A 71,552-nucleotide genomic window follows, 5' to 3' on the forward strand; every position below is an offset into this window, starting at 1 on the left:
AGGCATTTAGCCCAGCAGTGGAAATTTACAGGTTGTTGTTGTTGTTGTTGTTGTTGTTGTTGTATTGGTAGTCGAAAATCTACCACCGATTCGGAATATAATACCTCAGTCCTGAGAAGAACCGGCGAAAGAAACTCAGCCGAATCTATTTTTTTTTATAATATCAATTTACAATATACAATAATATACATATCTTTGTTATTTGAAACAGCAAAATGAAGTATCCGTCCTATCACTCCTAAAGGCTAGGTTTTAAAATTTTGTTTTCTTATTTGTGAATGAGACAGTACGGAAACGAGAAAATAAAATAATCCCTATGTATTCCTTCGTTATATGTATTTGTAAACATCTTTAAAAAAAAAACAAAATTTGATGTCTAGCGCATTAGCGTCGAGTGATATCAATTATTGATGTTATTTTATTGAATCATAATATTATAAAAGTTCTTTATAATAAATTCGCAAATATTTTCAGAGAACTAGTCATGGTAAGTAAGTAGACTAATGATGCATCTAAAATATTCAATTTGTACTCCAAGGTCGATATTAAATTCACAGAAAAATATATTACAAAAATTCAGCTACGAAAGATCTTAGAATAAAATTCTTATACATTATCGAAGTTTGCCAGTTTCTTGCATTATTGAATTGTTACAAAGTTAAGATACGACTTGAAATGTTGAAACACGAGCGTGACACGAAATTCAGCAGTTACTATTTTTACACTTAACTATTAATTGAAATTTGAATAAAGTAATGTCTAAAATAGTCTTTTTAGATCCATTTTTATCCAGTTGATAAATATTACTTAACCTTAATTAATTTAAGAGTTTGAGCGATGTATTTACAAGCACGAGATAAGACAGGCTAAGTAAAGGGTTGGCGGTGACTTGTAAATATCTGTGGGCAGTGATGATGCTTAACTGATCATGGCATTTTCAAACCAAGGCATCCGTTATAAGACCCAGAGAGTGCAACGCCAATAGCCCCCCACTGCGTGACGCTCATTCGTCTTGTAATCTCTGCATTCTGGATCAAATGTAAAAAAGTAATAGCCTGTAAATTTTCCACTGCTGGGCTAAGGCCTCCTCTTCCATTAAGGAGAGTGTTTGGAACATATTCCAACCATGCTGTTCCAATACGGGTTGGTGGAATGCACATGTGGCCGAATTGTGATGAAATTAGACACATGCAGGTTTCCTTACGAGGGTTTTCTTCATCGCCGAGCACGAGATGAACTATGAACACAAACTAATATATATATATATATATATATAGTGTTGTTTACCTCGGTTTGAACCCGCAATCTTCGGTTAAGATGCACGCGTTATAACTACTGGGCCATCTCTGCTGGATCAAGATGGGCTTAAATTTTCATGAGCTTTTGCGAATTCAGCTACTGTCAGTAAAAAAATCTGTCACATTGGTATCCATCAAACAGCATTTGGGTACGCGGCGGAATAAGCTGCTAAAATCTCTCTTCAAAAGAAGGGACATAAGCTCAAAAGTGAGACATTTACGAGCTGTCAATTTTTAAGTGACCACTTATCATTGCGGGCGCTAAATTTTCATCTGTGTTCGTTATATAAACTTATGCCTCAAAATTATATACAAAAGTAATAAATATTAACCCAGTTCTAATGTATTAAGGAAATCTAAGACTCTTATTTATAATGGAATAATACATAATATTATACTTCAATGGACCGTCTTAGCGTGTTTATATCGCATAATATTTTTATAACCGCTTCGAGTAAAACACAAACATATCCGACGTAGCGGTTGCTAGGAATGGACGTAATCTTCGATTACTTTATCAGGTATTAACGACTTTTCTGCACGCTATGTTTTTTTATAAGTTAACTTACAATGATAATGGTTGAGGATGGAATATATAAAATACATTACAGGTATGGGCACTTATATATAGAGTTCGATTTTCAAAATTTTATGTATTCTATCCTTAGTCAGAATATAATTATTGTTTTGTATATTTATATGATAATTTAAGTCAAACAAAGCCATGGATTGTGTAAATTACTTTCGTTTACGTTGAAAATTATAGTATACTAATAATAACAGCCTATAAATTTCCCAATGCTGGGCTAAGGCCTCCTGTCCCGGCTCACTTTTGTGGAGAAGGTTAGGAGCATATTCCACAACACTGTTCCAATTAGGATTCGTGGATTTCTTTCTTTGTTTTCCTACACCTCCTAGCTTAAGATGAATGATACACACAAATTAAGCACATGAAAATTCAGTGATGCTTGACCGGTTTTAAACCCGCAATCATCTGGGCCATCTCAACTCTTACTGGTCAATCTCCGCTCATTGAAATGTAAAACTTACGACCCTTTAATGTTTAAAGGAACGTTATAAAAATAAAAACGAGCGTTATAAAATGCAATAGATATTAATGAATTGGTAAATTGGAATAAATCGACGTCACTTTTATTTCAATTTACTAATTAATGAATATAGAAAGGTAAAAAAAACAAGTTATAAAATATATAGAGTACATAAGCCACCATGCACCGTAGTTGAAATTGGTACAAATGAGCACGAAAATTGATTCGATTTTTTTATATTTGTCATTGGCAAATGCTCGAGTTATGTCAGCATATTTACATTGTATGATAAGCTTTTATGTACATAAGTCCATTATGACCATGATAAATGATATACTTGAAAGATATTCCATAATTCCTCCCTTTGTTAAAAATAAATTATCTCAGCGTTATTGCAATAAGTGCCTTGATATTTCAGAACTTCAGCCCGTCCGTTTCATAGCGCCTCATTACTTTATCTCTCGTCGTAACCAGCCTTGTTATGTTGATTATATCGTTTTAAAAGTTGTATATTCAATTTAATTTTTTAAATTCGTACCAGCATTGTTCGTTGTAAATTTACACGAGGTCACTCAAAAACTTTGTTCTGTTTGTTCAAACCAAAAAATATATCATAATGTTTTTAAAATAAATTATCAATAAAAAATACATCAAATGTTTTTTCTTTCAATAGAAGTTTTTAGTGTTACTCTTTAATACACTATGCTACGACGATAAAAATACTTTTTCTATCTACGGACGGGCTTAATTAAATATATATCAATAAAAATACCAACGTCTAAGTTTTATTTTTTATCCATTTATTTTTGTAAGCGGGTAACTAATTAAATAAAATTTATATATTAAACTTTATATATTGTTCATCTAGTGATATATGAGGAAAAAACAAAATAAATTTATGTTTTATATAATAAAATACCTAAATTCAATAATTAATCTTAATAAAAACATCCCTTATTTCTTTATTCTACAGTGCAAAAACGAATGTTTGCTAATATAACATAAACCTCTGAAACCTAAAGACAATTTGTTCCTAATCATTTACTTGTCCAGCTGTATTTATCTCAAATATACGAATGAATAAATGGTTTAAAGATAAAAGTATGTTTTAATTGACAATAAAAGGTTTAACGTCGTTTTATGCTATTAAACGGAACAAAATTTAAGACTTAAGTGGGATTAAAAAGTCGAGGTAAATGGATTGGATGCCTAGACTAATTTCCTATTGCAGTGAATGGTAAGTGTTCGAGCTTATTTCTCTAATGGATTAAATCGATATATATGTGTAGAGAATTTTAAATGCACCCACGGGGATTTTGTGTAACCGTATGCTTTCAATTATTTAAATGCAAAACGTTTTTTTTTTTTTGTCCCATAATTTTACTTTAGTTTGTTTGAGCAAAATACATAAAAATGTCATCATATGCTTAAGTGGTATATTATGACAAATAGTAAAACAAATAAATAATATATATAAGTCTTTCTTTGATAACATAAAGTCTAAATCATTCAAATCGGTTTAGTTGTTAAAGAATAATTGGGAAAATATATGATAGAAAATTAAAGTCATTCGCGTCAGATATGATGACTTTAATTTAAACTATTATGAAATCAGTTAAAATATTGAAATTTAATAAAACCAAAATGTACCGAATTTATTTATCTTGTAAATAATATATAAACGACGATACCAATAACATGAGAAGTAAAGTCCTTTGACGACCTCCGTGGTCGAGTGGTGTGTACACCGGTTTTCATGGGTACGCCACTTCGAGGTCCTGGGTTCGATTCCCGGCCGAGTCAATGTAGATCATCATTAGTTTTCTATGTTGTCTTGGGTCTGGGTGTTTGTGGTACCGTCGTTGCTTCTGATTTTCAATAACACAAGTGCTTTAGCTACTTACATTGGGATCAGAGCAATGTATGTGATGTTTGAGAACGACACATAAACACTTAATGCAAGTAAATGGCCATTTATTTTTCAGACGCAGCATTCCTATTCGTTTGCGCTAAAATATTTAAATTCTTTGCTCGCTTGGCGTCGCGTCAATAAATACAAAGCCCAAAAGGCGTTAGTAAGATCGAGTTACTCTTTTGAATATTTTATATGCAGACTGTTTTTAACCGCAGCTTCACCTATGTACTTTTTTTCAACCGACTTCCAAAAGGAGGAGGTTATCAATTCGTCTGTATTTTTACCTCATAACTTTTCACTGGGTGGACCGATTTTGATAATTTTTTTTTTGTTTGAAAGGTAGTGCTTCCCGTGGGGTCCCATTTTTTTATTTTTTTTTCCGATGATAGTATCCATGTGAAAACGACATAAGTCTTAAATTTGCGTTATGTATATGCGCGACAAATAGGTGAATAACTGAAAATCACGTTAACCAATTTTGATAATTCTTTTTTTATTATAAAATATATACTTCAAGGGTAATTTGGTGAAAGTTTGGTAAGGTTCTGAGCACAGGATTCATGACAAAGTGACGGAACGGAAGGGAACGGAACAATTCTGAGGAGCACGTTAGCGATACTCGGTCGAATCTTTTATTTATAGGTTATTTGGATATTTGAGTCACCTTCCGTAATGTGGTTATGTTTATGTAATTATCATAGTCGAATATTATAATCAACTAGCTACCCACCCCGGCTTCGCACGGGTGCAATACTGATACTAAATATACTACAGAATTTGTTTATATACGACATCACATCGCAAACTTCTAAAATTATCAGTGTTTCTTTACTATATTGTTCATGTATTATATACACAAACCTTCCCCTTGAATCACACTATCTTTTAAAAAAAACCGCATCAAAATCCGTTGCGTAGATTTAAAGATATAGGGACAGAGAAAGCGACTTTGTTTTATATTATGTAGTGATGGAACTCCTATACGGCTCGCAGTTAGGGTGCGATATGGGGCAGAATTTCTTACTATCTATCTTTAATCAAATTTTGTGTATGTGATGTGATGTCATATGATGTACGAAATATAGTTGGTCTTTTCAAAGTTTTTTTGCTGAGTTCGATTACAGCTCTTTCGAGGGATCCTTGTAGTTCACGCCGCGTGACGTATTAAATCCGCATTTTCGAAAGTCTATTTTTGCTTTATTCGCAAGTTTCCTTTGAAATTGTCCTCGAAGTAGTTTCTGACTCATATAAACGGAACGCTTAATCTATCCATATTAAAAAAAATTAGTTAGTCAACATCAGCTTCACTTAAAATCAAAAAATAAATAAAATTTTAACAAAAAGAAAAACCGACTTCAAACAAAACACTATTTTAAAACAAATGAATATGCACGAAAAAGTAATAAAAATAATTGCATATAAGTACAACATATTTTTTAGAGTCTTCCTAAGTTAAATGAAATGAAAAATATTAGACTACTTAAAAGTCGATTAACGATTATATCATGTAGTTATAATTATTGTTATATTTGGAGTCGGTGTCAGCCAATAAAACCCAACAGTATATCTATCAAAAAACAATACGAGAATACTTTAACAAATATGTTTTTTACAAATTACCTTTTACACAATAATATACTGGATCAATCAAGGGGCTCGTATCGCTTCTTTCTTTTGATTGTTGGGGCAAGGGCACCGTGGCTGACACCGGCTCCAAATATACCAATAACTATAACTACATGATATAATCGTTAATCGACTTTTAAGTAGTCTAATATTTTTCATTTCATTTAACTTAGGAAGACTCTAAAAAATATGTTGTATATGCAATTATTTTTATTACTTTTTCGTGCATATTCATTTGTTTTAAAATAGTGTTTTGTTTGAAGTCGGTTTTTCTTTTTGTTAAAATTTTATTCAGAATAAAATAAAAATGTTTGAAATAAAAAAATTGAAAAATTAATTGTATCTTCTATACATATAATAAAATTGGAGTGTATGCTTGTTATGTTAAAATAACCACTTTTATCTAAATGCATATGTACCTGTATATACACGGTACGTACAAAAAAAAAATACATTTTTATTTACAATATTTGTTTGTCTGACTGTTTGTTCCGGCTAATCTCTGGAGTGGTTGGGCCGATTTTGACTTGACTTTCACTGGCAGTTAGCTGATGTAATAAACTCCTTATTACTTAACTTAGGCTACAAAATATTATTTTATTAAATTCAATTGTTCACGCACAAGGTCGCGGGCACAGTTAGTAATTGATAATATTAGATGTTATAAATCTAAAAGTAATGAGCCAGCACTTTGTTGATTAACGAGTGAAGACATTATGCAAAGTGAAAGCGTATTGCAATAAAACCAAGGACATTATACATTTCATTAAAATGATAGAATTATTTTAAAGCCTATAAAATTTAAAGTCAAATAAAAATTACGACTGTATTCGAGTCAGTTCTATTTTATACCCCAATTCCTCATTACGGCTTTTAGAAAGTGTTTTCAATTCGTTTTTCTAAGAGCTACTTTATCATTTTATAGGACCTATTGAATATAGGTATAAAACCTATACACTTGAAACAAGATGACTGATAAATGGCAGTAGACAAATAGGTATGTTTTTATACCTACTAGTTACAATATATATAAGGAATTGTTGGTTTAGTGTCGCTTTCGAATTAATCTTGGATCAGTTGCTAACAGACAGCTACCGCACGAGGGCGTCTGCCATTTGTAGTGAACTAGCTGAACGCACTGCTTTAAACGAGTGATATTTATGAAACTTTATATGGATATAATAAATTTGTCCGTTCAGGAGTTTGAATAATATACAGAGTTACTTTGTATTTATTTTATACCCCACTATTGGGAAGCAAAAGGCACGAGCTAAAATCACGTCTCCTTTGTGTAACATTGAGACAGGACGGTCCACCACAAATACGGTTTTGGAGGTCGAGTTCACTAACTTTTGTGGACTCCGCGGTAACCGCAATGCTGTCCACCATCATCTTGCACGCCCTTCAATGTTAAATTCATATATTCCTGTCGATACCAGTTACCTTAATTATCCCACCTACTTGCTTGAAGAGTATTGCTAAAAGAAAAGGGTTGGAGTGTGCTTGTTCGTAAGGACGAATGTTTGTTGTCAACAATGCGCAATTACTTGGATCCTTCCTTCTCCATGATTAAGTCTACCTCTACAGGTTCTACAGATAAGCCGACCGTGTGACCATTTTAGGCGGGTGATAGATGTTGAGTAAGAACAATTTCTTAACGCGGAATTTGTGTTTTGGGGGATTCCGATGTTCGCCATGAATCTTGGTTTAATTCCTTCAATACTGATTGTGCTGTAAGAAGTGCCCATGACCTCCTGAGACCTTTAGCTTATTTCTCACCCAAGAGGTTATCAGATTGTGGTTCAAGCTCCTCTTTGTTTTATTGGATCTTTGTCTGATATCTGCCAAAGTCCCACAGGTTAAGCTGCTGCGACCGTCGCGTTTTTCACTATAATTCGGCAGACTGGGACGGTATGCGCGATTAGATAGTGAAATAGCTTCTGTTGCTGGTGATATCTTGTTGAGGATGGAACTAAGTCTATGCAAACAATTTCTGCCAAACTTTGCTACCACCACTCAGGAATCCGGAAGGATCGCTAGCTCATTGTACGGAAAACGGTCTGTTGGTGATCTTCTAGCGTACGTATTACACCTATGGACTGAGAAGCATGGGGAGTCGTTAGCTGTTAGACTTGATATTTCAAAGTTTTTCTATAGATTCTAATATAGCGTTCCTCTCTCTGGGCTGCTGACATATGGTTTGCCAGCTTAGCTCTGTACCGTTGCCAGCTTTCTACTCAAGTGTAGCCTTTGCGTTTTAATAGGGAACAGGCGATATTTTTATTTTTGTGTTTATTTTAAAGAACTCCCTATTAGTATATTAAAAAATTAAAACACTGTAATTTACGCCAAAAAATGCGGTTGCAAAATGTCAATTTGAATTTTAACGCGAAAACGGAACTTGTCCTTACTAACTTTCATACTTAAGCATTTTTTATCGACCTCTACATTATTATGTAAAATTTTAAAACCAACTAGGGATACTCCGAAAAAAAACGCGTGTTTACGTAAGTTTTGTGCTAATATGTTCATCTACTTGAACATTTTTTTCAAATAAATTGTTGTAGCCCTGGACCTTCTGACACAAAACTGAGAAAAATGTGGTTTAGAACTGTGAAGAGGAATCTGGAGTCTGCTTTGACAAATTCAACTTGTATTTTTATTCACAAAATGCAATTAATTTTCGTTTCAGTGTTCACTTTTTTACAACTATAACCTCAAATAAGTAGTCGTAACAGGAGTGACGTCACTGAACGCTTTTTAGTGCTTTGAAGATCCGTTCCGTTTCACGTTACTTTTAATTCTTAATTATTGTTAAGAAAACAACATTATATAAATATAAACCTTGCAGTAAGCCTTCTTTTAGACTTTTTTAACATTTTAATAGCAACATTTTCATAAATATAATATTTGTATGTTCCCTATAGGTACTTCATAATCCCATGAAGTGAATGCTGTGCTTTCCCCACACTTTTTTTTAAAGTACGAAAGCATTCGATGTTTGTATGATTATATTTTTTGTTTTTCTAAAAAATATATCCAAATTAAATAAGCTCAACATTCACGACAACATTTTTATTTTCGATCACTTTATAAATACAGGAGGCAGCAACCATTAATTGTGGACTAGAACATTGATTGTGCAAAGTGAACATTGTGAATTCAAATTGATCTTTGGTTTCTAAGTTTCGTAGTTATAACTTTGGAAGCCTCAAACTTTTGTAATACGAGTGTATTTAGGGTTTAGGTTATTTTGTAGATATTATGAACTAGCACTACGACGACCAGTGTCAAAATAATGGGCTCTTGTGAGATACTACTTCTTTGTAATAATTGTTATTCTCGCTATTTTTTGACGTAAAAGGTTAGTATACTTATTATTTTTTTTATTCGACTTAAAATATATACTTTTAATTATCAGTACTCGTTACTCATTGTATAATTTGAATCTCATTAATTAAGACATAATTAATTTAAATTTTTGATACTCTACTTTTACTTTGAATTACATTTTTGTATAAAAAAAATTAAAAGTACATTTTTGACTGTAAGGTACGCAAAGGAAAAGACTAATTAAAACAATATTCGAAATTCAAACAATAGAACGGATTTATTCAGGACCTTCATTAACGAATACTATAAAAATAATATGTTATATATAACTTATATGTTGCAATATAAAAACCAATTACGAAAAAAATTCTATATTTAATTCAAACTGTTTCAACAAAATTATACCATTGCCTGTACAACAATAATTACTGTATTTAAATCACTTTGGCCCTGCATAGTTTTACGGTTAGAAACTGACATTGTATTCAAAATACACGTGAACAATGCGGTTGTAGTCGACGTCATCTATTTTGCAGTACTATTTTCGCTGCTAATGCGCTTACACGACTGGTAAAGGAACATCAGGATTTACGGAAAATGCAGTTATCAACGTTTTGTTGTGTTATAAAAGACGATTGCCAAAATATTTTTAAAATATTTAATGGTTCAAACTTCCTGACCGCGAAGTGGTCAACGAGACGAAAATGGTTAGTTCAAATCGAATTGATTTTGTATTCATACAACAGAATATTTTTTTAAGTGAGGTGTTATATTTAATTAACAGTGATTGTTTTATTTCATTTAGCCGATGGCAAAAATATTAGTTTAAAATAAAAGAATGACTATAAAATACCGGTAAAGTATTTCGTTCTTGTAAACGCCCAACAAGTTGTCAATCAAATTTTAAAGTTTCAAATACGGAAGTTTTCGTCGTAATACGTTTCTTTCGATCCAATTTATAATTAACAGTATATAAAATTAATAGAGTGATACTAATTGTTAGTTGAATTTATATTAATAATACCTGAAGTAATGTGTTGGATCATTTTGAAAAATAAATGCTTCAAGATACAACGTTTAAATGTCAACGATGTTTTTTGTTTTTGAAAAGTTCCTTATTAATTTCTAAAATCTTTGTGATATCTAAAGAAATTAGTCTTTTTAATTATTTAAAAATATGTTACATATTTTATTTGATTACAGCTTTCCTGTGCATATTTTTTTTTTTTTGTAGTAACGCTATCGATTTTTTGATTACTCTATATCGATTTTTCTTTACGATTTTGCTGATACTTTAATGTCAGTGTTTTCGAAAACTTAAACGTAATTCGATAATGACAGAGTCAACATCAAAGTTTTAAATTGATGAAGTTTACAAAAACAAATAAATAGAAGTAGAGTTGCTTAGGATCTTATTATTTATTATTAAAGTACAAAACTTAACCACGAAGTTTATTATTTTTACTTTATAGAAAATTTGAATTAAGTAAACAATGGTGATATTAATTTCTCCCTTTAAGGGTATAAGAGATAAAATAAAAGTAAGTAATAAATAAAATACATTAAATAGGATAAATAATTCTCTTTGTTGAGAGAAAAACACATCGGCCATTGTTTATATAAATGTTAAAAATTACTTTTTTATTGTTTCAGACTGTGCTAGAATCAGGGAGTGTGGGGAACGCGTCGTCATCTGATGAGGAGTTGGAGCAGTGGGAGCAGATATTCATGATGAGAGATGAAAATGGAAATAGTTATAACGATAAGTACGTATACATAAATAAAATGCTAACTAAAACACTTTATAAATAAATAAAAAAAGTCATCAAATAAAGATTTGAATGGAAGAATTGAATTTAAATTTTTGCAATAACAATGACTGGATGCTAGAGAATGCTCTTTTGCTATTGTAGTGTTTTAAAAAAAAATTACGCAATTGTAATATATCTTGAAAGTTATTAATAATCTATCTCTTATCACTATAGAAAAATAGTTACTTTTGTATGAAGTTATGTTGTATGAGTATGTTATTTTTTTTTTAATAGAAGAAAGAAGCGAAGTATATGGTGCAGACCCTCATGCATCCCGGTGTCAATAGTGATAGTTTTAATAGTGCTAGTTGTACTGGTCCCACTGCTCGATCAGCCAAACATCGCACATGTGTTGCCGACCATTGCTCACGTTGATTTGCATTGCTCAGATGAATGTAGGTGAGTATTTAAATTAGAATATCTAATTAAATATAAGTATTATTTTAGTTTTAGTGTCATGGTCATTTTAACAATTAATAATTGGAACTCATTTTCTTTGTTACAAATGTTAATTTTTTTAAATAATTTTTTGTATGAAAATTATTAAGTAGCAAAATGAAATAATAATATTTGTTATAATTCACATTAAAAAGCAATATTTTATTGAAGTAATTGCTATGTTGCAATAGTATTGTTTACCTTAAATTTTATAAAAAATGCTGACTATAAGGGTTAGCATTTTTTATAAAATTAATGATATGAATATGATTTAGATTTGATGAATATATAACATTATTTTAAATATTTAATATGATCATTTAATTTTAGCATTTGAGGGTTTTGATTGTATTTATATGCATTTATTTTTTATTTCACAGCCTTCTATATAGTTAAATAATGAATAGGCCTAAATTCTTTGTGATAAAGAGCATTGAAATTTAATAGTTATACTTATTCTATTTTTAAGCATTCTTAAATTAATTTTTGGGATTCTATACATAACTTTTATTGAGATTACAATTAAGAAGTTGATTAAGTGTTTTTGGTAATTAAGTTTATTTAGTAAATTAAACTTAAATGACATATTTTCAGGTTATCTTTAGTGGAGAGTATACCGGAAGGTCACATGTATCCTCCAAATGCAACTCATATGCCAACTAAAAATGCTTGGTTAGATTTGATAGATGAAGCTCAAACGTCAATAGAAATTGCCTCTTTGTATTGGACGCTTAGATTTAATGAAGAGTATCCTTATAATTCTTCAATAGAGGTATATCATCTGTTTATATAATATAATATATTTGTTATAATTTTTTTTCTCTATTACAATTGAATATTTATTTTAGGGTGAACAAGTTTTCCAAGCATTACTTGCGGCTGGTACAAAGAGGAATATAGATTTAAAAATTGCTCAAAACTGGCCCACAAAGGCAAATCCTAATATAGATACTGAATATTTAGTTAAGAAAAAGGCAGCACAGGTGAGTTTGTATTTAAAATCATGTGAAGTATATAGAAAATTCTGAATTTAATCTTAATTATAAGTAAAATGAACAGGTTTTGGAAATTTAATAGAATATCATTTTTAATCTGTTGATTATGTGTCATTGTACTCACAAAAGATAATGTCAAGATTTTGATTAGATAGTGTTGCCATTGCTTTAAAAGTACACAATTTCTTATTATGTTTTTGCCAGTTTTAAATCCATGGTAAAGAATATTAATATTATGTACATTACATATTATGCATTTTATTTGTATACAATTAAATTAAAATACTTTGTGTTTTGACAAAATATTTTAAATCATGAAAGTTGTCTCGCTGCTACAAAAGCAAGAGTAATTAATAAATTTATATAAAAAGGACAATAAAAAATACGTAAGTATTCACTATTCTAATATAAATAATTAAATAAAACCTTCATAGTCAAGCTGAAAGCAGAATGGTGGAGCTCAATCAAATTCCTCTGTTTTCAATTGTTTCAAGGTCTTTGTAAAATATATTTCATTTAACAATAGTCTTGAAAGAAAATGAACTAGTTAATATACATGTATATAGCAGCTTCAGTCTTTAGCTGATGTTTTCAATTCTTAAGAAAAAAATATGTTTTTTTGCTATTATTTCCTTTGTTCTCGCGTTCTTAAGAAAGTAGTTTGTGTTGTGTTTAAAAAACCATATTAAGTTAAGAAAAGTATGATGTCGAGATATGATATTAATTTGTAGTAAAATGTCTGATAATTTTGTTTAACAAATTATCTAATTAACAAAGGACATTTTAATTGATCGTCCTTGTGATAGCTTTTCTGGGTATGTATCTCTCTTTCATCTTGGCTCAGCAGTGCTGCCTCACTGGCTCACTCGCTATTACTACAGGCGCAAGGGACATACTCTCATAATTCGCTTGGTTAGTGGAGCAATAGCGTTGCATGCTATGGTTAATATGTCGTGGCATAGTTATTTATGTCCCGTTGTACGAAAATTAGTCAATGATTTGGTTTAAATACAAATATGGCCCATTGTTTGTTATTTGTGTGTGTGGTGTAAGAACAAGACACACACACATAGACATGGGTATAGACGGTTTAATCTTTTGTGTCGAAATATAGTTTAGTATGTTAGGAAAAATAAATCTCATTTGAATAAATGACATTTATGAAAGTACAGGAGTCAATTCAATTCAATTCTTAGTTTAATGGCTTTTAGTTGTGCCGACAGGGCACAGATTATTTCGCCAATGTCACGTACGATGGAGAAGACACGAAAGAGATTGATCGGAACAGTTGAGCAAACAAACTCAATTAAATTTTGAAGACTAGCATAGTAGTAGCAATTTCCTTGTTAATCCTCAACCTAGAACAACACAAACATTAAGGGTTAATAATATGTTACAATAAAAGGTACAGGAGTCGATTATACTATCGAGTTCTATAATTACGACTGACAAATGTCAAATAAAAAAAAAAGTCTTTTTGTGATGACGGTAAAAATATATACAAACTTTTTTAACGTCTGTAATGCAATGGGCTATTTGACAATGCGAAAAATAAATCGTGAATTATTGTAATCAGTGTATAATATGAGTTTAAAAATGGTTATTTACTAACGAAAGTTGAAAATAATACTTAATTTATTCAAAAACCCATAAATAAAAATGCATTTTTTCAAACGTTTGTCACGTGACACAAAACGCTCTTGATTGGCCGGGCTTACGATGAAGTCATTTTCTTGTAAACTTTGCTTTTCTACTATATGTACCACAGATTAAAATAGAGGAAAGTGACGTCACCGACCCTATTGCAGCGTCATATTTTCCAAGTAGCGTTTTTGCGCGCTATTTAATTTATGAATTTTTAATGTGATATTTTTCGGCAAATATGTACTGGAAATAAAAAAACACAACTTTTACTGGGTTCCTTTACTTCTACGGTACTTCTACTTCTATGGTTGCAGGTGAGGAGTCTGAACTTCTCAAAGCTGCTGGGCGGCGGAGTTCTGCACACGAAGTTCTGGATCGTGGACCGTCAGCACTTTTACATCGGCAGCGCTAACATGGACTGGAGGTCGCTCACTCAGGTCACTTGTTGACTGTTATAGTAGCGTTGCATTAAATATTTACAAATGACGATCAACCTCATGCTATCTCTTTCGCACACTTATTACGTTTCTGTTGTAATAGATTATCGTACTAATATGTTTTAAAAAACTTTGAATGTGTCAGTAGGAATTTTGTTATTCATATTAAACTTTCTCCATAATTAATTTTACACGTGAAAAATGGGAGGGATTGCATTGTTATAGTTTATTTTCTGAGCAGAAAAAAGTGTCGCCAATATTTAAAGATGTTAATTCTCCAAGAACATTACACTGTTCACTTAAAGATAAAAACAATTTAAATTTCATTTAAATATTTACTTACAAGGTGGTCGGAGTACTTATTAATATTGCTTTTGTACATATAATCTTACCTTAAACCTTTCATAAACATAATAGAAACAAATAAAAATATTGTCTATGATCCTTCAAAATCTTCTCCAATTATATATATAAAATTACACTTAATGTCTTTTGTCTATGATTTATTATACATATTTATTTTAAAAGAAAACGTATTCTTTCATGCAGGTAAAGGAGCTGGGCGTTTTAGCATACAACTGCTCCTGTCTGGCGACCGATTTGGCGAAGATATTTGATGTAAGTTTTTTATGTTTTATATTAAAAAATTAAACTACTTAAACATACTGGTAGAGCTATGAGGAAGTCTGTTTTCATATGTAATACTCATTTGACGACCTCCGTGGTCGAGTGGTATGTACACCGGTTGTCATGGGTACGCCACTCCGAGGTCCCGGGTTCGATTCCAGTCCGAGTCGATGTAGATTATCATTAGTTTTCTATGTTGTCTTGGGTCTGGGTGTTTGTGGTACCGTCGTTACATCTGATTTTCCATAACACAAGTGTTTTAGCTACTTACATTGGGATCAGAGTAATGTATGTGATGTTGTCTCATATTTATTTATTTATTATTATTATTTGTCTATTATTATGCGAGATATAATTTTGCCCGTTCTAGATACTAGCTACTCATCTAAGGATGAGTGATTCAGTATAATTTGACAATATTCGTCCGAATTTATGTATCGGTATCCCTTTTAAGTTATTAGTTATTGAATAAATGTTATGTATAGATAATTGTTTATTATGAAATAAAAATGCTGATACGTGTAGTATTGGTCTAATGTGCAGTGACTTCGAAGAATATCGTGAGGAAATTGCATTTGTTGCGTTCATTTCTAAAATTCGTACCGTAGTCGAGCTATCGTGGATTCAGCTCTTTTAGTCGGATGGGTATAATTAACTTTATTAAATACCTCAGTCAGAAAGCTCTGGCGGTTTTTTTCCACTAATCAGTTATTCTACCGCCAAATAACAGTACTCAGTATTGTTGTGTTCCGGTTTGAAGGGTGAGTGAGCCAGTGTGACACAAGGGACATATCATCTTAGTTCCCAAGGTTGGTGGCACATTGACGATGTAAGGAATAGTTAATATTTCTTACAGCGTCATTGTCTATGGGTGGTGGTGTCCACTTAACATCAGGTGGTCCATATGCTCGTCCGCAAACCTATACTATAAAAAAAAAATTAACAGAGAATAGGTAAGAGATATCTCTTTTCTCACTCTTGATGTCCAATAGTCAGCGGTCCAACATGGGAATATAAGTTTTCTTAATACGTAAACCAGAGTGGACTTTATTGACCCGATGCAGTTCGCCAAGCTTTATTTGTAATTTATATATAGATATATTACTAGTAGTCGTCCGCTCGGCTTTTGCTCGCGTTTTAGGGTTTTTTCATGGGTTAGTCAAAGAAGTATGACTATGTCCTTTCTTGGGTTTCAAGTTTGATATCAAATTACCAAATTTCTTCAAATTCGGTTCAGCGGTTAGGTCGTCAAAGAGTACCAGACAGACAGAGTTACTTTGACATTTATAAAATAAATATGGATCAAACATAAAATTTAAACTTACAATATCAGAGTTTTTACAATCAGATATAAAACTCAACGAATAGGAACTCAATTTTATTTCCGTCAAATGTTTAGCAATGTTTTTCAAAATTTTTTCTTCCATATATCAAACTCACTTCAATATTATGGTAGCATTACGTGTTGTAATTATTTTTTAATGAATAATTAATGTTTTTTTTTTTAATTGATATTTAATTTAGTACAAAAACATAATGGTTCCGTGCAATAAGTTATTTTCGTTCTCAAATGGTACATCGTTAAAGAGTTCTCGTGTCTCGACACAAAGCGTGCTAATTACAAGAGCGACGCTCGCTAACGAACCCTCTAAGCTATAAAGCTAAGCGTCCACCTTCAATATAGCGTAACGTAGTGCGTTATCGCTGCTTATGTCCACATAACTTTAACTAAATATTTATATTTTAAAAAACATCGATAAAAATGAAAGCGTTAAATAAGGTACGGTAATAAACTAATACCAGGAATAACCCATTATGGGGCTGAAGTCTAGGACCCTAGGATCGATTTTCCAACCGCAACCTGGAAATTATTTTTACTTTTTCTGGTCTAATGTTTTATATTACAGATTAAAAACTAAAATAAATTGAATCTGAAAACGTCATTATATATTTATGAAATTTTTAGACCAAACACAAAAGCAGCAACTTAGCGTCGAGACATTTTTGCCGCGTTGCCGTTTTTACAGTTTATTGAACTAATTATGCAAACGGTGTTTTACGTTGCTTAAATTTCCATTTGAATTATTTTGTTCGTAAGTTTTACTTTTGTAGTATTTGTATTTGTTTTTTGATAATTTTATCTTATTTATATTTATGAGTATTAATCGTCGTTTCAAACTGATGACGTCACCGTCGCTCTGTAAATCTTTCTACTTTATGATTACCACTGAGTGGAAATCCTTACAATCTTATACATAGTTAAGTGCGGTAAGCACTGTTCGTATACATAAGACTGTTATTGTACGTTGTAATAGATCCGAAACATTATCTCATCATATCATATTAAACTGCGACGAAATAATGCCTTGGGTTTTAGAGCTAAAATGTTATAATTTTAGCTCTAAAAGTCCTTTAGATAAATTAACTCGACTCGTATAATGGTGACAAACCACTTACATTGATATGCCATTTTGATATGTGTTAGCTAACAATTTAGAATTGTTATTGTTAGTGTCGCATATCATATTTTGACACGATAATCAGGCGTACGCTGTGTACCTTGCTTTAGTAAATTAAGTTTTAGTAATATAAGCGTTGTCAAATAAAGGTAGAGTATTTTTTCTGATTGTAATTTAAGGGGTTAGTGTTGTTTTTTCTGGAGGATCAAATAAGCATTTGTATTATTATTCGATTGAAAGGACTCGTGAAGTCGATTATCGCTTTTTTCGATTATGAATCGAGATGTACATGATTTATACACATTAAACATATTATAGAAATAATATAATTATGTTCTGGATTTCACACACATTCAAACACGTGCGTAGAAAAAGCAGGTTAATATATGTATTGGAAAACGACAAGCTATTTGAACTTTGAGTTTTGAATTACATAAGGCTTCCAAAGTATTAGAGTAGGTGCATATTATTAATAAAACTTCTAAGTGGGGAGTTAAAGACTTTCTTGGAAATACCTTCAATATAGTCTTAAATTGACTACGAGGATTAATTATACCGGAGAAATGGTATATAAACTGTACAGTAATAGTTGCTTCGTGACTAAAAAACGATTTAATTTTACATTCCCTGTCAAAGTTAGCTGGTACGGACTTGCACGTGACTGTCGCATCATTATTGACCTCATTAAACTTACTGCGGATATCTTTTAACGAACTATCAAAAATGTTAATAAAATATTTAAAAAATAGCGCGCATTTTTGAGGCAAAATACATTTTGAATGCTATAAGTTAATTTTATGCTGTTTCTAATAAAATTAATATACTGTCATAGTAAAATAGGTCTTTTTTACTCAATTCACAATTCACGACATTTTTTTACAATTTTTGTCTGCCTGTCTATCTGTTTGTTACGGAACGCTGGACCGATTTTGACGGGTCTTTCAATGGCAGATAACTGATATAATAAGGAGTAAATTAGACTACAATATCATTTTTTTGTTATTTTCAAACGCGTACAAGGTCGCGGGCACAGCTAATTGTATAATAAGTGCGTCAATTTTCCATCTTTACGTGTTATATGTTCACGGATTGTTCTTTGTTATTTGTTTTATAGGTTGAATATTGTTGCATTTGTCTGCACGAACGAAACTCGGGCCGATTATACGATTTATACTAATGTAATTGCAGGACATGCAAACTCACATTTAGGTAATCGACTTGCATAAACATTCAACTAGATACTTTATCGTAGAGCGCTAATTTTAATTTTATACTTGCGTTTTTCTGTCAATTGGCATTCCGTTTATTGGTCCTATTATATATATTAATAAATTTTCATATTACCTTTCGCACATGACATTGACGAAATAATCTGATATATGTATAGAGCCCGATGTTAATAACATATGAGTCGAGATGGCCCAGTGGTTAGAACGCGTGCATCTTAACCGATGATTGCGGGTTCAAACCCAGGCAAGCACCGCTGATTCATGTGCTTAATTTGTCTTTATAGTTCATCTCGTGCTCAGCGGTGAAGGAAAACATCGTGAGGAAACCTGCATGTGACAAATTTCATAGAAATTCTGCCACATGTGTATTCCACCAACCCGCATTGGAACAGCGTGGTGGAATATATTCCAAACCTTCTCCTCAAAGGGAGAGGAGGCCTTTAGCCCAGCAGTGGGAATTTACAGGCTGTTGTTGTTGTTGTTTGTCTGTTAATAACATGGATGTCAAAATATATTTCGGCGAATGTAACGAGATAAAATTTTTTTTTTTGCCCTTTTGACATTTCTTAAAAATACATGAAGGGATCCCAGCTGGTCCCCGGTGACTTATAACGAAGGCAGAACATATGTATAGTTCTCGTCATTTTTGGCGAAGGTAGAAGGAATTTTTTAATTAAATTTTAAATCGAGAAGAGCAAATTAAGGTAATCAATTAATTAATATTTATTCAAACTGAATCCGTAAATTAAAGTCGTCACTACTTGTATTCTATTAAAGTATCAAAACTTAGTATAATCCAAATAGTAGTCTACACCTCTGCAACGTAGTTCTGTAAGACGTTCAATCAATCAAGGCACGAGTCCCTAACTCCTCTAAAGTTGTGCATTGTGAAGTTCTGGTTGAATTTAACAGCTTAGTCTCCCAACTGTATCAGATATTTCAGGTATATATATATTTCAAATGCTTTTAAATAGTTGCTTCTAGGGAAAGTTATTGTTTTTATTCAGTCTAATTACGCCCGGGTTGGTGTTTGGTATAAAAAGTAGTCTCATCCTTCGTTGGGGTTTAAGCTTTCTTTGTATCAAATTTCATAATATTCGATTTAGTGTTTGGCTGTGTAGAGTAACGCATTTATAATACTAGTATAGATTGATGACGTAATAATTGAATTATGCATTGTTACTTTTTGATGAATTTTATTTTACATCTGATAGTAGATCAATAATTTACTTGAAATAGTTCGACGTTTATATTTATTTGTACATTTATTTATTGCACACAAATTCTTGAATCTAAATTAAATATTTGATTAAAAAATGTTGGATGATGTGTAACAGGGTGTTTTAGGCAGAAGGCTGTTTGTAACAAAAAATGGAAGATATATTTTAGTATCTGTGTGTTCAGTTAAAATAAGCGAATATACAAAATAATATTTTTTCAATTATTGTCTCTGCATCTGTTTGTTCCGGCTAATCTGTGGTGGTAGGGCTTTGTGCTAGCCCGTCTGGGTAGGTACCACCCATCATCAGTTATTCTTCCGCCCAATAACAGTACTCAGTATGGTTGTATTCCAGTTTGAAGGGTGAGTGAGCCAGTGTAACTACAGGCACAATTGACATAACATCTTAGTTCCCAAGGTTGGTGGCACATTGGCGATGTAAAGAATAGTTAATATTTCTTACAGCGTCATTGTTATGGGTGATGGTGACCACTTACCATCAGGTGGCCCATATGCTCGTCCGCCAACCTATACTATAAAAAAATCTTTTTGTCAAATACAAACGCGCTCAAAGTCTCGGGCACCTCTAGTATGTAATAAATTACATCATCATAATATCCTATTATGGTTACATGGCTGTATCTTGTATGCTTAAAAATACCTTTATGTATAGAGAATGTGTAGCCTTTTTAAATGAGCCGGGTATTATTTTGTTAAGGTGTATTGGAGTCTGGGCGCGCCGGACGCAGTCGTACCGGACAGCTGGCCGTCAGAGCTCAGCACGGACATCAACATGCAGCATCCAATCAACATATCTGATGGAAACAGTACATTCGGAGCTTACATAACCGTAAGTATTTATTATTGAAACTTTATTATAACGTAAACCAAGTTCTACTTTATTAAAGTATTTACGAATAAAAATTGTCATTTAACATGATTTAATTAAATATATTTGTTTACCATACAGAAAAATAAAATTAAATGATAAATAGATTGGCCTTAACAGAATAGGCGTACAATTTTGGTGACCTTATCGCTACATAGCGATCTCTTCTAGGCTACCATCGGTGTAGGTTAGAATAGCTCATAGAATATGAGGTGGGTGGTGCTGTAATAATAAATAAAATAACATGAGTTTATTATTAAAACAAAATTATATATACTTGAGATTGTACTAAGAAAAATCGTCGATAAACTAATATTTCGTTGTGCAAAGACATAAAACCTATTCAGACCTAAAGGACAAAAGCCCAATAAGCAACATTTGATATCGAACTGACGCGATATGATTGGTAGAGAGCTTGAGTTGTCTATGATATTAATTTAACTTTTAAAAAGATGAATGGCGTTTTGTATGTCGACGACGCTGTTATTCGAACTTTGGAAGCAATATTAAAGTGGATATAAGAAGTTAAGTGGAAGATTGTTGTATTATAAATATATACCATCCACTTATATATAATATGCAATAACTTGTATTGTGTTCCGGTTCAAATGGTCACTGAGCCAGTGACAGGCATTTGTGTTTGTGCCGTATTGGCGGTAAGGAATGATTAGTATTTCTTAAAGCGCCATTGTCTATAGGTATAGGTGGTCACTTACTGTCAGTTGGTCTATTTTATCGTCCACGTACTTGTATATAAATGTTTATAATTTAAACATTAAATGAAAAAAGCAATTAAAGAGTTCAACGTTTGTTATTTGTTTGGTATGGTAAAATAGAATTAAAAAAAAAAAAACATTTTCCTAATTTTCCTGTATTTTGCCTTAACAGTCATAACCTTGATAGATATCTATACGAGTACGTCACAACTAACAGATAACACTCTTCACTTTAGTAATATTTTAATATTTTATTAGGAAGACAACGGATGTGCCTTCAACATAAAGCCATAACGTTTGTTATATGAGCTATAAGCCGTCGATTTTATTTCACAATATTTTCAGAGAGTATTGTTCATTGCGTATTATTTGATAGGATATAAAGAATTTATTATTGCAAAATGTCAGTCCCTTTATAACTTGGCCTTTATTAAACTTGGCGTTCCCGCGGAGTTGAATAAAATTTAGCTTTGACTTTACCATTGTCGAGGATCTAACTTGTTGTAATTGGATACTAAATATGTATAAATAATTATAATATTATCCTATAAAAATGATAATATAAAATTCTCACAAAATAATATTTATCCAAACAACAACAACAGCCTGTACATTTCCCACTGCTGGGTTATACCCTTTTCTCACTTTTAGGAGAAGGTTTGGAACATATTCCACCATGCTGTTCTAATGCGGGTTGGTGGAATACACATGTGGCAGACTTGCGATGAAAATAGGTGCAGGTTTCCTCACGATGTTTTCCTTCACCGCCAAGCACGAGATGAATTATAAACACAAACTGAGCACATTAATATTCACTTGTGCTTGAACCCGCAATCATCGGTTAAGATGCACGCGTTCTAACCACTGGGCCATCTCGACTCTTTATCCAGTTCTTCTGAATTGTCTTCATTTAAATAATATACGACTAATAATACAAATTAACAATATCATTAATAGAACAGTTTCAAACGTCCAGTCAATGATTGATTTTTGTTTGTCCAGCATTGCTTTTGTATTTCCAAAGGCAATTCGGTTCTATGAAAGTCATTCACGTTTTGTATAATTAATGTGTGCAAGTATTTCTCCATTGAACTAATAATCTCTAAACGTATAGTACTTAATAATGTTCACGCGATACAAACATCAATAAAATTCACTCTATAATTATATTTGAGGTAAAAAAGTACAGAAACTGTTTTAGCCGACTTAAAAATAAATGAGGTTGTCTATTCGGCCGTAATTATTTAGTGATTGATATTTTTTTTTATCTGTACATAAAAATTCATCTGTATGAAAGGAATAACTCAAATCTAGTTTTCCATTAGTTCTGTTTATATATGTGTATAAGTAGTTAAATTATAAGCACTGTGTTTGAAAGTTTTGTATTAAAAGCAAGTAAAGACGTTGGACCAATGCCTAAACTCTTTCCGATTGTGACGTGAACTTGCTGTACTATTGAATAAACAATATAGGAATAGGATATTTGACAATGCGAAAAATTAAATTGTGAATTATTGTAATCAGGGTATATTATGAGTTTAAAAATGGTTATTTACTAACGAAACTTGAAAATAATACTTAATTTATTCAAAAATCAATAAATAAAAATGCATTTGTTCAAACGTTTGTCACGTGACACAAAACGCTCCTGATTGGCCGGGCTTATGATGAAGTCACTTTCTTGTCAACCTTGCTTTTCTACTATATGTACGACAGATTAAAATACAGCAAAGTGACGTCACCGTCCCCATTGCAGCGCCATATTGTTCAAGTAGCATTTTCGCGCGTTATTTAAATATGGAATTTTTAATATGATATTTTCCGGCAAATATGTACAAGAATTAAAAAAAATCAACTTTTACTGGGTTCCTTAACCTCTACTAAATAATATAAAACGGATTTTAAAAACCAGTCAAATAGCCTTTTAGGGAGTGCTAAATCCACTCAATTCTGTTTACCCACACGTTCGTGCACTACATTAGTTGTGGTAAGTACACATCATAATTTAATAGATTGCCTATAAATTAGTTAACACATATTTAATTAACAAATGGCGATCTTAATTCGTACAGTTCGCTAATTGAGTTTTCCTCTCCGCTAACAGTGGGACGACACGCAAAGACGCTTTGTGACGTTTTTATGCAAAGGTGTGCAATGAAATAAAGTATTTGTTTCATAATCAATGTTTTATTTACACTACGGAATTCAAATCAATATTTTTTTGTAACAGTTGTTATATAGGACAAGACAACCTTGGAATCCTTACAACCATTTATTAAAGTACTCAATCATGGTGACCGTTATCGGTGTCACCTACCTTTTTTATGTTACTAGTTGATGTTTAGTTCACAATGAAATAATCATTACATAATATGTATGGCGTAATATCACCTTTGATTTTCTTTTTTTTTTCGAAACATTTTGTAACTTTTGATTTGAATTCAAGTGAAAATTAATTTCTGTGTTTATTATTCACATTTCATGAAAATACCATTATATTACACAAGAAAAAATATCACATAAATTAAAAAAATAAAACAAAACACAACAAAGAGAAAAGGAATAGTTTAAGATGATATGACTAACATCTTAATATTTATTTAGGTTTTAACTTGTGGCTTTGTTGAACACACATGTGGTACTAGTGGTCGCCTATCGGCCGTAATAAATTGCAAATGATAAAGTATTATTAAACATTTACATTATTAAAACTATAGGAAAACTATAGTGACGGTTAGACATTGCTGTTTCAAAATTTGGTTGGCTGTAAAAGATATAAAAGGAACATTGATTTTTAAATTTGACATAACACGTGTTGTCTTTGCAAGTATGGCGTATACTTTTAATGTTTTGCATGCACACATGCTTTAAAAGAGGTACAGTTTTTTCTTCAATACAGATATTTTATCACATTGATAGGATACACTTTTGAATTCAATATGCTTTCTTGCTTCACTTTAATGTTCCAAGCGTTCCATCTGCCTTTTGTTTCATATCTAAGGTTTCACTTTTCAAAGAATGTATGTGATCATAATTTTAATATCACATTTTACTAAATGATTAAAGAGTTTGGGTCAGTGTACGTATTTTTCTTTGTTTCAAAAGTTTTTTCCAATAATCTTTCGATGTTCTATTAAATAGGACGATAAATGTATGCATTATTAATCTAAAGTCGAATAAGTACTCGGTGAAGTTCAAAATATCTAACGTTAAAAAATTAAAAAAATAAACAGTCGTGATCATATCACAGAGAACAGCGACGCCAATCAACGACGATACTCTCCTTCCCTTCCTTGTGACCGTACGGCCACGAGGTATCACCGCGATGACAACTTGAACGAATAAATATAAATTCACCATCATAAATACGAATACGGTCATAAATCTCGGACCGATGAGTTGATCAAAATTTTCAAGTTCATATAACAACGGTATGAGATAATCACTAATGAACTTTATCACAGCGAGAACACCGTAGCTGAAGATGACGGCTTTGCGTTTTCCATAACTTATTTTACCCGTGTAAACTAAGACGAGTCTCAAGTAAGCGAGTAGGATCGAGGACAGGGACCAACACATCGAAGCCAGGAACAAATAGCCGTTCATTAAAACACTAAAGCTCTCAGCGTCGTAATACGATGTATCTTCGAGTATTTCCGGTAAATTTACCGAAATCAAATGCAAACTTCCGATTGCAATTTGGTTGACGGCGATGAAGTTATGCAGACTTCGCCATTTCGGATTCATAACCCAAACTGTTATTAATAAAATCGAGCATATTATTGATAGGAATGCTCCGACTACAGATGATGTATATTTCATTTTTTTTTTAATGATTGATTTAATTAACAGTACGATGGCGTTAGGGTTACAGAGCTATCAAGCTAACTAATAACATTACGTAAATGTTTAAATCTCGCCGGCACCTAATTAATGTAATCTCTTATATTAATTAATTTTTTCTAAAATAAAATTTCATTTATAGTATAGTGATGTGATAAATACGTACTATATGTATGTATATGTTTTCCTGAAGTAAATGGTACCTACCATTTACTGGTTAGTTATTTAAAAGTCAAACATCCATACTAAGTATGTATGTATGTTCGCAAGATATAAAATTTTAGATCCCTAGGGCGGTGGTTTCAGTCAGAGGGTTCATTTACTTCATGCCTTTCTTGGTCTAAATAAATAATGAAGTTTATATAGAAATGTATTTTTCACGTAAACTTTCTCTAGCGAAGAAAAAATAATATCTTCATTTAATTATAATTTCAGTCTTCTATAAAAAATTTAGACGTCTTATTTTATAAGTAATGTGTATAATGTGTTAAGATTCTTCTATATGCTTATTATATTTATTTAAAGAAATTAGAAACTTTATTACTCAAATTATTTGAAGATATAAAATAAATTTATATCAATAAAGCCTCAATAATTTGTGTACATACAAATCAAAATTAATAGCTATATAAATAGCTCTTAAGCAAATCATAAGTAATAGAATACATGCAGTAAAATAAGTTCAAGATTTTCGGGTGTATAATGCACCAAATTTTCCTTCACCAGTGGATGCATTTATTCAAGTATGTGTTTAAGAAATTTCACTGCATGTTATTACAAAGAAGAACTAAATTACTTTTGAATAAACTTGCGCTTTTCCGAGTCAGTTTGAATCCATTTAAACTCCAGTAGAGACCTGATCAGTTTCCAATTAGTTCTTTAGAAGTTCGCAGATAAGTTTCTGATGTAATCCTGCAGCATAGGATATAACGTGTCACTTCTGCGTTCTAAATACATTTAACAAGTTGACTTACGTAGCGTAGGTACTACTTCTTGAATGTTCGCCACTGATTACGACATGTATGTATTTTTTTTCCTTTGTATTCATTGCTCATTGTCAATATTCAAAGAAATGTTTTCAATATTCTGAAATTTAGGCCGGATCTAAGGGTGTGCCCCGAAATACTAAACGCCATGTTTTTTATACTCTATTTAATCTTGTATTATGTATTATGCCTCATTTGTGAATGATTTTAATGTAAATTTATTATTACGTTAAAAAATACCTTGCTCCAGAAAGGATTTATTGACATTGAGGAGTCGGAAGCTCGGTGTTAAGTTTTAAATGTTCATTGTGTGTGTAATATAAACATGACAATTATTGTAAATATTTTTGTAAAGCAACTGTAAAGGAATCTCGTGACCCCAGTTTATAAATGAAATGGTTTATTAACAAAGGTCTGCTTTTTTTTGTTGACTAAAAAGTGTTTCAATGAAACTAACTTGACTGTTGTAATAGCCAGTTAAAAACATATCATATATATTTCAGAGGACGTTTTGTAGTCTTACATTTAAATATAAACATATTCATAGAAGCATTGAGATTTTGGCAATATACGAGAATCGGGATTTTAAGTATAGTGAAGTCAAAAATGGCAATATAAGAAAACAGATTATGTTTCACATTTACAAAGTGTAACGTACTATATCGTGTAATTTCAATAAATATTACAAATTCAAACCATTTAGCAAAGGTGATTCAGCGACTAAATTCATATAAACAGAATCTTGTCATGGAATGGAATCGCCATACTGTGCCATTTCATTTGAAATGAACGTTTTCAAGATAACGTTGTACCTTTCGCTACAACGCTTAAGAGGCCCCTTGAGATGAGTGGGTTAGCTAGTAATTTTATTTATGGTTTTGTTTTCGATTTCAATATTTAATGTATAAGGCTATGAATACAGAAGTGTAAAAATAACAGAGTGAACAGAAATCCGAGGTAAGTAATTTTTAAAAGTACAGTCGCATTATTTGTTTTAATGAAAATACTATCGTGCTTTTTTATTCACAATAACGTAGCTATTTATATTCCTATTCCAATTTTAGTAGGAAAATCGATAAAAAAAAACTTAAAATTATTGTATTTCATGCGATTCGCTAATAACTCGGCTATATTGTGCACTACTAAGAGCTTATGATTAATATAAATATCTTTACTTATAATACAACACTATTACACTAAATTATTTATTTCCATTTTAATTGTACTTCCAAAATTCCGATAACAGTATCGTCGTGTTCAAAACGTTATATTTCGCAAATCCAAAGTGATTACCATTTCATACCATACCATAATACTCTCGACCAATAATTTCGCGTCAATTTATTATAAAATAATGTTTATTTGCCTTTTTCCTGGTATGGTTGGAATAGAGTATCAACAAACAACAAAAACAGCCTGTAAATTCCCACTGCTGGGCTAAAGGCCTCCTCTTCCTTTGAGGAGAAGGTTTGGAACATATTCCACAACGCTGTTCCAATGCGGGTTGGTGGAATGCACATGTGGTAGAATTTCTATGAAATTTGTCACATGCAGGTTTTCTCACGATGTTTTCCTTCACCCTTGAGCACAAGATGAATTATAAAGACAAATTAAGCACATGAAACAGCGGTGCTTGCCTGGGTTTGAACCCGCTTTCATCGGTTAAGATGCACGTGTTCTAACCACTGGGCCATCTCGACTCTGGAATAGAGTACATAACGTAAATATATGTTTTTAATATATATGTAATTTCGCAGTTGTCTCGCAGCGCGTATTCGTATTGGAAATTCAATTTAATATTTATCAAGGACGTAGTGAAAGAGTCTGATAAAGTTTATATTAGAGCGGACTGGGTCACGGTTTTGCTATAAATGACATCACCACTTATGTACACTTGCTAGCTAACCGCCCGGCTTCGCACGGGTGCAATACTGGTATCAATTATACTACAGAATTTGTTTATTAACGACATCACATTAGATACTCCTAAAATTATCAGTGTTTCTTTACTATATTTTCCATGTATTATATACAAAACCCTTCGTCTCGAATTGAATCACTCTATCTATTTTTTTTATGGAATAGGTTGGCGGACAAGCAGATGGTAAGTGGTCACCATCACCCATAGACAATGACGCTGTAAGAAATATCAACTATTCTTTACATCGTCAATGTGCCACCAACCTTGGGAACTAAGATGTTTTGTCCCTTGTGCCTGTAGTTACACTGGCTCACTCACCCTTCAAACCGGAACACAACAATACTGAGTACTGTTATTTGGCGGTAGAATATCTGATGAGTGGGTGGTACCTGTTCAGACTAGCTAGCATAAAGCCCTCTACCACCAAGTATGAAAAAACCGCGTCGAAATTCGTTGCGTAATTTTAAAGATCTAAACATACATAGGGACAGACAGCGGTGAGCGACTTTGTTTTATACTATGTAATGATATATTTGTTGAAATTGTTTGCATACGGTTAAAAGCTAAACGATCGGTTAGCGAATGACCTTTGCCATCTGACGCATAAACCTATTATACCTAGGGACGGGTCGCACTAACGGTTTGATTGACACGATAGCGTAGTTTTTCTGTTTCTATTAAGTAATATTAATACTGTATACGTTAATATTAATTGTAAACAAAAACATGTAAAATCGAATTATAATATATGTATATGAAACGTGTCGAGCAGACTTATGTCTGAAATAAACTACAAATTTTCAAGGTTTTTGGTAGAGCGTTGAAGGGAAATATCGTCGCTAAAATGTTGAATGTATCAGAACGAAATTTGATTTGTATACTTATCCATGAGAAAGAGCCGAGATGGCTCAGTGGTTAGAACGCGTGCATCTTAACCGATGATTTGATGCACCTGTGTCTAATTTCATCGAAATTAGCCACATGTGCATTCCGCCAACCCGCATTGGAACAGCATGCTGGAATTAGTTCCAAAACCCTCTCCTTAATGGAAGAGGAGGCCTTATCTCAGCAGTGGAAAATGTACAGGCTGTTACTTTGCTTTGCAATAGCGAGTTAAGTTATCTTCCCTAAGTGTGATTCGTAAATGAGGCGAAGACTTCGGTCAGCACTAAGCGATATACAAAGTTTTAATTAAACACGTTATTTTCTTTAATAAAGAAAATGTACATATAGTTAATAATATAAAAATAACTGCGCCCGTGAGAATCTGGGTCGGGCGCTAATTACTAATACGCTGTCCGACCAGGTCATTATATAACCGATGTGTCAAATGTAGATTGCTTCCAATAAGCTTTAAACATAACATGAAAAGAGAACTTTGCTGCAAAGGTAGGTACTGCTGCTTTACGGTCTCCACTTCTCGTTCTTGAGAAGAGGGGTTTGCAGTTCAGACTATCATGCTGCTCCAATGCGGTACAATGTCCAATTATAGTCAACAGTCTAAATTTAAGGCAGGGGAAAATACGAATATAATAACTCAACAATTTTATATACCTACTAAAACTTTCGAAACTCGCTCCATCTTTCAAGTTTCATGTATTTTGGATTAGTGTTAAATTAAATAATTTTCAATTAAACTTCAACTAGTCAAACAAAATAATTTTGTTTTGTGTGTGTTGTCTTTATTGTTAGTCGTCTCACGCACACTAAGATATATTGTAAATACGATTGTCAGTCACTCGTGCTAATGCTTGTCGATATTAATAATTTAAATTTACTCAATTAAATATTATATAAAATAACCTCTCCTCAATAGTACATATAGAGTAACAGCCTCTAATTTTGCTACTGTTGGGCTAAGTCTTCTTCTTCCTTTGAGGAGAAGAGAATATTACACCAAGCTGCTCAAATGCGGGTTAGTGAATACACATGGGGCAGAATTTCATTGAAATTATACACAAGCGGGTTTTCTCGTGATGTATTCCTTCACCGCCGAGCACGATATTAATTATAAACTCAAATGAAGCACGTGAAAATTCACTGGTGTTTGTTTAGCTTTGAACCCGCAATCTATGATATATGTATGTTTATATTATGGAAATAAACCCCTGTATTGTGAGACTTGAATCTGAAAAATCGTACGGCGACTCGGCAATTTTATAAATCCACATTCGTATCGAAGGACTAGTGTAGCTTCGTGTTACAATGCGAATTCTCACTCCACTCCACGGATCGTTATCGTCAAATTGTTGTCGAGGAATGTGTGCGTGCTAACGTGGTATTTATTGTTTTAAATAGTTTTCCTGTATATCCATAATTTTTTTTTTACTATTCTGTGTTCTATGTTCCGAATACAAACTTTTTTGAATCCAAACTGTTTTATTGGTATTTATGACAGCGACGCCGAGTAGGTCTCTATTATATAGTTTTGGAGACGAGATTTGCTGTAACATATTTGTTGGTAATGGGCATTTGAACTAAATTTGGTACATGTTTGAGCGGCCTTTACGGTCATCCGTCTCTCGTGTGCGTAGTTAATTCTTTTAACAGAGATTTCCATTCAAGTGTTTAATACGTTTCAATCCTTGGTTGACTTAATAAATTTGCTTAATAGAATCTTAAAATTCAAAGGTTTTGTAATGGGATTAACTATTTTGAATTTGCAGAGCGTACAACTATATAGGCATTTTTATACCATACGACCTGCCCCTAAAACATGAGAGACGCCCCGCGCGAAATCTAGTTATTTATATGCTAATATAAATCCGGAGTATGACTAATGAATTACTTTTTTCACGCAGAGTTCACCGCCTCCCTTGAGCCCTAACGGACGGACCAATGACGACGATGCGATCGTTAACATCATCCAGTCGGCCGAAGAGTTCATCTACATCGCTGTCATGGACTACGGACCGGCGCTGGAGTATGCGCCCAAGCTCAAGTATGAACTTTACTATACGACTTTATTGGATTTCAATGATTCGATTTTGAGGTGCTCATAGGCAAAAATATGTGATAATTTGGGGACAAACGACTTCTATGGGGAACATTTTGACGCTCATTTTTAAATGGAATACTTATTTGATACTCTGACGTGCTGTAAAAATATCTCCTAGGAAGTTTTGTGATATTCCTTAAAGCTTATTTCATATATAATATGTTAAGTGTTTTAACTTTTTCAGATTTGTGTTTTAAATAATAATTAACTTAACTATATACCTTTAATATTGTCAAATATTTTTTTATTTTTCTTATTGTGTTAAAATATTTGAGTGCATTATATGTTTTATCAATCGGTGGAAACTTCGCTGGATAATTTGATATCTAAACTGTATTATGTCATTTGATTATATGTTATATCTGTTTGTTTCCCAAATATTAAATAAATAAAATAAATAAATAAACTTTTTCAGATTTTGGCCGAAGATTGACGACGCGATCCGTCGCGCGGCGCTGGAGGCGCGCGTGCGCGTGCGCATGTTGATCAGTTGGTGGAAGCACTCACAGCCCGCTGAGGACCACTACCTCGCCTCGCTGGCCGCGCTCGCCAACGCCTACCCGCGCGTCGACATACAAGTGGTACGTATCACCGGACTGCTACAGATATACATTCAATAGTAATGCAGTCGCCATGAACTATGACCGAATGGGTAAAATCATGCAGTCTCATGAAATTCTGTTTCATGATTTTTTTAAATTTGAAATTTGAACGCTTTTTAGTACTGTTTTTAAGATTTAAGCTACTTTCGCTCCACGTTATCGTGTGACTTTTGAATTGATAGTAGAAATATTAATTGATAGTTCTTGATTGAGAAATAGATAGTGTGATGGTTTCGACCTCCGGCAAGTGTTGTTGTAGCATTTACTTGGTGGTAGGGCTTTGTGCAAGCCCGTCTGGGTAGGTACCACCCACTCCTCAGTGATTCTACCGCCAAATAATAAATAACGGTACTCAGTATTATTGTGTTCCGGTTTGAAGGGTGAGTGAGCCAGTGTAACTACAGGCACGAGGGACATAACAACTTAGTTCCCAAGGTTGGTGGCGCATTGACGATGTAAGGAATAGTTAATATTTCTTACAGCGTCATTGTCTATGGGTGATGGTGACCACTTACCATCAGGTGGCCTATATGCTCGTCCGCCAACCTATACCATAAAAATTAAAAAAATGTATGTAACAAAAAAGGACTGGACTTTAATTTCCGAGGGCTCGGGGCAACAGAAAGAGGAGAGGCTTAATGAGTGTGTTTGTCTGGGCGTAGCGGCGCTTCATCGTGCCGTCGACGCCGGCGCAGGACAAGATCCCGTTCGCGCGCGTCAACCACAACAAGTACATGGTGACGGAGCGCGCCGCCTACGTGGGCACGTCCAACTGGTACGGCGACTACTTCGTGGACACGGCGGGCGTCGCGCTCGTAGCGGCCGGCCGCCTGCGCACGCGCATGCAAGGCGTGTTCGAGCGCGACTGGGCCTCGCCCTACGCCGTGCCTCTACGCGCCTTATAGCGCCGCGCCAATTGAACAGTCCCATCGGTTACGAGGAAGTCATTTGAATTCTAAATTGCATAAGGTAATCTTTGACGAGAGTAATATCATTCAGTAAAATTTATCAACTTAGTTTAGATTGTACGGTTATTATTAAAGCATTATTTGCCTTGATTTAGATTTAATCGTTCGATATTGACAAATATTTACATATGTATATGATGTAATCGAAAAATTGAAGATATTATAATCGTGAGGTGTGACTTTGTCACAATGTACATACACCTTCAAATAATCTATACTTTGAGAGTCGGTAGGTAGTAATAGTCTTAAGTTTATCGAAACGCATTTTCCATTTTTACAAAAAAAAAGATCTTTGATGTTATCGTTGCAATCGTGCCAAAGATTTTTATTCTATGAATAAATCTTACAATCTGCCGATTTTGTGTTCCGTAATAATTCGACACTTAGAAGTAATAGTAAATGACGTCATGTAAATTATATGACGCGAAACACTAAGTTACCATGTTATAACTAACAGTTCACAACTATAACACTAGACGCACTTACAGGAAGGGTAACATCTTTCTTAAATTAATAAATATATTTATTTTAATAATAATGTTAAGAGATTAAAAAAAAACAAACGGGCCACTTATAAAGTGGTTATCTTCGCTCATAGACGCTGAAAAAGCAATAAGTATTAAACAAAAGTTGTACAACTTCAATATGCCGACACTCTTTGTTTTCCCAACCTAAAGTGGGGGGTATGTGACTTACTGGTACCTGCAATACCTACTATTAAAACTAGCGGTTAGTTTTTTGTATGTTGTCATACTACTGTCGCATGTGTCTACACCTAAGCTATCCAAAAAAATCCACAAGTTACTTACCCAGCCCGGCAGTGGAATAACTTGACCTTAATAAATAAATTATTGTCTATGAGCGTTGCGTTTGTTTATAAGTAAACGTACACATAAGGCTTTTTGCTGTATGGGTGAGTCTTTTACTATGGGTTGTTTCAATTGCCTAAATAATATCATATTGTGAAAAAATATTACTAATAATAATACTTGTACTTCGTTAAATTAAATTCAAGTTTGAATATTTCGCGTCTTTCTATTGTTTGTTGCCAATTATTGATATTAAGTCTCGTCGTGTAAATAATGTCAATGAATTATTTTCATGAATATTTCTTAATAGAATGTAAGTTGTGGAACTCAAAACCTTATCGTTAGTGTGTGTTGTATTTTCGATGTGAAACGGCCTGTACTTAACCGTGACGAAACGCAATGCGTGCGTGCCTTCTCAAAACGTGTGATCAGATCGTTCGTGGTTTGGTGTAGATTTTTATATAATCTATGTAGAGGTATATCTAAGTGCATATAAATAACGCCTCCATAACGTTGTACTCTCAGTCAGATAGAACATTGATATACTATGATTACAAAACGTTTAAGTAATTATTGTCACGATTAAAAAGGTTTCAGTGATCACTCTAGACAATAGTTCATGTAATATAAAACCTACACTGTATTATGTTGAGGATGATTCATTTTTTTTTGGAAAATCAAAGCTGTCTGTAAAATTCACCATTTTTTAAACAGAATTTTTTGTATCGATAATATTTTTATATTAAAGGTATTACGTTGGAAGTTATTCATTTGTTTACTTTAACTTAAAACTTAGATTTTGTATATGACAAATAGTTCTCAATATTTACTGTTATTGATGAATGTAAAATTGTTAACATTTCTTAAAATAGCTATATCGATTAAGCTGTTTTTCTTAGAACATATCATAATTACCAAATTATATTATTGTATAAGTTTATATAATGTATGTACTATACTTGATATTAAGTTATTGAAACTGATAAACTATGGCAAAGGATAGCAGCTCAATTACAACAGATTATAAATACTAATACTATATAAGCTTCGATCAGGTGTTAATTAAGCGCGTACTACTGATGGCTGTCTCCAATTGGTTATAAATAATAATTAAAATAAACATATTTTGGACAATAGCAACACCAGTGATGAAAAAAAACACGATAATACATGAGTAATATGTCTGTTTTACTAACGGTACAAATATGTATTTGTAAAAACTGGAACTTGGTTGTGTTTTTCTGATCGGCATTTATTTTATTGACGCGTTGTTACATGCATCAGTATCTAAGTACAGGATTTTACTGTTGTAATGGAATAGTAAACTAATCTAAGTAATAAGGAAGAAATATCTAATCTATTTGATTTTGTGTTTAAGTTACATACACCTTCAATAAGTTCTGAACAAACATATTTTTCCATTATATTTTTGTTACAAATTATGTTTATTTACGTGGCTATCGATATTTTTTACTGTTTTACGTTCGTGAAATCTCGGAGTTCGGCTAATTAAATTTGCACGTACTACTGCCACAGGATTTATTCAGTCTTAAAGCGACACAGATAATCTAAAGTAAGTTATCCATTAAGTGTAAGGTTAACCGCTAGAGTATAAAAACAAATATTTAACAAATTACGCATTACAATATATGTTGTTACTCGATGACTGATATTTTCTTCGTACTACGTTTCCTTGTATTTTGATTCTGTCATTAGAATTTGTTTTTGGATTATAAGCCTGTATGTAATATTAGAATTAGTTTTTTCAACAAAAGACCACCTAGTAGGTAGTCTGTTGTTGCAAAAATGCAATTAACACATAACTCAGAGTAAAACAAAATTTTCATGTAAAACTTAATATTAATAAAATATTATTATGTATATTGTTGAGATTATATTTTTCTAGAAAAAAGTTTCTATGAAGTAAGTTGAAATCCAATGTTTTGACCAGTTGCTACAAACGTATGTACAAATAATATATTTTGGCTTCAAATTATCCACACTTAGTTATTTTTAATGTGTGAATCGTATTTTTTTTTGTTCTTAAAGCGTTAGATTGAGTTTTTGATATCCGTTTCTAGAATAAGGTTTCAAAAGCAATAGCGTTTTGTATTGAGAGACAATATGCGTGATACTTATTCTAAAGTTGTAAATAAATTACTTCTATCTTATAATGCTTTTTATTTCCTAGAATTCTCATAACTCCCTCACTATCAAAATCCCAGACTTCGATAATTAAAATTTTTGACCTGACCTAGGGTTTGAACCTAAGACTTCTGGAACTGCGGGCCTAGACTGGTAATTTCAATCGAAGTCTTATTGAATGTTTTCAAAATGACGAGAATAGCAACGAACTAGTAGGGGACCTTATATTTTGAAAATAATTTCTTGCCAAATAATTTGGCAGGGGCAAGTTACATAAAAAGTTTTTTTTTTTTATTTTCTATTTTAACACCGGCAGAACATGCAATCAGATTCATCATCTACAAGCTTCCTATATTATTATTTTAAAATTTTAATTGGGGATAACAAAAGAAAAGTTCCATCTAAATAGTGCGACAGATAATAAAATTCATATTATAATATATATATAGAATAGTTTAATGATACAATAATAAAAAAATATATTTTTTTATTTATTTATTATTAACTTGTGTTTTATTTTAACACTGTTTTAAAATCTAATATTACAAATATGTCAATATATTTAATAATCTTAAATAAAAATCGAAAACTTACACAATACAGATAAAGATAATGTCAACCGAACCGGGAGAAATGAAGAATGTGATAAGCTGAACCGATTTTCGGATTAAAAATATCAAATACAAAATTATAATAATTAACAAAAAATGTTCCCGCACTTTTGAGAAAGTAATACGCAGAATTATTTAAGAAAAAACAATATTGGTTCGATCACAATCGAAGCGTCGCGAACTTAACAGAAAGTAACGTTGTCAAAACAATATTTTCGTTGCATTTTTTTTAAATATATTTACACATTTAAAATAAATGCTTTCACATAATATGTTACTTGTAAATTTTCCAATAACGAAAATAATGATATACTTCATATTATCTCTTATGATTACTCTTTATTAATCAAATTGAATGAAGGCTATTTGACAGTTCGCGATGTCGATCCAAACAATATTCTCCTATTCGGGATAAAATGAAGTCGTCCAAGACATTTCATCATCGTCTAATCAACGGCGATCTGAAACAATAAATTCGATACTTTAATTTCTCCCTAGAATCGATTTATCATTCATATATTAAACATATTATGACAGGTATTTTAGTGTTATTTCAGCCATAATTCGAACTTAATTTTTACGAAAAATCTTATTGCATGTAGACATCTTATAATGTGTTTACATATACATATAAATACGTGTACAAATTAAAAGTTAAACTAGTACACACTATGCTCAATCCTTAATGGAAGATGCCTGGAGGATATTAGTGTTATTAGATGAATGTAGATAGATAGATAGATATGGTCTGCAACAAACACAAGTAAGAGAGAATACTTGGTGGTAGGGCTTTGTGCGAGCCCGTCTGGGTAGGTACCACCCACTCATCAGTTATTCTACCGCCAAATAACAGTAGTCAGTATTGTTGTGTTCCGGTTCCGGTTTGAAGGGTGAGTGAGCCAGTGTAACTACAGGCGCAAGGGACATAACATCTTAGTTCCCAAGGTTAGTGGCGCAGTGACGATGTAAGGAATAGTTAATATTTCTCACAGCGTCATTGTCTATGGGTGATGGTGACCACTTACCATCAGGTGGCCCATATGCTCGTCCGCCAACATATACCATAAAAAAAAAAACCCTATGCTCAATCCTTAATGGAAGATGCCTGGAGGATATTAGTGTTATTAGATGAATGTAGATAGATAGATATGGTCTGCAACAACTACAAGTAAGAGAGAATACAAACGAGGCACGTCGCCAGTCGACCTAGGCGTGCGTGGCGCTGTCCTCGACGAAGTCGCGCGCCTCGTCGATGGTGACGCACTCGACGTGCGAGACCTTGTTGCGGAACTTGACGCCGTAGAACTTGTGCGCGTGCTCTAGCAGCTCGGGCCGGAACGTCGTCGTTATGAACTGAGCCGACGTTGACAGTTCGTGGATCATATTCGCTATGGCCTTGCGGTGTTGCGCGTCGAGCGCCTGGTCGATTTCGTCGAATAGGTAGAAGGGCGCCGGATCGCACTTCTGGATCGCGAATATCAGCGCCAGCGCTACCAGCGACTTCTGCCCGCCAGACAGCTGATTCATCTCGCGCATGTCGCCGTCGCCGCCCGTGAACGACACCTTGATTCCCACGCCCGTGAACGGGTCCGCGTTGGCGCGCTGCGACACGTAATACATACATCTCCTTATCTCATTTCAAGTTTTAAAAAATAGTTTAAAAATTATTTACTGACTGTCTGTTTAAAAGTCTCTATGAGAATGTAGCGACTTGTGGAACTAGTTAATTTGTGAAAAAGTCGGCTTATATACTACAAATCAAATCAAAAAATCAAAATACTCTTTATTTTACACCAGTAAATAAATCACATATACACGGTTAGATGAAAGGTGTACAAGAGGCGGCCTTATCGCTAACACAGCGATCTCTTCCAGGCAACCTTAAGGTAGAGGAAAACAGATGTTGAAAGAGGTAGGGGTGTACAGAGCAGATATAAACATAATAAATAAATACAGTGTAATATTAATATATTAAAAAAATATATATATATAAAATAATGTACAGTATCTGATATCTAAAATGCATACATATATGTATCTATCTAATTAAATTCAAATTATAATGTACAAAAATTAATATAATGTCTCGCGAACATCTCCTTATCTCATTTCAAGTTTTTAAAAATTATTTACTGACTGTCTGTTTCTAAGTCTCTATGACAATGTAGCCACTTGTGGACTTGTGAAAAAAAGCCTATAGTCGGCTTATACTGTAATATACTAGTGAATGGAAATCATTTAACAACGTTATATTTTTAACACGTCAATAAAATTTGAATAATAGTCTACTCACGTCGGGGTTTGTGTCTTGTCCCTCATCGGGCGCGACCCTCATTATAAGACTCCCTCGCCCTTGAGGTACCAACTTCTTGAAAACTTCCGTGAAATTTTTGCTGACTTGCTTGAACGTGAATTGTATGGCTTCGAGTTTTCTGTGCTCCAGTGTTTCAATCAATTCGCGAATTTTTTCTCCACTGCAAAAAAAAATCAGTCAACGATTTATTTTTTGTTTTAAAATGTCGTAACTTACAACTTATGTACTAACCAATGCTAATTAAGATATTAGTTTATTAGAGTTAATAGCTACACTCTAAAAAAATGTAATAAGTCAATATGTCAAGTTCATTAAATAATTTGGAACGATACGAAACCATAAGATATGGTAATGACAATAGCAATTGTCGCGGTATAAATACTATTCCAGTTATACTTGATATTTATTTCAAACAACGAATCGAAATGTTCAGGAGTCATTTCTTATTACTTTGCTTGATAACTTTGCCGTTATTTTCAAAGGGTTTCGATAATTTTAATTACTTTATAATTAACAATTTAATCAGCGGGATCAAAGATGTAGTAAACACAGATGAGGGAAATAGCAAGCGAATCGAACCAGATCTAGAAGATGCCTATTTGAATATAACTCAGTTGGTAACAAAATATGGATACAGAATCGAGGAACACACGCTCACAACCGAAGACGGCTATATTTTGAATATTCAAAGAATGCCTGCACGAAACATAACAAAAAATATCGTATTTCTGATGCACGGGATCCTCGATTCTTCAGACAGTTGGGTTTTGCAGGGGCCCAATAACGCACTCGCATATTACCTAGTAGAGGAAGGATTTGATGTTTGGATGGGAAATGCGAGAGGTAACAAATATTCTCCGTCGCACATAACATTAAACCAAACGCAACCGGACTTTTGGAAGTTTTCTTGGGACGAAATTGGAACTTACGACCTGCCAGCTATGATCGACTATACCCTGAATGTAACGGGAGAGGATAAATTATACTACGTTGGATATTCACAGGGAACGACAATATTTTACGTAATGAACTCATTAAGACCGGAATATAATACCAAAGTCAAAATAATGTTCTCACTGGCACCGGTAACTTGGATGGGTCACGCGAGGAGTCCGATACTAAAGTTATTGGCGTCGGCGTACGGAATCCTTGGATATTTATCGAACGTCGACATTTACACATCGAGCACGGATCATTTGAGTAAAATACAATACTTCTTATGCAACATACTTCCAATTGGTTGCGACAACTTGCTACAATCAGTTATCGGAAACGATTACAAATTAATGAAACCGTCATTAGTTCCAATCATTAACGGTCACATACCGACAAACTCGTCAACTTTGCAAATAATTCACTACGGACAGTTATATTCCTCGGGAAGATTTTGTCGTTTCGATTACGGGACGAGTGAGAACTTAGTGAGATATGGTCAAGAATTACCGCCCGATTATAATTTGGGGAGAGTGACGGTTCCAAATGTGTTCTTTTACAGCAGCAACGATTTGCTATCTGATGTAGCTGATGTTTCGTTACTGTTCAACGCTTTGCCAAGTGTTTATAACTCTTATTATTTGGAAAATTTCAATCATTTCGATTACATGTATGCTAACGTAGCGAAAGATCTGATCTACGCGAATATTGTTAAAGAAATAAGAGATTTTAATGAAGATTGAAAATAAAAAGGCAAGAATAAGAACAGATTACTATTTTTGCATCTTTGTTTGTTAAACATTTTTGTTTTGTTGCTTAAAAAATGGAAATAGCAGTTGAAAAAAGATTGAAAATGTACAAATTTCTTTAATTTCAATAATGATTATGGTCCAATATCGAACACTAGATCATCATTACCTATTATCAAGTCAAGATGAGATATCATTATAGTGAATTATTTAATTACTAAACAATTAATCATTTATTTAAATATATTTGCTTTTAATATTAACCATGCTATATTAAAGGAATTCTATAAATTTAAACCGACCATTTCTTGATGATTAATTTAATAATATATCTTAGTTTCTTCAAATTTTAGAACTATTAAAAATATTAAAAAAAAAAACGCTTATTAAACTTACCCAATATCGAGTTCTTCTTTCCGCTTGTATAGTTTTTCTTTCTGTTCCGAAAAGCTTATAAACTGGTCCAAAGCCTTTTTGTTGACGTGATTGTATTTCTTGAGGTGCTGATTTGCTTTCTCTAGTTCTTTGAATAACTGGACAAAAGTAACATTATTAGTTTTATTAGAGTTGTGTGAGTTTGTGTTATAAAATGTGAAATAAATTAATTTGTCGTTGCTTATGTGATTATTAGTTAAAGTGTTAACGGGTCTGGAAAATATGGAATGGATTCCAAATCCAGTATTATATATTGGAATTCTTTTTAATCGTACCTATAGGTATTAAATGTAATGAAAACATATATTAACTTATTATTATCTTATGAATAAAAGTAACAAAAATGAAAATTACAATAAACGAATTGTAGGTTGTAGGTAGTGTAATAGTCTAACTAAAAATCATATATTTTTTAACTAGTATGAAAAGTACTCCTAGTTCGAAAAACCAAACAACCTGATTTAAGAAGAACTGACGAAGATTCGGACAGCGCAGTTAATCCGGAGTTGCTAATTTCAATTCAGTTGATTGTATTCAACTAAACGCCATTTAAATATGAGTAAATAAAAAGTCGTTTTAGTACACCAGATTATTGAAAATAAAAAAAAGTAGCTCTTGACTATTCCACAACTGAACAATGGTTTTCTAATGAGGAGTACAATATTTGAAATTAATAGGCTATTTGTCTGGTTTTTAAAATCCATTTTATATTATTGTGTAGATGTTAAGGAACCCAGTAAAAGTTGATTTTTTAATTTCTAGTACATATTTGCCGAAAAATATCATTAAAAATTCCATATTTAAATAACGCGCGAAAACGCTACTTGGACAATATGGCGCTGCAATGGGGTGGGTGATGTCACTTTGCTGTATTTTAATCTGTGGTACATATAGTAGAAAAGCAAGGTTTACAATAAAGTTACTTCATCATAAGCCCGGCCAATCAGGAGCGTTTTGTGTCACGTGACAAACGTTTGAAAAAAATGCATTTTTATTTATTAATTTTTAAATAAATTAAGTATTATTTTTCAACTCATAATATACACTGATTACAATAATTCACAATTTATTTTTCGCATTGTCAAATAGCCTAATAATGAAAATATTGAATATTTCGACTCAAGCTACCATCGTTTTATTAAGTAGGCCAATCATGGCTCCCGGCTCGGAAATAGGATAAGCAAGCAACTAACTCAAAAACGAGGGGAACACTAACCTGTTTCAAAGACATCTTCTGGTATTTCGAGTGTAACTCGGGCGCATTGGGCAAGGTGCCGAGTGCCGCTATTTTGTCTAGAGACTCTTGTATTTTCTCCTGCAGTAGCACTTCTTTTGAAGCCATTTTTTCCAATCCCTTTGCATCTTCTTCCATTTTATCTTGCGCTTCTTTTTCCTGAAATAATTTCTCTATTTTATAATTAAGGCCTTAACTTATTTCGAAAACAAAATGTCGGTATATATCTGTATGTATGACATAGTAAATTTATAATTGTTGAAGATTTGTATTACAACACGAATATCCAAGGGAAGAAGGCAGTCAGTAAAGGCACGATTAAGAAATACAGCACGGCGCGCTCGGTGTTAGTGTCGACGTGCCTACCTTGGTGCGCCACTTGTCGAGCTCCACCTTGAGCGCCTTCTCGTTGCGCACGGCGGCCTGCACGGCGCGCTCGGTGTTAGTGTCGACGTGCCTACCTTGGTGCGCCACTTGTCGAGCTCCACCTTGAGCGCCTTCTCGTTGCGCACGGCGGCCTGCACGGCGCGCTCGGTGTTAGTGTCGACGTGCCTACCTTGGTGCGCCACTTGTCGAGCTCCACCTTGAGCGCCTTCTCGTTGCGCACGGCGGCCTGCACGGCGCGCTCGGTGTTAGTGTCGACGTGCCTACCTTGGTGCGCCACTTGTCGAGCTCCACCTTGAGCGCCTTCTCGTTGCGCACGGCGGCCTGCACGGCGCGCTCGGTGTTAGTGTCGACGTGCCTACCTTGGTGCGCCACTTGTCGAGCTCCACCTTGAGCGCCTTCTCGTTGCGCACGGCGGCCTGCACGGCGCGCTCGGTGTTAGTGTCGACGTGCCTACCTTGGTGCGCCACTTGTCGAGCTCCACCTTGAGCGCCTTCTCGTTGCGCACGGCGGCCTGCACGGCGCGCTCGGTGTTAGTGTCGACGTGCCTACCTTGGTGCGCCACTTGTCGAGCTCCACCTTGAGCGCCTTCTCGTTGCGCACGGCGGCCTGCACGGCGCGCTCGGTGTTAGTGTCGACGTGCCTACCTTGGTGCGCCACTTGTCGAGCTCCACCTTGAGCGCCTTCTCGTTGCGCACGGCGGCCTGCACGGCGCGCTCGGTGTTAGTGTCGACGTGCCTACCTTGGTGCGCCACTTGTCGAGCTCCACCTTGAGCGCCTTCTCGTTGCGCACGGCGGCCTGCACGGCGCGCTCGGTGTTAGTGTCGACGTGCCTACCTTGGTGCGCCACTTGTCGAGCTCCACCTTGAGCGCCTTCTCGTTGCGCACGGCGGCCTGCACGGCGCGCTCGGTGTTAGTGTCGACGTGCCTACCTTGGTGCGCCACTTGTCGAGCTCCACCTTGAGCGCCTTCTCGTTGCGCACGGCGGCCTGCACGGCGCGCTCGGTGTTAGTGTCGACGTGCCTACCTTGGTGCGCCACTTGTCGAGCTCCACCTTGAGCGCCTTCTCGTTGCGCACGGCGGCCTGCACGGCGCGCTCGGTGTTAGTGTCGACGTGCCTACCTTGGTGCGCCACTTGTCGAGCTCCACCTTGAGCGCCTTCTCGTTGCGCACGGCGGCCTGCACGGCGCGCTCGGTGTTAGTGTCGACGTGCCTACCTTGGTGCGCCACTTGTCGAGCTCCACCTTGAGCGCCTTCTCGTTGCGCACGGCGGCCTGCACGGCGCGCTCGGTGTTAGTGTCGACGTGCCTACCTTGGTGCGCCACTTGTCGAGCTCCACCTTGAGCGCCTTCTCGTTGCGCACGGCGGCCTGCACGGCGCGCTCGGTGTTAGTGTCGACGTGCCTACCTTGGTGCGCCACTTGTCGAGCTCCACCTTGAGCGCCTTCTCGTTGCGCACGGCGGCCTGCACGGCGCGCTCGGTGTTAGTGTCGACGTGCCTACCTTGGTGCGCCACTTGTCGAGCTCCACCTTGAGCGCCTTCTCGTTGCGCACGGCGGCCTGCACGGCGCGCTCGGTGTTAGTGTCGACGTGCCTACCTTGGTGCGCCACTTGTCGAGCTCCACCTTGAGCGCCTTCTCGTTGCGCACGGCGGCCTGCACGGCGCGCTCGGTGTTAGTGTCGACGTGCCTACCTTGGTGCGCCACTTGTCGAGCTCCACCTTGAGCGCCTTCTCGTTGCGCACGGCGGCCTGCACGGCGCGCTCGGTGTTAGTGTCGACGTGCCTACCTTGGTGCGCCACTTGTCGAGCTCCACCTTGAGCGCCTTCTCGTTGCGCACGGCGGCCTGCACGGCGCGCTCGGTGTTAGTGTCGACGTGCCTACCTTGGTGCGCCACTTGTCGAGCTCCACCTTGAGCGCCTTCTCGTTGCGCACGGCGGCCTGCACGGCGCGCTCGGTGTTAGTGTCGACGTGCCTACCTTGGTGCGCCACTTGTCGAGCTCCACCTTGAGCGCCTTCTCGTTGCGCACGGCGGCCTGCACGGCGCGCTCGGTGTTAGTGTCGACGTGCCTACCTTGGTGCGCCACTTGTCGAGCTCCACCTTGAGCGCCTTCTCGTTGCGCACGGCGGCCTGCACGGCGCGCTCGGTGTTAGTGTCGACGTGCCTACCTTGGTGCGCCACTTGTCGAGCTCCACCTTGAGCGCCTTCTCGTTGCGCACGGCGGCCTGCACGGCGCGCTCGGTGTTAGTGTCGACGTGCCTACCTTGGTGCGCCACTTGTCGAGCTCCACCTTGAGCGCCTTCTCGTTGCGCACGGCGGCCTGCACGGCGCGCTCGGTGTTAGTGTCGACGTGCCTACCTTGGTGCGCCACTTGTCGAGCTCCACCTTGAGCGCCTTCTCGTTGCGCACGGCGGCCTGCACGGCGCGCTCGGTGTTAGTGTCGACGTGCCTACCTTGGTGCGCCACTTGTCGAGCTCCACCTTGAGCGCCTTCTCGTTGCGCACGGCGGCCTGCACGGCGCGCTCGGTGTTAGTGTCGACGTGCCTACCTTGGTGCGCCACTTGTCGAGCTCCACCTTGAGCGCCTTCTCGTTGCGCACGGCGGCCTGCACGGCGCGCTCGGTGTTAGTGTCGACGTGCCTACCTTGGTGCGCCACTTGTCGAGCTCCACCTTGAGCGCCTTCTCGTTGCGCACGGCGGCCTGCACGGCGCGCTCGGTGTTAGTGTCGACGTGCCTACCTTGGTGCGCCACTTGTCGAGCTCCACCTTGAGCGCCTTCTCGTTGCGCACGGCGGCCTGCACGGCGCGCTCGGTGTTAGTGTCGACGTGCCTACCTTGGTGCGCCACTTGTCGAGCTCCACCTTGAGCGCCTTCTCGTTGCGCACGGCGGCCTGCACGGCGCGCTCGGTGTTAGTGTCGACGTGCCTACCTTGGTGCGCCACTTGTCGAGCTCCACCTTGAGCGCCTTCTCGTTGCGCACGGCGGCCTGCACGGCGCGCTCGGTGTTAGTGTCGACGTGCCTACCTTGGTGCGCCACTTGTCGAGCTCCACCTTGAGCGCCTTCTCGTTGCGCACGGCGGCCTGCACGGCGCGCTCGGTGTTAGTGTCGACGTGCCTACCTTGGTGCGCCACTTGTCGAGCTCCACCTTGAGCGCCTTCTCGTTGCGCACGGCGGCCTGCACGGCGCGCTCGGTGTTAGTGTCGACGTGCCTACCTTGGTGCGCCACTTGTCGAGCTCCACCTTGAGCGCCTTCTCGTTGCGCACGGCGGCCTGCACGGCGCGCTCGGTGTTAGTGTCGACGTGCCTACCTTGGTGCGCCACTTGTCGAGCTCCACCTTGAGCGCCTTCTCGTTGCGCACGGCGGCCTGCACGGCGCGCTCGGTGTTAGTGTCGACGTGCCTACCTTGGTGCGCCACTTGTCGAGCTCCACCTTGAGCGCCTTCTCGTTGCGCACGGCGGCCTGCACGGCGCGCTCGGTGTTAGTGTCGACGTGCCTACCTTGGTGCGCCACTTGTCGAGCTCCACCTTGAGCGCCTTCTCGTTGCGCACGGCGGCCTGCACGGCGCGCTCGGTGTTAGTGTCGACGTGCCTACCTTGGTGCGCCACTTGTCGAGCTCCACCTTGAGCGCCTTCTCGTTGCGCACGGCGGCCTGCACGGCGCGCTCGGTGTTAGTGTCGACGTGCCTACCTTGGTGCGCCACTTGTCGAGCTCCACCTTGAGCGCCTTCTCGTTGCGCACGGCGGCCTGCACGGCGCGCTCGGTGTCCTCGAGCTCGCGGTTGATCTGTCGGATGCGCTTCTCGGCGGCGGCGAGGTCGGCCTTGCTGTTGGCGAGGCGCCGCTTGCGGTCCTCCACCGATATCTCCTGCAGCGCCTGAACGAGCTCGTCTTTGCGTCTGCGCAAATAATCACATATGACTTATATAATTAGTCTCAATAGTTAATGAACATCTGCATATATAAATAAGTGACTTTAGTTATTTAAGATTACCGTATAAGATTATTCGTTAGAAGATTTTCAAGTTTGTTTTTAGTTGCTTCGAGATTCATTCTCTGACTGAAGGCCTCCTTGTTTTCCTGGGTCAGTCTCCGGATGGCATCGTTTAATTCGTCTACCTTTCCTTGATCTGCAGTGGACAGTTGTTCCATAAGTTCCTGAAAGAAAAAAAAAATGTTCTCAGGTTTTTTCGGTAGCAATTTTGCCCCAATGGTTAACAGAAAAAATAATATAAAAAAAACTATGAAAAGGATGGTCTATAAGTTTTGTCCACTAACCTGATGCAATTCAGATTCCAGACCCTCTTTCGTGGCCTGCATCGCCTCTAAGCTGGAGCGACACTGCGCTAACGACCGCTCTTTCGGCCCCCTGAACCTTTCTATAGATGCTAATTCTTCTTTCATCAGACGTATATCTGCTTTCACTTTGTCAAATATGTCCCTAGAATATAACAAAATTAATAATTTTGTAGTCTTGAAATAATTTATTAAATTTACCTCGATTTTTTTTATTGTCACACAAATTTGCTAACATTTCAGTGGTAGACGCTAAGTATACTTTTTGGGACTTTTTTTTTTTTTTTTATATATCGTTTCAAATTCCTTTGTTTTTTTACAAAACAGTTAATCTTTCAGTTTGCTCCTGTTATTGACAAGACAACAACATATATATCAACAATACAACAATCATTGTTGGAATTTAATATAAAATAAAATAAGTAGTTATCATTGTACATACTTGGCCTTTCCCTGTTTCGTCTCTGTCCGCTGCATTTCCGACACAATGGTGTTTATACTCGTTTCAGTCTTGTTCAACTCCTGTCGTAGTGTGTTCAACTCCTCATCTAATGTGGTGATCTGTTCCATCAACTCTGATCTGGTCTTTTGCATTTCAAGACGAGAACGCGATTGGTTGAAATAACCACCAGTCAGCGAGCCTTTTGAAGACACCTTAAATTGAGCGAGTTATCATTCATATGAAATATTATTAATAGTTAGATTAGTATGTTAGGAACCAAAATGTTTATGATGATTTGACTGTCTTTAAACAACACTACAAAACAATTAAATTGTAAAATATGTCAGTCATTCAGACTAACGGTATTTGAAGTCGCAATTTCTTTGCTAACCATACCACATGCTACTATAATTCTGACAGTTAATCAAAAACTATTATTTTTTAAGTGACAATGGACACTGAAATTCTATATAATTGTCTGTGAGTAATACATGTAGACTTATTATATACAAAACAATCAAATCAAATCAAAATAAACTTTATTCAAGTAGGCTTTTACAAGCACTTTTGAATCGTCATTTTACAATTAAGTGAATCTACCACCGGTTCGGAAAGTAGATTCTACCGAGAAGAACCGACAAGAAACTCAGTAGTTACTCTATTTTAACATATAACACATGTATTTAAGATTTAAAAATTTTAAATGGAACATACTTGATCTCCTTCTAGTGTGACACAGTCCAAGTGAAACTGTTTGCCCAGCTCGGTAGCACACTCTAGATTCCTGCAGATGAGTGTTTTTCCAAAAATATACTTCATAGCTTTAGCGTATTTAGGATCGTATTTAAGCTTCTGTACCATAGCTATTGCATTCTGGAAATAACATAAATTGTTACTATTGAAAATATAAAGAAGCAAACAAATTAAATAGATTAATCTATTAAACATAACATATAATTATAAATTCAGATAGAAATGCCTTATAAATATATTTACTGTAACATTTCATGGATACATTTCATTTTATTATTGAATACATTAAATTGAATCAAATGCTTACATTGTCGTTGGGATACACCATATCCCTTACTTGCAGACGGTTAAGAGGCATAAAGGTAACTTCTCCCGGTAAGCTCTGACGGTTCATCTCCTTTAGAATCTTTGTGCCCACTGTGTCTGACTCAACTATATGGTGGAAAAGTCGATTACCGGCTGTAACCTGTAATTAATGTTATTTAATTGAAATTTGAAAAAAGGGCGATTAGAATGTCACCATTTTTGTATGAGAATCTTTGGAAAAAATTAAGTGGATCTACACAGCGTAAGTAAAATAGGATTGTATTATAAATAAAGATATATTAAAGCAGAAATTACTGTAATGCAGGATATAACACAGGAAATTAGTACATTGCATGGAATATGAATATCTCAGGTATATATCTAGTCTCTTGATTGGAATAAAGTTTAGGTATATTTTTATTTTGTATTGAAATATATAAGACTCACCTCGACCGCAGTATAAATGGTCTTGTCACAGGTGAAGTTCTCTATGACGGGTCCGTAGTACTGCGTAGCTATTTTGGCCCAATCTCCTCCCCTCTCTTGGAATGTTTCTAAAACTTTTCGCACACTGTCCCTACCGTTTAATATAGGCTGAAATTAAGAAGTACAATTAAATTCCTCATTTGTCTAAAATTATAGATCTTAATACTTGAACAACTTAATAATCAGTATAATACTGGCACAAGGGACATATTATCTTACTCCCTAAGGTTTTAAGGATTTTATGGGCTTATGTTTAATGTATTTTTATAAAAATATAATGTTACAACATTTAGAGCATTTCATTTTAGTTGTATAGGATGTGGCATTTCTATCAGTTCTCAATTTTTTCCTAATATTGACGATCTGTATTATATGAATTATTTTCAAGATAGAAATTTACCTTTCCAGCCATTGAACGTAACGCTTGATCAGCCTTTGCCAAATCTTCTTTCAGCGATGACAAATTTTGTGTCAATGTTGTTTCTTTGCGCCATAATTCACTAAAAACGATATTAACATATAACATATTTACATTGAATAATGATAATTATTTGAACATTAAATATACATACAAGTCCTGGAATCGAATCTAGAAATATCTAGAAAAATCTAGAAACATCATTTTCACTTTAGAAATCAACTTAAAGAAAGAAATTTTTATAAATTATATTAATTTTTATAAAAGTAAAAGTTTTGTTTTTGTTTATCTAATGACAGGACGGGCAAATGAGCCACCTGATGGTAAGTAGACACCACAGCCCATACCAAATAGCATTGTTATAAATATTAATAATTCCATTCAACGCCAATGCGAGACCAACCTTGATAACTAAGATGTTATATCTCTTGTTAAGTGTAACCCTAAGCACAAGGCCAGTGGGTTAACTAACTCTTCAAGTCAGAACATAATTATAACATAATTAACATAATTATTGGTAATTTGGCAAACATATAAAAAAGTATTCATGACAATTGAAGTCTAGCTTTCTGTGATACAACAATATATTGCTTAATTCCAGGATGATACTAAGAAAATAAATGTAAGGTAGCCACTGAAGTAGTTGTGCCCGCGACCTTGTACGCCTTTGAATCTGACAAAAAAAATGTAGCCTAAGTTACTCCCTATTACATCAGTTATCTGCCAGAGAAAGTTTCATCAAAATCGGTCCAGCCGTTCCAGAGATTAGACGGAAAACAGACAGACAGACGGACAAAAATTGCAAAAAATCTTATTTTAGTATATGTTCCGTCTATAATATGCATTGAATAAAAAAAGGCTATTTTGATATTACAAACAGACACTCCAATTTTATTATATGTATAGATATTCCCTCACTTTCTAGAACTTTGTTCCTGATCCTTCCGCTTCTTGCATTCGTAGTACTGTTTGTTGTGTTCGTCGATGGCCACTCGCTGGCGTTCCATTTCTTTCGTCATTTCCTCTATACGTTTCTCTAGCTCTGTCAATTTCGTCGCATCACGGCGTAAGTCTTCCCGTAATTTGTTCTCATGGTCTTTTTTGTCTTTTATCTGCTTATTAAGGGATCTAAACAAGAGAGGTAAAAAATGGATTATAATAAAGTTGTACTCTGTGGTTAGGAGTGATTTTAATATTTAATAACAAACTTCCATCATACATAATACAAAATATAATCAGTCATTATTTTATTTTAATTTATTATCCAATATAAATAAATAATAAATTAATAAATAAATGAGACAACATCACATACAAAAAAATGAGACATATAAATAAATATAAATAAAAATAAATAATACATATATAAGATTGAGTGCATTAACATCAAACCTCTAAACACATATGACCAAAAATACACCTATTCATCCCCAGAGACCAAAAGGATACTTATTGTGGTTATGAAGGCTAACATAAGTAATTCGGGAAGGTTACTACACAAGCGAGTAATATATAACTCTAATAATATTTGAAATTAGAATTCCTAGCAATAGGCTATTTGACTGGTTTTTAAAATGCATTTTATATTATTTAGTAGAAGTTAAGGAACCCAGTAAAAGTTGATTTTTTTATTTCTAGTACATATCTGCCGAAAAATATCAAATTAAAAATTCCATATTTAAATAACGCGCGAAAACGCTACTTGGACAATATGGCGCTGCAATGGGGTCGGTGACGTCACTTTGCTGTAATTTAATCTGTGGTACCTATAGTAGAAAAGCAAGGTTTACAAGAAAGTGACTTCATCATAAGCCCGGCCAATCAGGAGCGTTTTGTGTCACGTGACAAACGTTTGAAAAAAAATCATTTTTATTTATGGATTTTTGAATAAATTACGTATTATTTTCAACTTTCTTTAGTAAATAACCATTTTTAAACTCATAATATACACTGATTACAATAATACACCGTTTATTTTTCGCATTGTCAAATAGCCTATTATTGCTAATTTTATTGAATAATATTTATTGCAAAGTAGTACTTACTTGAGTTCCTTCTCGATCCAACGATCCCTGTCTTGCTTGGACGTGAACTGCGTGCCTCTCCCTTGCTTAGCGTACAGCTCCTGTCTCTTCTGTTGGTTGAGCGCCAGCGCTCTGGTGCATTCTTCCTCGCGTGCCTTCATCTCTTCATATTTAGGTTTAAGCTCTTCCAATTCACGCTCCTTCTCCGATATTTGCTGACGAAGACGTTCCAGTTCAGCCTCTGCTCTTTCCTATGAAAAAACATTAAACCATAAACTATGATAGTTCTGATATATAGTTCTATCAAAACTGTTTGTATATCATAATGAATAGATTTTTGTATTTTACATTTATATCGGTTTTACTCTTGGAAGCATTTTCGTAACGCTTAATATTAAGCATATTCTTGCATGCCATCTTCCCTCAACTACCTTAAACTGAAAACTTTAAGGTAATTGAGGGAATATAGTCTATTACAATAGGCTATTTAACTGGTTTTTAAAATACTTTTTAAATTATTAAGTCGAAGTTAAGGAACCCATTAAAAGTTGATTTTTTTATTTCTAGTACCTATTTGCCGAAAAATATCGTATTAAAAATCCCAAATAATTAATAGCGCGCAATAACGCTACTTGGACAATATGGCGCTGCAATGTGGTCGGTGACGTCACTTTGCTGTATTTTAATCTGTGGTACATATAGTAGAAAAGCAAGGTTTACAAGAAAGTGACTTCATCATAAGCCCGGCCAATCAGGAGCGTTTTGTGTCACGTGACAAACGTTTGCAACAACAAACAACAACAACAGCCTGTAAATTTCCACAGCTGGGCTAAAGGCCTCCTCTCCCTTTGAGGAGGAGAGATTTTTTTTTAACGTTTGAAAAAATGCATATTTATTTATGGATTTTTAAATAAATTAAGTATTATTTTTAAGTTTCGTTCGTAAATAACCATTTTTAAACTCATAATATACACTGATTACAACAATTCACAATTTATTTTTCGCATTGTCAAATAGCCTATCGCGAGAGGCAAAACATTTGACAGCAAATTGACACAAAACATCGGGGAACTTGATTAATCTATGATATTCGTTGCAAATTCGCAAAAAAAAATTTGAAGAATTAAGAAGAATCTAAGTAGTCCACAATACGAATGAGTTTTTAGCAATCGCATGAAATACGTAATTATAAGGTCTGTATCTTTACCTCATTCGATTTGGACTATATCCTTAATGTATATTTATATCGAAATATTCATTGTTACAGCACTTCTTGGTGGTAGGGCTTTGTGCAAGCCCGTCTGGGTATGTACCACCCACTCATCAGTTATTTTACCGCCAAACAACAGCCTCAGTATTGTTGTGTTCCGGTTTGAAGGGTGAGTGAGTCAGTGTAACTACAGGCACAAGGGGCATAACATCTTAGTTCCCAAGGTTGATGGCGCATTGACGATGTAAGGAATAGTTAATATTTCTTACAGCGTCATTGTCAATGGGTGATGGTGACCACTTACCATCAGGTGGCCCATATGCTCGTCCGCCAACCTATACCATAAAAAGAAACACAATACCTTAGACTTATTATCTCCATCGACATCGTCGGTGAGGTCCTTGATCGCTAACTCGAGTTTGGTCTTTTCCCGCAACAGCTGCTGCTGTTCAGTCGATAGTATGTCTTTCTCTTCTCGCGTCGCAGCCACGTCTTTACGAGCGTCTTTCAGTTTCCTTAAATAAAAAAAAAAAATTAAAAAAATTATTGATTTCAAATATATTAATATGATAGGTATTTTTTTTTAATAAGTTTTTTATAATTTATAATTAATTTTATTTAAAACCATAGACATACATACATATATTCGTTTCGGTATCATAAGTTTTGTTTTTTTTTTTTTTTTCAAAAATAAAGTACGAAAACATGTTATCTTCGAAAATACGCAACGGTATTATAGGCGGATTTCATCAGTAAAGAGTTAATAGAGGAAGGCTTAGAAAAGCCGAAAAATTATACTTTTCTAGTTGGAGATGACAAGAATTTACTTTTTAGGTTTATATATAGTTTACTTTTTACGTTTATATATAGATAGGTATATCCGTTTGGTAATATGCCGGAACGCGTTGCCAGTAACATATAACTTAAGTAGCTATAGTAGGACACAAATTAGATGTAGCATCGGAAAATGCAATGGAATGAAAATAAAACCGATTACTGCCGATTTACACAACCAATAGAAATAGCTCCCTATCGCGCCATTCGACGCTATTCGTCGCTATAGATTCACGCGTCAGAGAAAACAAGTGTATGTAAATCGACGCGTCAAATTGACGAATATATTTGGGCATATGATATTACACGTTATTACGTTTGTGCAAAGATCATATTCGCATGAGATATTAATACTGATAATTTGGGATAGCGTACTCAATTCGGCTGTGATCGGTTTTACGAATTTTGCCGATGCGACATCTAAGTTGTGTCGTACTATACATAGGTGGGTACAGGTAGGTCAAATACCTGTTAGATTCCCTCACGTGGTCCTGAGCTTCACGCACCATGTCCGCATAGTGCTGTTGCTCTTTGCCACTGTTCGCACGCATTTTCTCCAACTGCAATAATGTACAATTCATTTCATTCTCACTATTAAACTAAACTCATAGCCTAGTTAATCAGTAAAAGTTTATGGAATATATATCACGCCAATAATTTAAATTAGAACAAGTTAGACGGTAGTCTTTGTGCAAGATCAGGTTGGGTACTGGATCAGCGGTCGGCAACCTTTTGGTAGGCAAGGGCCACAAGATGGCAAAATAAAGTATAGGTGGACCGCAGTCACGATATTAACCTTGGAAGCCCATACAATTCCATAGAAAAAAGAAAAATGCTATTGAAAATTGTTAAAAGATACAGAATTTAATTCGTACACATAATACTTAAATTATGTTTATATGTTTGGACTTATAAAAATAAAGAAATGAAAACTACAAACGACCTAAATAGGAAACTGATTTTAGGCAAATTTTAGTGTCATGTCTGAAGTTGCATCTGAGACGCTATTTCTTGTATGTTTAATATATTTGTCAACTTTTTTACAAAATATTCACGGGCCGCGTGTTGCCGACCGCTGTACTGGATAATTAACATTCTGAGAGTGCCAGTTTATGAGTGATAGTGACCACTTGACCACTCATGATGGTTTGGCAACACCAAAAATTTTAAAAAGTTGAATTCATATAAAATAATATAATTCATATAAAATCAAAAAAGAACAGCCCTAAAAGTCAGCGGAGAAAGAGATATACCAAGTTTTTATTAGTTATGACAATGTTCGCTTCAAATGCGTCAAGATCTCCAGAGTCACAGAATAATAAGTTCTATATAATTTCAGTAGTTTGACTAGCGTAAAAAACAAACAAACAAAAATACATATAAGCAAAGAAAACTTACCTCTCTGTAACATTAGTATGATTGAGGTAAACCGCAATCATGTCCGTAGTCGCAAGCTGTCTCATCGGCTGAGAGCAGTTTAATCAGGGTAAGAATACTAATATATTACGATAAGGTCACAACTATCAAACTAATTTTTGTATAATACTTTTAAATTTGGAACATTTTAACTTTTGCTTGTTTGTTTTTTATCAACCGGCCATTTCATTAATGTATTCCTGATACTGTCATATATAAACTACATAATAAATATTTCATAAACTGTATTTCTTCTTATATTTTTAATTACTTTGAAAAACAAAATTCATAGATTTTATTATGTAATCAATACAGAAAGTAAACAATAATAATATATAATAAAAGCTACTTATGACCTTTCAGGAACACATTCTATGAAGTGGCAGACATTAAGAGAATGCTTTAAGCACATTGACCCTTAATATAGACTTATATAAAGCTCAGAATTAGTCATTTAATTAAAGTAAATAGTTATATATAATAAGTATACGAACATCTTCCAATTTGCGCTTATTTTCTCTGTGTTCTGTGTCGTGGATGATGAATTCTAAGACACGTCTAGCCCGGTCCCACTTCTGGTATTCCTTAAGTTCTTCTTTCTCCTCCTCAAGAGTTTTTAATCTCTCTTCTATTGTTTGCAGAAAATCATTGATTTTCTCAACCTGTAAAAAATAATTATATTAAATTGAGATAAATAACAATAATATCATTAACTGGAATTTTTATATTCTATCTAGAAAAAAATATTACTGACACTCTAAAATAAAAACTTAAAATGTTTCACATGAATCCTCAGTATGGGAATATATATTTACAAGTAAGCAGTCTACTTTTGTTGCTCATAGAATCTTAAATATTATTTACAATGTCAGAGATCTATGACATAAGTATGTCCTGCTATAATAGTTATTAACTAGGTTATACCAATTCATGTGGAATTACAGAAATAACTTTTACCATGAATCAATGTTACTATTATAAGTACAATCGAATGATTTGTAGAAAATTTTCTAACCTTGCCAACAGTTTCTTTGAGTATGGTAACAGATTCCTCACGCCTCTCGTCGTATACTCTAGTCCCAGCTACTTCTCTCAGCAGCTTTAACCTATGCGAGTCAGGAGCTACTGCCATTTGATTGATCTGTTCATAAAATAAAAACAATAAATCATAGAAAGTAAAAATGATAATACTATTGATAGAATTCATTCAGTGACATTGAAGGATGCATCAGACATACAATACGTTAAACTAGTGCGCTCCCCAAATATTGTGCAAGATGGCTATGAAATGACTACAATTCAGCTGTAGGGTTATAATTTACATATTTTACAACACACAAAACTGTTAACAATTTCCAAACGTCAGACTTGATAATTTCAAGATAGAAAAATTAAATAAATTATATTCATACATTCATATTATTTTAAATAAAAATATTCACATAAATATTGTGAATGCATTGAGAGTAATTTATGTTTATTTAAATAATAATATTTTGAGCATTAGGAAACTATAAAATCCAGGTAAACTTTATCAAATCATTATTTAATATTAATTAAATCTAGGAGAAAATTTAAATTAAAAAAAACCAATAAATTTACCTTTCCTTGTTTAACAATATAGTATGGATTTGAATTAGAGAGGCCAGCACTTTCCAAAAGATTTAGTACTTCAGAGCGAGGTACAACTTTCTTGTTAAGGAAAAATTGATCTTTTTTCGAACCAATAACTCGGCGTAAAAATATTTCATCTTTTTCAATCTGAAAGCAATCATAAATTATAAAAAGGATTCTTGAATATAGTATTTATATTTATGAAGCTACTAGGATGCTTAATATTTGTAATAAATAAACTAACTTACCGGTATTCTATTATCAGAATTGTCAAATATGATTTCCACAAAGGCAGATATCACCCTGGGTCCAGTGCCTTCATGGAGAAGAGCAAGTCTCTGTTCTGGTCTAAGATGTGAAAATTCATCACTCAGTACAAACTGAATTGCTGTAACATAATAATAATTAATATTTTTATTGAGCACACTAAACGAAAGTCAAGATTAATTATATTGAACAAAACCGATGCCAATTATCCCTTCTAGACAAAATAATGAAATGTGGATTTTAAAATAATACATATTTTTAAATAATAATTATTTAGCCTGTATTGTATATATATTGGCATAGAAAGAATTGTTCATGTTAAGTTCATGTAAATAATGTTATAGGTCTGCTTGGTTGTAAGCTATGAATATTATTGTCAAAAAAGTGTTTAATAGTATAATAAATTGAAAAATAGCTTTGAGGAGTATCAAATAATACGATTTATTATAACAAATATCTAAAACTTATTCAATAAAACAAATATAATTGAATGATAACACATTGTTTATGTTGTGAAAATTTTAGGAGTTCGTGGTTATAATGTGATACTTACCATGGAAGAAGTTACTTTTTCCAGAACCATTACGCCCCACGACTACATTATGTCTTTTATCAAAAGGTTCCACTACTATTTGTTCACGATAACTTTTAAAACCCTGAATAATCACCTATAAACAAAACAATGTCATTTAACAATACACGTCACAAATGAAAAATACTATAAATAATAAGGATATGTTATGCACACACTGCTTATAACAATTGACTAGGGTTTTTACCTGTTTTATATGCATTTTTAGTGATTTATAGACTTGTTAAGTTAACTTAAAAATTTAATCCAAGCATTCACCGCCATTTCTTCATTGACACTTCAACCACTAATACAGTTACACAGATTAAAAATACAAAGTACTCGTACTCCTTAAAATAAAAAAGGCGGCAACGGCACGTAATGCTTCAGTGCTTACATTTCATAAAGTACAAATTATTGTATTTTATCTACACTACTCTTTTTTTAATACAATTTTGTAGAAAATGTTTATTACAGAAAATAAACTATGTTCAAAAAAAAAAAAATTTAACGTAAAATTATGTTATTACCTACACTTACTACATTTTTGTAAACGTCACTAGATGGCGCTAAGTTGAAAATTAATAATTCCGAGAGTGAGTGTGAGTGAGTGTAAGCTATAAATATAAAAAATTTATTCATATCGAGTACATACCATAATATTATACTAAAATTTTACCTATAAATTCTACTAAAAAAATTTTATCTATAAATTCTACCTAAAAATCTTGTATTTATATAAAAGTGTATAATGTTGTTTGAAAAATGGACTGTACCGTCGTTTAACTGATTTCTTTGGCACTTTCCATTGGCATTGTCAATTCTTCAATTTATTATATATGGTCCGGGAGGTTCATTTTCTACACTAATATTATAAAGAGGAAAACTTTGTTTGTTTGGTTGTAATGAATAGGCTCAAAAACTACTAGACCGATTTTAAAAATTATTTAACCATTCGAAAGCTAAATGAATCCCGCGTAACATAGGCTAAATTTTATTTTGAAAAAAAAAAAATAGGGTTCCGTAAGATAATTGAGTTTTTCGGACAAAAAAGGAAAAATCTACCAAAAAAATCTAGCTTTTTGCGTATTCTGCCTAAACTACTGGACCGATTTTTAAAATTCTTTCAGCATTCGAAAGCTAACTTAGTCCCGCATAATATAGGCTAAATTTTATTTTGAAAAAGAAGAAGGCTGCCACAAGATAATTGGGTTTTTCGGACAAAAAAGGAAAAATCTACCAATAAGTTGCATTTTTGCGTATGATGCCTAAACTATAAAAGATAGAACTATAAAATGTTCTAATTAAGTGTACATCTCATTAATATCTACAAAAAAGTCCGCGACACACTATACCTATCTAGGTATAGTGAAAAAAATTGAATTTTTTTTTGGGCTACATTAAAACGCGTTTATTACTCATGCTACTAATCCTTATCAAAATAAATTATTTCATCACTAAGAAAAGTTTATGTAGATAAAATTTGGTCTTTGAATGATTAAAATTGGACGTTTGGTTTTCAAGTTATGGCGAAATTAAAATATTATTCTATTAAGATAGCGATTGCAGTTGCTTCGTCAGGAATTGCTGCAACTCTCTTGAACGATAGAAAAACTGCTCACTCTACGTTTAAACTCCCGCTCTCCGTATCTTTAGATCAACAGTCTACGTGTTCTATTCGGGAAAAAGGGCCTCTTGGAAAGTTACTGCAAGACGCGTCGTTGGTAATATGGGTTGAATGCACCATGTGTCATAGAGCTCATGTGGAGGCCGTAGACCGTACTTTAAAAGTCCTTCGAAGCTCTGGTGATTCTGAACTCTTCCAGTCGTCAACAGAGGTACGCGAGCAGATATTATGAAGGCATGCTTAAAATCGTCTCACCTATGGACATCTGTTCAACATTTGAAGTTGCGCACCAACATGCGAGCTCATCTACATGGAAATACGCATACCAATTTTCCACAACAGCTATTGAAACTTGGAGAAGGAAATTTTCCATCTTTAAATTTGGGTATCGATTATGCGGTTACTTTGGATGAGTCTCTAGGCCTAATAGTCCATAATTTAGATAGTCTGATAGATGCTATATATCCTGACATCGAAAAGTTACATCAATATGATTTTAGTTGGCTGTGGTGTAGAGCTATAGTTTCTCCCAGGAATGAAACAGTCAACGAAATAAACAATTTAATTATGCAGAAAGTACCGGGTGAAGTTAAGTGCTATAAATCCATAGACACCATCACTAACATCGATAATGCTTCTCAGAAATTTAAGTCCCCCCAACATGTGTAATGGCACGAGACTTCTTAAAAGGAGCTAAAAGATAATTTAATAGTAGCGAAAATTATCACCGGCTCTGCAGCTGATGAATTAAGAATACCAATGATCCCCACTGATTTGCCAATATCATTCAAAAGGCTACAATTCACAGTGAAAATTTCTTTTGCGTTAACTATAACCAAATCACAGGGTCAAACGTTTAAATTAGTAGGGATCGATTTACGAAAAGAATGTTTTACGCACGGGCAACTTTATGTTGCCGTATCACGGGTCGGGGCTCCAGACCATCAGTATATTTTGTTACCTGAAAATAATTTAACGTCAAACGTTGTTTATAGAGAAGCTCTACAATAATCGCTTTTAATCTATTCTTAAACAAGGGGTTGCACTCCGAGACTGCCGGAAGAAGTAAAAACTTAGTACTTAATTACATTTAAATATTGTCATCATTACACTCTTTTTCAGCAAGCATGGGTTCGGTGACAGCAGGATGGAAAAACATTAAATCAACATGAGTGAAGAGATATAATGAAAAAGAATACGTGGTTGACAGCTGTCACCGAACCCATGCTAGCTGAAAAATAGTATAATAACTATAACATCCACATGGACGATTGCCCTGCTGTGTTTAAGAGGCACTCCAAACACCTAGAACGGCCACTCCAAACACCTAGAACGGCCACTCCGGTCCTTAGAGGGCATAATGGCCTCCGACCCTAAGAACCTCATCAGATTCGTGGCTGATGTTGGTTTGGCTGATGTGTTGTGATCACGAATTTGAGGTTTATCACAATAGATCCAAGCGCCGGTTGCAGTAATTCTTCAAATGTGACCGTGCCTCAGCAGTCGGTTCATAATCAGTCTTCTAATAAGAAGGCTGATTATGAACCGTTATCTATGCGGGCGAAGCCGCGGGCGACCGCTAGTATTATATATGCAAAAGTCATAGCTTGCTGATTGTGTAGCGGTGGAAAAACCGTTAGCTGACCCATTCAAGATTTAAAATTTTGGAGTATTCCTATGAGGCATTCTGGCCTTGCTTGAACCCATAACGGGCCCTTCGGGCCTTAACCTAACCTAACCATTCGGGCTACCTAAGCCTCTTCCTCTAAAATTTTAAAGCAGCATTTGCCTGTCCCTGTGGATCTTTGTCGTACATAATCAGTTTCGGTTCAGCGCATCTTTGGAGTCAGCTTACCTTCAAGATCCTTCACTATTGACTCCTACGGGTTGGGGATGGGAAGAAAACGACGACAAATATGTCTTCAAATGGTTGGAAGGAGATTAAGTACCCCTATCAGTAGTCACCAGTATAGCGGATAGCACGGAAAATATTGGCGGTATGGAATTTTTGTCGGTGACACTTGTTTCAGTTCAGTATAATGTTAACTATTCATGGAAAAAGTTTGAGCTGGCGTACTATTACTTAATTATTATTATTTTTTTACAACTTTTGCAACCTCCTAATTCCACACCCACCGCGGTTGTGCCAGCTGACGCTTGTTTTAGTTATAAGTAATTCGAGATAAATAGAAAAAGAAGGCAAACAGTTGGTGTAAAATCACTGCCGAAAATGCAACGCTACCTCCCGGACCAAGATTCGCTTGATAGCGCTGCTGAATATCTAATACCAATCTATAGCTATCAATCGTAACACACTATGGCAATTGATATCATAATTATTATAAAAATAAGCCTGCTGGATTTTACTAGTAGGATAAATATGATGATTATGAATAATTATTTCACGATCGCCTTTTATTCACATCATAGACACTGGTACTGCAAAAAGAATAGATCAACTCTTAGACCACCAATGCATCTCCAATAAATACCATAAGAGTGGGATTTTAATGAAATATTGTCTATAATAGCATTAAAATATATATGCAGAAAGTGCACAAGTATCTGTGCTAAAAATGGGTATTCTACAAATTATACATTTAAGCCCTTTTTTGTTTTTAATATATTTAACAGCCTCGACGGACTAGCTGGTAGAGAGATATAAAGCCACAGATTACGGTCGGTCCTGGATTCTAATGCCGATGAAAAGTCATTGGGTTTTTCTGTCCAAAATTCTCAGTTGCAGTCAGTCACCTATCGCATAAAAAAAAAGTTTGTGTCCACACTTGTACACTGTATTGTATATCCTGCTTCATAGGCTAGTCTCCAGTGAGTTAAGCTGCAGGGACTAAAATTGGTTAGGACGACATTAACACATACATATAATCAAAGATTTAAATCTTTGCATATAATATGTACTTTCTGTCCAAGTTGAACCTATTTACCGATTTACCGATATTGTTTTTTGGCTATTTACTATGCTGGGCTAAGACTATAGGTACCAAATTAAGAGTTCGTGACTTGATTCATCTAGATATTTATTGGACACATGTTTAGTTTATAATCATTACAAAGAGTCCATCGCACGAGACATTGGCGAAATAATATGACGAGAACAAAAGAAAAAGGCGCAAAAAAAGTTTACTACAAAGCATTTACTAGATTTGTATTGTGCACTGTGCAGAATATGCCTAACTAGTTCAAAATTTGTAATTAATTGTCTATGGTATACTCTAAGCTTTTTTGTGGTGATAATGCTATGCGTGTATTTTGACTTGTAGGAAACTTTCCCGGATTTATACTTTTTCCGTGTGGAGAGTATTAGTAGTAGAGATTATTGTGAATGTAATTTGTATTGTGAAAGAAAAAAAATTAACGTGAATACATTTACAACATGACTTTTTGAGCTACTTAGAATCAATAAACTACTAAATAATAATAAAATAGCAATATTCTTGCTGAGTTTAATCTATACGGCACTGATAAGGAGTATTTAGGTGCATACCTAAATACTGAAGACTTGATTGATACAGATGCTTAAAATAGAACTGAATCTATCCATGACCTAATTTGTCATTGGCAATTAGTAAATGATGAATGAGAATTATTCATATAATTATTTTAAATATTGTTCGTTATATATTTTGTTTTATAAAGATTAACTGCAATTTTGTTACTATAATAAAAAAACTATTTTATGAGCAATTGCAATATTTCTATCTTTGCACAATTCTATTGAAAGGATGACAAGTTTTGGACATTTACCAAAATTAGTATATTTCATACAAATCATAGACATTTTTTTTATTTTAAACGAACTCAGTCATTGAACATCTTGGTACTTCTAACATGGTCACTTGATAAAGTCGATATATGGTAGCTTTTTATTTCAACGTTTCTATTTTTGCATAGTTCTACCTATATTTAAGTTTAGGATATTTCATACAGATAATAATTTATATTTTATTTTAAACAAACTCAGCAGTAGAACATGTTGGTACTTGTCCAGATTTTAATTCGTGATCTTCTATACCCTTTTTGATAGTTAAGCCGTGAGAGCGTAACAGACAGGCGGAATTACATTGGCATTTACAATATAAAAAAAATGTTTTTGGTAATAAGCGTTAAATAACCTTATTTTTGGTTTCTGTACTAGTACCTTCATGGAAATTTTACGTTTAAAGGCCCATTATGATTAATGGTTTTGTTAATATCACCATTGTTTTAAGAAGAAAATTTTGTTTACTATTGTAAGTTTCCAAATTTAAATAATTTTTTCGTCAAGCTATGTAGAAATTTAAATGGAATTGATCATTCGCATTCATATTAAAATTTGTTTTCGTTTCATTTATAATAGTTAGGCTGACTGGTAAATGAACCATCTGATGGTAGGTGTAATCACTTACATTTGCCATGGGCTTTGACAATACAAATGAAAAATGTAAGAAATATTAAAATATTCCACAAACATTGGGAACTAAGACATTTTGATATGTCATGTAAACACACGGAATTTTGTATCTGTAGTTACATAGGAGTACTCGCTCTGCAAATTGAAACATATGCATTGTTGTCTCCTGATTTGAAGAAAGTGGATGGCACCTACCTAGATGGGCTTGCACAAAGCGCTACCACCGAATAAAAGTATATCTATCCGTGTAATGATAAAGATCAATGATAAGAAGAGTTGCTATATAGTGTTTATTGTATGTATAGGTTTATTCTAACTTCCTTGTATTTGTTCCTTGAATTGTATCTGTTTCCTTTTCATTGCTTTATTGATATAACATTTTATGTCTACCGTTTTAATTGTATTCATGTTTATTTACTTGTATATTATTGTTTGTGGATATAAGGATAAATCTATATTGTTTAGATTCTAAAATAATAACCAGAATATTTAGTTACCCTATAAATATTTTATTTAGTGATATGAGACGATTATACAGTAATAGATGACGGTGGTAAGTTAGGCGAGAATTTTTAATCACTTAATCCAACACCGATGGGTGTCAACGATTATTTTGTTTGTGTGTGTGGCTGGCTCTGATATAATTTAAAACGTAACATAGCCATACAATACTTTTACTGTTGTAACCTAAGGAAGTATGGAGTGAGGTTATTTAAATTTCAAACATATTAAAGTTTAAGCTATGGGTCTGCGCACATTCCGTTTTTAAACTATGTTACTAGGTGGACAACGAATTTGTTGATATAGGGATCATTTACAATGCTGAACGGGGGTAGCTTCGCACTCCGAATAGAGGTTATATTTACAGGTGTAAGTACGAGTAGACAACGTACAACTACAATCAAAGTATGTAAATTTACTATTATACTACAAAAGAAATAGATAGGAGTAGCCTGAGCTGGGTTTATTGAATAATATCATATACAAATGATAATTATAGCGTAACGTTAACTGATATTTAATTCTACTACCAAATTATCACTTTATGTTAATTGTATAGAAACGTAGTAAGTAATCATATTGGCGAGGCGCGCGGGTCTGTTAATTATGGCCAATGTGTGTTGTGTCTTCAATCTTTAAATTTTAAAGATTATTCAAACATTTAAACTCATTGTTATTTATTTAAGCTAAATGACTCATACTTAGAACTTCAATGTTGGTATACCTACTACTTAACAATTTCTAAAATTGTGAGCAGAATAATATATCTAGGTATTTTTAATATGCAGATTATATTACTATTGAAATACAGTTTTTTGGATATTTCTATCATGAATTTCTAAGACCTAAAAACCTTTCTAAAACTAAAAGTGTTTTATATGTCTATTAAATATTTAACTTAGTATGATTAAAAATTGATGCCTTTAAAGATGAACTCACATAGATATTCACATGAAACGATATTTAATCAATATTTTTAAATTCAGCGGAAGTATACACAATATATCTATACAGTGGTGTTGGTTTTGCGCATATATGGGCATGCGACTTGTACCGGCTTTAGATCTGGGCCGCGGAACAGTTAAAAATTGCATCCGAAAAAAGGTATATATACTCGTTTCAAAAAAGTGGGAACAGTATACTCTTTTAAAGATTTTTAAATAAAACTGCCTAATAAAAGATGTGCAGAGATTGTTTAACATTTCATTTACGTATATTGTGATTATAGACTAATCTGATACAACATACATTTATGAATGAGGAAATATCGAAAAACATAGTGTAACTGCGAAATTGCTCTATCAAATCAGGAAATAGTAATAGTTCCCGTCTATTTCCCACAGTTAGGCAAAGGCAGTGGCTTCTCCTTTTTAAGGGAAGGTTTGAACCTCATTCCACCTCACTACTCTAACGCGGGTCGTTAGATAAATACTTTAAAATTCTATGACCTTACACAAGAAATTGCCAATATATAATAGAAAAAAAACAAATGACTAAGAACCTTTCGACATCGCATCATCACACACATAAAATATTTGAAACAAGGTCATACCCAACATTCGTTCGTTGGAAACGTAAACAAGAAAGCATTTTAACTTATAATGTATCGTAATATCTTGTAACAAAAATATTGTTTGCTCTCGATATGCTGCTGAATAAACTATGACAAACATTTCCTAATAAATTTTCCGACGTCCGAGAACACATGCTTTGTCTTAATTATATTTTATGCTGCCTATTTTGAGCGATTTCACTTACGAATGATTATAATTACTTCTATTTGTTTTAGGACGGTTGACAAAGGTATTTTTTTTTATTTTATTGTTGCTTTTTCAGACATGTTTAACGATTGTCATTCTAATTCAACTTATTTACACAAAACACTTAATAAATTATATACTTAAACCTTCCTTATGAATCCCTCTGTGTATTAGTGACAACCGCATGAAAATCCTTTCAGTAGTAACGGAGTTTATAGCGAACATACAGACAGACAGATGCGGCCAGGGTACTTTATTTTGTAATAGTTTTTATTTGTTTTGGTTTTCGATATATTCAACTTTATACTTTATACTTGTTCTTCCAGCTTAGAAATTGTTTACATTAGCATACATTCACTTTCCTTTTATAATCGACTTAACCACAAAACAAATATTTAATATTTAAATTTTTGTATACTCAGAAATCATGCTATCTTTATTGATGTTAACAAATAAAATACTCAGCTTTACAATAATATAAAAACGTATTCTTTAAATACAAACTTGGGTTTTATTGTTTATCAATCTGCTGATTTATCTTATAACTAGCGACCCGCCCCGGCTACACATGGGTGCAATAGGCTATTTGACTGGTTTTTAAATTCCATTTTATATTATTTAGTAGAAGTTAAGGAACCAAGTAAAAGTAGATTTTTTTATTTCTAGCACATATTTGCCAAAAAATATTAAAAATTCCATATTTAAATAATGCGCGAAAACGCTACTTGGACAATATGGCGCTGCAATGCGGTCGGTGACATCACTTTCCTGTATTTTAATCTGTGGTACATATAGTAGAAAAGCAAGGTTTACAAGAAAGTGACTTCATAATAAGCCCGGCCAATCAGGAGCGTTTTGTGTCACGTGACAAACGTTTGAAAAAATGCAATTTTTCTTTATGGATTTTTGAATAAATTAAGTATTATTTTCAACTTTCGTTAGTAAATAACCATTTTTAAACTCATAATATACACTGATTACAATAATCAACAATTTATTTTTCGCATTGTCAAATAGCCTAATAGGCTGATACTAAATATACTACTACTACATAATTTGTTTATTTACGACATCACATTAGAAACTTCTAAAATTATCAGTATTCTTTACTATATTGCCCATGTATTATATACAAAAAGCTTCCTCTAGAATCTCTTTATTTATTAAAAAAAGCACATCAAAATCAGTTGCGTAATTTTAAAGATTTAAGCATACATAGGGACAGACAGCGGTAAGCGACTTTTTTTTATATGTACTATGTATTGATGATGATGTCTAAAATTACAAGAATATGGTCATTTTTGTTTAATAGTTTACTCACGTACTATTAGCTATTCAAAATCACAATCCGTCTAGCTTCAACATTTTTTAATAAATTCTTGAATATTTAAAATATTTAGCACAAAATTAATTCTTGGATCACCAATATAATGAAAATGGACGATTTTATAAATGTTCAATAATAAGATCTGGCACAAGATTTTATACAATTTTACATACATCATTATAGTAAATTTGTTTTTCATATAAAACATGCTCGTTCTTTGTATTTTCATATTTTAATAACGACTGATATTATTTTATACATACAATAATCCATTGAACGTTAAATTATATTTAGTAAAATTAATTAAAAAAAATACTAACAAATATTGGGCTCAAAATTTTGGGACATTTCACAACTAAATTGGTCCAAAGTTCAATAACCTCTTATTACAGACAGATGAGATTATAATCGCTTTCAACTTATCAATCATTAATTAGCTCCTAATAATATATGATGCTGTTATGTCTTTATCGTATAATCGTACGCCTTATCAAAGCAGATTTTAATTTATAATGTAAGCTTAATGTAGGTATAATATGTAATCGAAGTCCATCCCCCGGAAAAGATACAACGTTAACTTTGATGATGCACCTGATTTGTTGTTTTATTGGAAAAAAATAACATATTAAAAAAATAACAAAATAGCATATTGTGAATTTTTATGATATTTATGTTATATATTAAGTCGCAATAATGTATGCCTGCTTTTTTATACATAACACTATATATTTCTTATAATATAAAATATAATATAATATAAAAGATTTTAAATATAAGATACAATATTAGGTTGGAGAAAAAGTCTTTTCATATATTTTTTTAAATTTAAATACATTACATTTGATATCGTGTTTATAACCATTTTTTTCGAATAATTGTTGCAGGAATTATGACAAGCAGGAAATATGAAATAACTCCTATAAGTAGTTTTGGAAATCCTTTTGAAGTTAGCCTTACACTAGCACTATAATTCTGAAAGACCTGAAAACAAGTTTATCTGCGGTTGAAAGATCAGGGCTCCATGGGAGAGCATAAAATCCATCTTATACTATTTAGTAGAAGTTAAGGAACCCAGTAAAAGTTGTTTTTTTTATTTCTAATATATATTTGCCGAAAAATATCATATTAAAAATTCCATATTTAAACAGCGCGCAAAAACGCTACTTGGACAACATGGCGTTGCATTCGGGTCGGTGACATCACTTTCTTGTATTTTAATCTGTGGTACATATAGTAGAAAAGCAAGGTTAACAAGAAAGTAACTTCATCATAAGCCCGGCCAATCAGGAGCTTCTGTCACGTGACAAACGGATGTGATGAATGGACAATGGATTTTTGAATAAAATAAGTATTATTTTTAACTTTCGTAAGTAAATAACCATTTTTAAACTCATAATATACACTGATTATAATAATTCATAGTTTATTTTTCGCATTGTCAAATAGCCTATTACAATTGACACTCGCATAGATATGTTACCGTAACATTACAAAATTCGTACGATAAATAAGATAAACCAATCAGGAAGAGCTTTCGACAGTTGACAATTTGACGTGGGACAGATTGTAATCTGTCAGTTTAACTTCCATAAATTACAATATAGCGAAAAATAATACATTAAATTACAATCATATTTCACAGTTCACAAAATTTCGACAGATTACAATCTGTGTCGTCAGATTGTAATCTAACGATTTCATTCCCAAAAAGGTTCTTAAATATTTGTGATTGGCTAAAGCTGTATGTGTTCAGGCGTTGATAACGATGAAAAACCACAACCTTTCTGTTTATTAATTTCTTGCTGTTTTCCAACTCTTGCATGAGTCATCTCATCAGAATCAATGGTGTAGCTTGATCGTCAATAATTGGGGAGAATTGTAAAAGACTTATTGCGCCGGCTCCAAATAGTTTGCATTGAAGGCAGAGAAGAAAAAGAAGAAAATACAGATTAAATTCAAATCCTTACATATTACAATTAATAATAGTTGATAAGTTAGTTTAAATATTTTTTAAGCTACATACGACCCATTGGTTAGAACGCGTGCATCTTAACCGATGATTGCTGGTTCAATCCCAGGCAGGGACCACTGAATATTCATGTACTTAATTTGTGTTTCATTCATTCATTCATTCCGTGCTCGGCAGTGAAGGAAAACATCGTGAGGAAACCTGCATGTGTCTAATTTCATAGAAATTCTGCCACATGTGTATTCCACCAACCCGCATTGGAACAGTGTGATGGAATATGTTCCAAACCTTCTCCTCACAGGGAGAGGAAGCCTTAGCCCAACAGTTGGTAATTTACAGGCTGCTGTTGTTGTTCTGTTGTTATAATTGTTGAAAATATATTTACAACCTAGATCACCCGAACAATTAAACTAAAAAAAAAAATATATACACTATATCATTGGTTAAAACGCAGTGTAAGTAATACATATATGTTATGTTAATGTTAATTAACATATAAGATTTAGTTCATGGAATTAATAAAATATTGCATTTTTTATATTTTGACTAAACAAAGACTAACCAATGATATCTGCATATAAAAAAAGAAGTGTAAATCAAACATAAGTATAAATCTGAGGCCCCATAACACAATTAATTTATTTAAATATTATGAGCTCTGCGTGTAATCCCTATCTCTTAATTTTATATAAAAAATAAATGTTTCCTTGTCAGCGTAATCATTTATTTGTAACCAGAAACCTGACTAAAAAGTCCTTTAACATACGTTTATATACATCTATTGAATATTACGGTATATTGGATACCCCGTCGTGATTTGAACATCGTAACCTGCTGTCAATCCTATTTGTTTTTTGGGCTAGTTTTTAAGTAAAAAAACTTATTAGCTTTGCAAGCGAATTATCAAAGTATGTAGGTTAATGCCCCTTGCTCATACGTATCCAGCATACATCCTAAATCGATTTCTTAGACAAAAAATTATGTGCAACAATTATATTAAAAAAAATATAATATTTGAAAGAAAATTGATGAACGCCGGTGCTTGCTTTTGGGATACAGAATTTTAGTTAAATCTGCTTGAATAGTAGCTTAGTTGTTATGTCTGGGTTCTCTTTCTGCTCGTACTTTATATACTTCGTGATCAGAATTTCTATTTTCAGATCATCATCCCAACAATATAAAAAAAACTACTTATTACGTCACTATATTTAATTCATTGAATACTTCCAACAAAGGGTATAAAAACGTAGTACATGCTCGTAACATTGTTTTAAGATGTGTGTACATATAAATGTACATCAATTATAGGAGACCATATGTACTAGACTAAACTGCATTTAAAGAAATGTTACTTGTATATAAATAGACATTTCCTTCCTTAAAACCCGGCAACGCACCTGCCCCCCTGGTGCCCCCTGGTTAATGGGCGGTGGTAGTCACTTTCCATCAGGTGAGCCTCCTAAAAAATAACATAAAAAAAACATCGTACAAGTTATAAACTCCTGCGATGTATTCGCATTTTTTTATTTGGGATGAGGTTTTCAAAAATGATGCCAAATGATATTGGTAGGTAATTGTATGTTATATCAAAAATTTATATGATATTATAATTCGTTTGTTGCTACGTCAAACTGGTATGCGACGAATTGATTTCTCATTTTTATTAATGATATAATAAATATTATTCTAATGTGTTGATCTTTGATTAGGATGTTTGATTGTCTGTGACCTTCATACGCTTTTTACGACTGACATTCTTGTATTAATCACATATTATTTATGAAAAAGTTAAAGTATTATATAATGTCTTTAATTATTATGTTATCAAGTAAATCGTCTTGTGCCTAGTATTATTGATAGAGTTATATGACGGTAGGTTATTTTGCGGTATTGCTTACGTCATCACGGTAGACAAGACCTTTATTAACTTAAATTAACTATCTGGAATCCTACAATATATGAAAAATTATCTATTGAGATTCGTGTCATTTTCATTAACAATTGTATGTTAAAAGTCAATAGAATTGAAAATTTAAACAAATCATTTAAATGAATGGGAAGTAAGTTACATATTATACATCTACGAAGTAGGTGAGAAATTAAAATTAATATACTAGGGTATTCCCCTATTTGGTATTTTTTCACAACCAACTTCACACTTAAGCCGCATAATCATTATATATTTTGAATGCTGCTAGCAATTGTTGCTTAAGAAAAGAATCCTGGGTTTTACACACTGCTGGTCAGATGATAGCTTTTCAAACTTGGAAAGTAAAAAGCTGAATGAAAACCGATTGCATTCATTATACAACAACAGCCTGTAAATTCCCACTGCTGGGCTCAAGGTCTCCTCTCCTTAAGGAGAAGGTTTGGAACATATTCATTCATTATAAACAAATTATTTACCTCGTTTATTTTTATCACATTTATTTCTGTCAAACTTCTGTATTAAATATTGTCAATTGGCAATCTTTAGACCAAACTCATTCAATTATACAATGTCTAAAAATAAACAAATCGTTTCTGGCTAAGCATATTCGTGCTGTCGCCAATTCACTCTAGAAAAGATTTTTTCGATTTTTTAACCAGTCGACTTGGCCCAGTGGCTAATTTTAACGAAAAACGTGTTCAAGCTCGGCCAAGAACCACTACATGTTCATGTTGTTTGAAGCTATAACTCACTAAATCGAATTCTATAACAGGTTTT

General features: G+C 34.3%; 2 protein-coding genes across 4 annotated transcripts; one reads left to right on the forward strand and one right to left on the reverse strand.

The window, feature by feature from the left end:
- The first annotated feature begins 10,525 nt into the window (after positions 1–10,525).
- LOC124543777 (5'-3' exonuclease PLD3-like) lies at positions 10,526–33,316 on the forward strand. Its single transcript, XM_047122078.1, has 11 exons — positions 10,526–10,762; positions 10,875–10,987; positions 11,267–11,431; positions 12,065–12,242; positions 12,319–12,453; positions 14,424–14,546; positions 15,096–15,164; positions 20,799–20,930; positions 31,237–31,376; positions 31,849–32,014; positions 32,698–33,316. Exons 1-11 carry the CDS (start codon positions 10,715–10,717, stop codon positions 32,938–32,940), a joined length of 1,512 nt encoding a protein of 503 aa, XP_046978034.1. The 5' UTR covers positions 10,526–10,714; the 3' UTR covers positions 32,941–33,316.
- A 3,576-nt stretch (positions 33,317–36,892) lies between these two features.
- LOC124543466 (structural maintenance of chromosomes protein 3) lies at positions 36,893–57,566 on the reverse strand. Of its 3 annotated transcripts, none has more exons than XM_047121691.1 (23): positions 57,459–57,566; positions 57,233–57,347; positions 56,661–56,800; positions 56,401–56,559; positions 55,814–55,939; positions 55,293–55,460; positions 53,851–53,942; positions 52,910–53,063; positions 51,360–51,589; positions 50,233–50,442; positions 49,297–49,396; positions 48,858–49,004; positions 48,412–48,570; positions 48,066–48,224; positions 47,352–47,563; positions 46,892–47,054; positions 46,608–46,771; positions 46,305–46,512; positions 42,216–42,392; positions 40,961–41,097; positions 38,862–39,042; positions 37,755–38,170; positions 36,893–37,029 (listed from the first exon to the last, which is right to left on the reverse strand). In XM_047121691.1, the coding sequence occupies exons 1-22, from the start codon at positions 57,471–57,473 to the stop codon at positions 37,775–37,777; spliced, it is 3,612 nt and encodes a 1,203-aa protein (XP_046977647.1). In that variant the 5' UTR covers positions 57,474–57,566; the 3' UTR covers positions 36,893–37,029; positions 37,755–37,774. The 3 variants fall into 3 exon arrangements, with proteins under 3 accessions (XP_046977647.1, XP_046977648.1, XP_046977651.1); XM_047121692.1 differs by having other exon boundaries at positions 37,775–38,170; positions 57,459–57,558; XM_047121695.1 differs by having other exon boundaries at positions 37,751–38,170; positions 57,459–57,558.
- Between the last annotated feature and the right edge of the window lie 13,986 nt (positions 57,567–71,552).

The sequence above is a fragment of the Vanessa cardui genome, chromosome 3 (genome assembly GCF_905220365.1).
Source record: "Vanessa cardui chromosome 3, ilVanCard2.1, whole genome shotgun sequence".
In the NCBI taxonomy this organism is placed as follows: Eukaryota; Metazoa; Arthropoda; class Insecta; order Lepidoptera; family Nymphalidae; genus Vanessa; species Vanessa cardui.

Bases quoted from the DNA above. Each gene is read 5' to 3' on its own strand.
- LOC124543777 (XM_047122078.1), top strand. From the start codon at position 10,715: ATGGTGATATTAATTTCTCCCTTTAAGGGTATAAGAGATAAAATAAAA. The intron at 12,243-12,318 runs GTATATCATCTG...TATTTATTTTAG, and splicing joins CTTATAATTCTTCAATAGAG to GGTGAACAAGTTTTCCAAGC. The intron at 32,015-32,697 runs GTACGTATCACC...GTCTGGGCGTAG, and splicing joins CGCGCGTCGACATACAAGTG to CGGCGCTTCATCGTGCCGTC.
- LOC124543466 (XM_047121691.1), bottom strand. The intron at 49,005-49,296 runs GTAAATTTCTAT...TCTTAATTTCAG, and splicing joins TACGTTCAATGGCTGGAAAG to CCTATATTAAACGGTAGGGA. The intron at 46,513-46,607 runs GTAATCTTAAAT...TTATTTGCGCAG, and splicing joins CTAACGAATAATCTTATACG to ACGCAAAGACGAGCTCGTTC.